General features: G+C 44.1%; 6 protein-coding genes across 7 annotated transcripts in view; 3 read left to right on the plus strand and 3 right to left on the minus strand.

The window, feature by feature from the left end:
• Window positions 1-8638: 8638 nt before the first annotated feature.
• Window positions 8639-13973, minus strand: LOC123077474 (glutamine--tRNA ligase). The gene is made up of 22 exons (XM_044499754.1): window positions 13683-13973; window positions 13437-13484; window positions 13277-13348; window positions 13019-13118; window positions 12693-12788; window positions 12536-12597; window positions 12347-12448; window positions 12168-12260; window positions 11843-11995; window positions 11698-11753; window positions 11173-11350; window positions 10886-11083; window positions 10702-10800; window positions 10500-10631; window positions 10288-10424; window positions 10075-10174; window positions 9892-9987; window positions 9654-9754; window positions 9433-9538; window positions 9235-9324; window positions 9014-9143; window positions 8639-8926 (listed from the first exon to the last, which is right to left on the minus strand). The coding sequence occupies exons 1-22, from the start codon at window positions 13815-13817 to the stop codon at window positions 8829-8831; spliced, it is 2382 nt and encodes a 793-aa protein (XP_044355689.1). The 5' UTR covers window positions 13818-13973; the 3' UTR covers window positions 8639-8828.
• A 2303-nt stretch (window positions 13974-16276) lies between these two features.
• On the minus strand, window positions 16277-22151 carry LOC123074146 (uncharacterized). Its single transcript, XM_044497067.1, has 12 exons — window positions 21962-22151; window positions 21793-21863; window positions 21556-21621; window positions 21361-21436; window positions 20867-20934; window positions 19913-20014; window positions 17579-17668; window positions 17325-17399; window positions 17200-17232; window positions 16919-16993; window positions 16689-16742; window positions 16277-16596 (listed from the first exon to the last, which is right to left on the minus strand). Exons 1-12 carry the CDS (start codon window positions 22011-22013, stop codon window positions 16507-16509), a joined length of 852 nt encoding a protein of 283 aa, XP_044353002.1. The 5' UTR covers window positions 22014-22151; the 3' UTR covers window positions 16277-16506.
• Window positions 22152-22390: 239 nt separating this feature from the next.
• On the plus strand, window positions 22391-23403 carry LOC123074147 (uncharacterized). 2 transcript variants are annotated; one of them, XR_006435880.1, is made up of 2 exons: window positions 22391-22699; window positions 22959-23403. XR_006435880.1 is itself a non-coding variant. In XM_044497068.1 (2 exons), the coding sequence occupies exons 1-2, from the start codon at window positions 22566-22568 to the stop codon at window positions 23310-23312; spliced, it is 432 nt and encodes a 143-aa protein (XP_044353003.1). In that variant the 5' UTR covers window positions 22391-22565; the 3' UTR covers window positions 23313-23403. The 2 variants fall into 2 exon arrangements, 1 of the variants encoding a protein (XP_044353003.1); XM_044497068.1 differs by having other exon boundaries at window positions 23015-23403.
• An 8994-nt stretch (window positions 23404-32397) lies between these two features.
• Window positions 32398-39155, minus strand: LOC123077475 (FACT complex subunit SSRP1-A). The gene is made up of 16 exons (XM_044499755.1): window positions 38883-39155; window positions 37841-38026; window positions 36766-36871; window positions 36553-36689; window positions 36352-36435; window positions 36170-36267; window positions 35956-36064; window positions 35767-35853; window positions 35577-35669; window positions 34729-34926; window positions 34450-34601; window positions 34206-34356; window positions 34011-34109; window positions 33709-33915; window positions 33058-33136; window positions 32398-32781 (listed from the first exon to the last, which is right to left on the minus strand). The coding sequence occupies exons 1-16, from the start codon at window positions 38934-38936 to the stop codon at window positions 32654-32656; spliced, it is 1968 nt and encodes a 655-aa protein (XP_044355690.1). The 5' UTR covers window positions 38937-39155; the 3' UTR covers window positions 32398-32653.
• A 5245-nt stretch (window positions 39156-44400) lies between these two features.
• On the plus strand, window positions 44401-51946 carry LOC123076160 (uncharacterized). The gene is made up of 3 exons (XM_044498551.1): window positions 44401-44490; window positions 50487-50946; window positions 51476-51946. The coding sequence occupies exons 1-3, from the start codon at window positions 44401-44403 to the stop codon at window positions 51703-51705; spliced, it is 780 nt and encodes a 259-aa protein (XP_044354486.1). The 3' UTR covers window positions 51706-51946.
• A 15633-nt stretch (window positions 51947-67579) lies between these two features.
• The window catches only part of LOC123077476 (phosducin-like protein 3), a 2611-nt gene continuing 399 nt past the window's right edge, over window positions 67580-69791 (plus strand). Inside the window, exons 1-3 of the mRNA XM_044499756.1 lie at window positions 67580-67917; window positions 68229-68372; window positions 69083-69291. Coding sequence (XP_044355691.1) covers window positions 67676-67917; window positions 68229-68372; window positions 69083-69291 — 595 coding nt within the window. The 5' untranslated portion in view covers window positions 67580-67675. The remainder of the gene's footprint in view (window positions 67918-68228; window positions 68373-69082; window positions 69292-69791) is intronic.

Here is a 69791-nt window from a genome sequence, read left to right on the forward strand (position 1 = left end):
GCTCGTGTTTCCACCTTCCCTGTTAAAATTGAATAGCTGTTAAATATCTGGTTAAAACTTTACGATTGGTACCGTAATATGAGGATTGTTCTCAAAAGTGCCGAGAAGGACTTTGTCCTATCGCATGCTTTCCGTATCCTCCCGCTAATGCTATGGATCATGTGACTCTCGTCCTTTGATCCAAAAGCTAGAATTCTGTTACGGTCAAGTGGAATATGTTTGCTTCCATGAAGCCCAAACTTCGAAAGTTGGGATAGTTATATGATATTCATGGAACTGAAAATTATTTTGAGATACAAACAAAGCAATGTTTGTTTGCAAGTATTAGTAAAAGTGTTTACTATGCATTTGACTGTTGGGAAAGGGATCCAGAAGAACGCCTGTCATATAATGAAAGGTGAATAAAACAACAACTTAAAGAGAAAGGAAGTGTCCAAAGGGTGTTAGTATGACTTACACGCCTAGGAAGTCCGGGGCTAATGCCGGGTGCTTCTTCTGAGAGTAGGAGAAATACTAAAAGTTAAACTGCTAGAAGTATAAAGGCAAAAGGAAAGAAGACTGGAATATCCAGCTCATGTATGAATGTCATGCAAGTTTTTGATGTATAGAAGGCTGGTCAAAGATATAGTTCTTGCGAATTATGGTTAAACATGTTAATCACTAATTCTTGGGTATTGTGAGTTCATCACAAAAATGCCCGCTCGATTGCATTCTGTTGCAACTCGATGTAAGAACTACTATGGCCTGAAAGACTAGCTAGAAATGAGGTTAAGGTATACACAGGGAACATAGTAAATGTTACTATACCTTCCATCGGTGTATTGCCGTCTGTATTTATTTTCATAATTCATTTAGAGTTTTACAAACTCTATCCCATTGCATAAGGCATCTTGCAAGAAGGTTGTTCATAAGAGAACTTTTTATGTTCGATGTTATGAATAACACAAGGGCCATACTTTCATTATGAATGAGATGTATGTTATGAATATTGATAATAATACAATACCTCTGGGTTTACTTTCATAATTCATTTTAGAGTTTCATACACTCTAGCCCATTGCACAATGTTTGTTGCAAAAGAGTTGTTCATAAAAACAACAATTGTTGTTAAGTATTATGAATAAACATAAGGGCCATACTTCCATCATCGATGGGACGTATGTTATGAATATTGAGGGTAATATGATACATCCATAACACTGACGCTAAATGTCGCAAGACTAAAAGAATACCACACAAGTGTGGCACTACATTTGGTCACATTGGAGAAACCCGCATGGAAAATTCCATTATGATGGATTTTGAAGTCTTTTTGATTTTGAATCATCTGACACTTGCAACTTTCCTCCGAAAAGTGAAGTGACTAAAATACCGTTCACAGGCCATAAGGAACGAACAACAAACTTATTAGTGATCATACATTTGATGTGTGTAGTCCGATAAGTGTTGTTAGTGGTGGATTTATTTATCTTCAGAAATGACTCAAGTAGATATATGGATATTTACTTGATGAGACGTAAGTCTGGATCTTTTGAAATCATTCGAAAGGTTCTCAAAAATGAAGTAGAAGTTATTGTAACAAGAAAATTATGTTTCTGCAATTTGATTGCACAAAGGAATATTTGAGTTACATGTTTAGCGAATGTCTGATGAGTTGTGAAAGGTGTTTCATAAACTTGCACCTCCCGGAACACCACTGCAAGTGGAAAGTCCGTGGAGATGTAATCAAACCATTTATGACATGGTAAGGTCAAAGATGACATAAATAAATTTGCCATTATCCCTTTTAAAGTGATGCTTTAGAGACTGCGGCTTTTACACTGAAAAGAGCTACATCGGGTCTGTTGAAATGAAGCCATGGTATGGTACGCCCAACCATGTTATATCTTTTCTTAACATTTGGAATATGGGGCTTGTGTAAAAGGTTACAAACCTATTCCAAATCAGACAAGTGCTACTTTGTAGCTTATACCAAAATGTTGGGTATTCCTCCCTCACTATACCGAGGCAAATAGTTTTGCCGCGAAACGGTGTGCTTTTAAAGAGAATGGTTCTTTCTAAAAGGTGAGTGGGAGAATAGTGCAACTCGATGAGATAAACAGTATCTTCATCAAATCAAAGGAAAGAGACCTTGGAAGAAATTCCAGAGTTTCCTACTGCGACTGATACAGAAGTCTCTACAATAAAATGTATGAACTTCGGTCGAACTTGCAGCTGAACCACGTAGGCAAGGCTCGTGCAAACCTCTCAGGTGCGCAAACGAGATATTGTTGTTAGACAACATTATACCTACGATACACAAGGAAGCATTGATGGGCCCTGACTCCGGAATTGGCTAAATGCCAATACAACCCGAGTTAGTTTCCATATAAGTGATTCAAGATTAAAACCTTGATACACCTTTCGGAAGACTTAGAGTCTAACGAATATTTATGGAACTTAAAACTGATACGGATAAAATGTTTTATCCATAAAGTTCGACTTGTTGAAATAATACGATGAGGTTGTTTTCATCGTAGCGATGCTTAAAGTCGGTTCGGGTTGAACTAGCCATTAATACATATTTCAATCATGAGATATGAAACATGGATGATAAAAGGATTTCCATCTGATGGAAATGAAAGCTAGGACTTGTATATGATACAGTCCAAAGTAATTTGTCGATCCAGAGGATGCTAGTAGGTATGCAAACTTCAGAGTTCCAGCAATGGACAGAAGAGAGCAAAATGGAGTTGGAATCTTCGTGTTTTGATGAAATGGTCAAAGGGGTTTTGACTTCATCAATGGGTAACGAAGATGCTTGTAATTCAAGAAAGTAAGTGGTAGCGTAATAATATTTCTAAAAACCTTATGTGCTTGGCACATTGGTAATTGGAAATAAATTTCTTGACACAAATTAGGACTTTATTTGAAAATAGTTTTTCGATGAAGTGCTTAGGCTAAATAGCCTCAATATTAGGCATGATGATCTATGGAGATAGATTTACCTAATGGGGCTAAGCAATGAATACATATTGACAAGATGCTAAAACCTTTTAGCATTTAAAACGCCAAGGAGTGATTCTTGCCAAAGTCACATGGAAAGAGTTTTTGCAAGACTCGGTGTCCCAAAACACTGATGAGTAAAATACATGATGCAGATTCCACACACTTTTGTGTTTGGATTAATCATGTATTCCATGGTATATAAAACAACCAGATATGTCCGATACTCCCAAGGTGTTGCGAGTATGGATACCAAAGTGATCAAATTACTGATCATGGGACAACAGTGAAAGATGTCACAGAGTACTAGAGTAAGTACTGATGACATGGTTTTCTCGCAAGCAGAGATCATGAAGAGTTCGTTGTAAAATGTTACATCGATAGAGTCTTCATCTTTTCTCCATGCGATTTTTGATTTAAATTAAGGGTTTTGTGTAACACACAATGTGGTGGCACAGTTAGTTGGAATTTGTTCAAACTAGTTACTGTGGCGAATTCTATAACAAGGGCTAAGTATGTTGACGCTTTAGAAGCGACAAAGAAGATGTTGAATCATATAGTTCATTCATGAACTTAGTATAGTTCCAACATGGCTTTTGACAATGGGACACTACTGCAGGTAGTTGCTCCATAACTCAGTCTGAGGAATCCAGGCTCGACCTGTGATTCACATACATACAAAGCCAAGTCCACACAAAATATGAATTTTGTGAAAACATGAAAACGCGAGGACATGCAAAGATACACACGGAACTGAAGTCGTCAGATCCGTTGGACATCAGGCTATACCACAAGCGAAGCATATTTACACCGGTGTGCCACAGGTGTGAAGTGCATTAGCATAAGCTAGATTATTGACTCTAGTGCAAGTGGGAGTTTGTAGGAGATATGCCCTAGAGGCAATAATAAATGATATTATTTATCTCCGAGTTCATAATTATGTTTATGTTCCATGCTATAACTGCAATGATTCTCGAGTCTGCAATATCCACGAGGCTCGGAGGAAGACTCAAATGCGCGTGTGGAATAATAAACGGTAAGAAGTATTCCTAGTCTGGCCTCTAAGACTAGCTCAAGTGTTGCATGATGATTCTGTTTTCCTGGTCATGGGCATGTCTATGCCAGCAACTTTGAGGGCACAATATTAAGAGAACATTTGTGTTGAATCGACCCGGATTGATGTTATGCTATGAGATTCATTCGTCACAAGTTATTGGTACATAACACAGAGACGGTTAACGTTTGCATGATTCCTTAGACCATGAGAGTATCGAGTTTCTTCATGCTTGCTTCATGAACTTTGGGGTTTGTTAAACGTCATCCGTAAATGGGTGGCTATTACGGCGGCTTACGGGTTCATGGAAAAGTGTGTCAAGTAACTTGATAGCTCAAGATTGGGATTTGCTCCTCCGACGATGGAGAGATATCTCTGGGCCCTCTCGGTGTTACGGTATCCATCATCGTCTGGCCAGACACTTTGTGATTTGATCACGGGGATGCCGGAACACGATAACGAGAAAAGAGAACAATACCGGTAACGAGGTAACTAGCATAGTGGACAAGTTGTTGATCCACGAGAATGCCAACATGTCTCACCTCGGGTATTTGTAACATATCGCGAAGCAACAGGAATAGCACACGGCAACTGGAGGTTCACTCGAATATTTATTCGTGTGGGTATAGGGGTCAATATGGGTGTCCACGGCTCCGATGTTGATCATTGATCGGAAGGGGTTCCGGGTCATGTCTATACTTCACCGAACCTATAGGGTCACACGCTTAAGGGTCATCTATCTGCTGAATACTAGACAGGGAGTCTGAGAGAAAATCACCGAAAAAGTTTCGGACACCGAAAAGTTTCGGACAGCGGAATCGTACCGTAGAGAGAGGTCATCGGATAAGTTTCGATGATACCGAAAAGTTGTTTCGGGATACACCATTAAGTCAAATTGGTTTCGGCACATGCCTGATAATTCTTGGAGGATGCCAGAATCATTCTGGAAGCTTTTTGGAATTTTCTGAGATAAAAACCGGAAATGTTCCGGAGCTGCCGGAGCCACTTCAGATGCGTTTCGCAGATGAAAATCACTAAAACCGGAATTGTTTCGCAACGCGTTGAAAATCATTTTAGTGGGTACTGGAAATGTTCTTAGCCCACATAAATATTTTCAGTTCGATCAGACGCTGAAAAATGTCGTCGTGAATAGTGAAAATCAGCTTTATGGTTACTTTATGGAAAGCCACCTTTTGGGGCTTTGCTGCAAAGATCTTGGGGATGACATGGATGGATAGGAGCCATTTTTTGGGCCCCTCATGGGGGTGTGGCCGGCCACATGGGGTATCCCCCCTTGGGGACCCTCTTGTTCCTTGGTTTCACTCCTAGGTCCTTGTGGAAGGACTTCATTCATGTGCATTTTGGGTTTTTTGTGAAACTACCCTACCCCCTTGGGATTTCCTATAAATAGAGGTGGAGGGGCAGCCCTCCACACTCATCCCTTGCTCTCATACACATGCCATGCATTATCTGGCTTCTTCTCTCCCTCCCACGAAAAGAGTTTCGTAGAGCCGTAAGGCAGTCTGGGTTCCGGCAGGAACTAGTTCTGGACGGCGAAGCCCTGCCGGATAGATGACACCGTATGTGTGCAACTCTGTAGAGAGATCGTAGTTTCGGTCTTAGTTCATGAGTGCCTCCCGAAGGGCTGTCCGTGTGACCGTCCGAGTTTCGAAGGTCCTCCCGAAGGGCTGTCCGAGTGACCGTTCGAGTTTCGAAGGTCCTCCCGAAGGGCTGTCCGCGACACCGTCCGGGGGACTGTTCGACCGCCTCCCGGAGGGCTGTCTGAGGAGTAGATGAGGGTATACATCCTCGCGGTTGGGAGGTTGTAAATCCTAGCTGCGGGGATCTGCACCGCCGATCGTCATCGACTCTACTTCCCGCTGCGCTATGAGTCGGTAACGAAAAGGATCAAACCATGTATGCGGTCTCCATAGTGGTCCTGGGCTGGTGCGTAGGTCGGAAATTTTTTGTTTTCTGTCGCGTTCCCCTTCAGAAGCCATGCCGAGGACCGGCCCGCTAGGACCCAGATGGGGCCGGGAGGGCCCAGATTTGGGCCGCGGACGTGCCGCCGGCCACCGCACGCCACCACGCCGCCCTGCTGCCAAGGGCAGCACTGCCACCGTGCCTATCGCCGACGATCGCCGCCGGGTCGTCGGGCCGCCGCCCGGCCGAGCATCACCGCCGCCGTCACCAACCCCGGGAAGGAGACGAACGCGCGGGTACAGAAGGGCCCGCCGCCGCCGGCAGCACCCGGGCCGGCGGCGGGGGGGAGATCTCACGGGGGTGGGGGCGAGGGAAGGGGAGGGGCGCGCCGCCCCGGCCACCTCCCGAGGAGGCGGCGCAGGGGCAGGAACGGGAGGGGGAGGGGGAAGAGGGGGCGGGGAGGGCCGGGGCGTGCACGCCGGCGGCCTGGCGGCGGCGGGAGGGGGCTAGGGCGCCGGCGCCGGCGGAACCCTAGTGGGAGGGAGCGGGGGACGGAGTGACTTTGTCACGTGTCAACTTGTTAAACTGGCACACGACTTCGGCTTTTTCGATCTATTCATATTCAATCATGGCAGTACAACGAATACCAGAAATAATAAAAATTACATTCAGATCCGTAGACCACCTAGTGACGATTACAAGCACTGAAGCGAGCCGAAGGCGCGCCGCCGTCATCGCCCCTCCATCGCCGGAGTCGGGCACAACTTGTTGTAGTAGACAGTCGGAAAGTCGTCGTACTAAGGCCTCGTAAGTCGACCATCGCACCAGAACAGCAACCGCCGCAGATGAAAAATAACGTAGATCAGAAGGATCCAACTCGAAGACACACGAACATAGACGAACAACGACGAGATCCGAGCAAATCCATCAAAGATGGATCCGACGAAGATACACCTCGACACGTCCACCAACAGTGCTAGACGCACCGCCGGAACAGGGTCTAGGCGGGAAGACCTTTATTCCATCTTCAGGGAGCCGTCGCCGTCTCGTCTTCCTGAGTAGGACACAAACCCTAGCAAAATTTAAAAAAAACGACTAAAAACGAAGCCCTCCCGCCGGCCCTTGCCGAGATCCACCGCGCCCCCATGGCCCTAGGGCCATCGAAGAGGAGCGGATCTGCGGCGGCACCGGCGGGAGGCAGAAATCCTAGCTCTTTTTGCGGAGGAGGAAGAGGCAGCGGCTAGGGAAGGCTCCCACTTAGTTGTACTAGTTAAGCTACTCGACTGATTTGATTCCTATAGTGCATCGTGTGGTCAATGTCAACTAGTTAACGCATCACTCCACTGATTCAACTACACACAAAACATGAGCGTTTGTGGGAAAAGGAGCGAAGAATTTCTTTTTGAACCTAAGGCAACTCCAACGCGAATCACCCAAACGGACCTCATTAAATGTTCACGAATATGTTTGGGCATGTCCGCGAACAGGGATAGGAGGAGATCATTCAACCGCGGGCGTCAAACGTATGCTTCTAGTTTTTTATTTTCTATATGCATGTACTATTCAAAACAATCATGAAAGATAAACAACAAATTCTTAAGCAACTGGAAGGTAAATATTACAATGCAACAATAATTTAAATAAAAATCAGTTTTGTTAAAGCACATCTAGATGTGCTCTAAGTATTACACATCTAAATTCTATATCATTGATTTTACACGAAGATTCATGCAAGCATTTTCTTGTCTTTTTTCTTTTTCAATAAAAATCTTACGATTCAAACATAAAGTTTTGAAATAAAATAGATCATTTTACAGCTACTTATGAGTTCCTCTAAGTTGAATTTGATAATGCATTTGGATAAGATCCTCAAATGTCGTAGGATTCTGCTCTGGAAGCGGATAGGAACACCCACGTTTTAAAAATCCAGAGTGGCGACCTCAATCATCCTCAATCTTGTTGTGCATGATCACAAGCGTCATCACCTTCCACAATGTTTTTAGATCTCATAGTTTAGCAGGTGCAAAACAGGCTTGCAGCGCTCCAATGCCCTCTCGGCATCCTTTCTAGCGGCTTATCTTTGGGCAAAGTGACTTTTTTGTTACCCCTTAGTTCGGAAATGGTCTTGACGAAAGTCGGCAACGAAGGGTAGATACCATCACAAAGAAATACCACATGTTGTAATTATAACCACCCCACACACAACCTTGTAAACAATGAAAACTGTTGTACAAATCGATGTCATTGTGAGATCCAGGCACCCCAAAGACGAGTCCTAAATCCAAGTCCAAAGGTCATGTGGTGCAATTGCCTCAAGAATGGTGGACTTTTTATCAGTTGAATGGAATCTACAGGCTCTTAAAAATATATCAACTAGTTCACACGCCCCAATGAAATATATGCCCATTGTCCCATAAGGAAACCGCCGAGCAGCAATGGTATCTCAAAGAACACGCTGATTAAATTCATGAATATTTGGCAAGCGTGCTCTTGGGTGTAATACCATGTGGTTGTGGTTGGACAATAGAGATAAAATGAATACCAGAGAAAACGCGTAACACCAGAGAAGTATTTTTTAGAATTTTAGAAGGGGGGAGGGGGTCATGAAGAAACGGAAAGCTCCGGCTGAAGGCATTACCGCACCAGGCAGGTCATCTGAGTAACTATTTGAGCATATGATCATCCAAGTTTTGATCGATTGAAACAAAACATGCTATAATACTCATCACAAGCCCAGTATGCAAAACAAAAACAAAAACAAAAAAGGCCTCTTGGCCTTTGGCATGATGTATGCATTACACTATGTTTTCTCACATTAGCGTCTCTGTGACCAAGAAAAACCGGAACATTTTCACTAAATTTGCAGTCACTTGGGTCCAGCCTTCCCATAAGAGTCGCGCAGGGTTACAGTCCTGTTGAACACAAGCTTCTCGGGCGTCGAGTCCGTGTCCACAGCGAAGTAGCCTGTAATTACATTCAAGCACGGTGGTCAGTTGCATCAAGCGATGTAGAGAGGAATGCCAACAGTATACAGAGAGGTTCAGAGATTACCAAGTCGCTCAAACTGGAACTTGTCGCCCAGAACCGCGGTGGCCAGTGAAGGTACAGCATAGGCGTCCTTTACTACCTCCTTTGAGTGCGGGTTAAGATCACCCAGCCAGTCTTCCAATTCGGCGGGATTCTAAGAGAGCGAGAAACACATTCACAAGAAAGTGACTTTCCAGTCCTACACACATCAGTAATGACAGCAAGCACAGCCAGCAAAACTTTACCTCAGATAGGAATAATTTCTCAAATAATCTTATTTCAACCTTTAACGGATCAACTCCAGGTGCTGGCTGGGCAACCCAGTGCAGAACACCCTGAACAGATTAGAAACCAAGTCAACATCCAGATTTTTTTTGTGTGTGTGTGTGTGTGTGTGTCTCAACTCCCTAAGTAGATTTGTGAAGATTCAAAACACCAGTTACCTTAGGTTTAGAGGTCTTTGAAGGGTCATACTCGGCTCGAATTTCAACAATATCATCTGGATTATCACCATAAATAACCTCTGTGCATTTTATCGGGAATGCATACCTAGTAATCAAATAGACATGTATCACTATGCAGATATGGAGTAGGTGAACAACAATAGTCACGTAATTTCAGCTCAACTTTCTTAACAAAAGAACAATAGTTCCAAATCAATTACCTCAGCAGGGCAGATTTACCAGGAGCCAGTCCATAGTAATCTTTGGAGTCCTTCACGCGAAAATCAGTTTTTTCAATGTAGATGATTTTTGAGAAAGGAACCTGTATAAAGGTAGCATATAAGAAATTATTTAGCATGGACACAAAAGTAAAACATAAAGCAAAGACACGGTAAACCTATATCATTTACATAGCAACAAAAACTATTCTTCTCATCATATACTGAACATGAGAGGCACCTTGTAGTAGGACGAAGCTTCATCAGCAGGAGCATCAGGCCACTTTTTTCCATCAAGGTCTATGACTTTTCCATCTTCCAAGTTAGTTATTACAACCTAATAATTTAGTAAAGGGTGAGTGTGTTAGGAACTTCTAGAGGCTGAAGACGTGAAGTGAATTGCAGCAGGAACCGAGTGCCAAACCTTTAGAGGATGCAAAACAACCATGGTTCGAGAAGCTGTTTTATTCAGTTCTTCTCTGATATGATATTCAAGACGGTCAACACGAATTAAGCTATTGTCACTGCATATAGAAAGAAGCGCAAATCAGTAGCAGAAACAGAGATTTAATGCTTCAGCACATAGACCAAAGCACGGTTCATGTGAGCCTTTGTTAACAATAATTCATGCATTTACCTTCTCGTTATCCCAATTCCACGGATAAATGAATTGATCGCATTTGCTGATACTCCCCGTCGCCTCAGTCCTGCCAAAGTCAACAAGCGAGGATCATCCCACCCATCTACCCACTTCTCTGTCACAAGCCGGTTCAACTGCAACAGAACAAGGAAATGGATATCAATAAGTAGTACATATCAAATACATTTATCTTCTCTTTTCTAACATACCTTTCTTTTGGACATCATAGTATGTGATATGTTTAGCCTCGAATACTCCCAAACATGTGGCTGGTACAAGCCTAAGGCAACAAGTAGCCAGTAGTATGACGGGCGGCGTATGTCGAACTCAAGAGTGCACAACTAACAAATAACCACAATCAGTCAAGTTACAGTTCAACCGAGGCAAAGCTATTTCAAGAAAGGAACTTACAGAATGTGTAATGTTTTCAAGTGAATCCACCATGCAATGAGCATAGTCATAGCTTGGATAGATACACCATTTGTCACCAGCATGCGGATGAGGAGTGAACTGTATGGGCATCAAAGATAGAGTTTTGTATGCATGAGATGGACATTCAAATTCATCAAGTGAGTTGCAATGTTGCATCGCTTACTTTTATTCTATATGCTATTAAATCAGACATGTTCTTGTTATCATTCTGCATGTCCTGCTTCATTCGGAGAGTTGCTGCACCCTCAGCAATCAACCCACGTCGCATGTCTTCAAATAACTGCAGAGATTCTTCAATGGGCCTATCCCTCCATGGACTATTCATCTTCTTTTCCCTGTATTCCTTGATTTGTTCTGCAGTCTGGCAAGCATACACTAGTCACTATCTACACACTCTCCTTTCTAATAAACTATTGCACCATGATAAAGAAAGGAGAAGAGCAAACAAACCTGGTGATCCACATAGGCTAGCCCTTTCCGTATTAACTCAACTGCATGCTCATATAAAGCTTGGAAATAATCACTTGTATATGTAACTTTATAGGGCTCCCATCCCATCCACTTGACTATCTCCTGAATGTGGTCTATATATTCTTTCTTTTCAGCTTCTGGATTTGTGTCATCAAACCTGTAATTCAAATAGACAGCAGTCCATTTTGACATGAATGAGAATGCAAAAACTAAAGGAGCAAGAATTCTTTGTAAGCATTTATGTACCAAGCAAAACTAATTAGAACTCAGGATCAAAAACAGATATAATTAATCAGATGTAGTACGTATAATATAAGACAATAAGCATAAATTCAAAGACCATTTCCAGTATTTATTCAATGGCATGGTCAAGGCAAAAAATGTGAACATAAAACAAATAGTTGGCACAAAATTGACCTTAGAGCAACATTAACAGGCCAAAAAAGTATATAAAAATGACAAGCAGGAGAAAACTGTTCCAAATGGAAATTCATATATTATTACCTGAGATAACAGTGACCATTTCGCTCTTTAGCCAATCCAAAATCAATAAACATAGCCTGAATGAGATGAAGCATGTCAGCATGCATAATCTTATTATCTTCATGTTTCAGGGAAGTAGCATATATGGGAATGTGTTTCATTAAACCTTAGCATGACCGATATGAAGATATCCATTAGGTTCTGGCGGGAAACGGGTCATCACTTTTCCACCAGTTGCCTTAAGATGTTTCTCTAATATCTCCTTCGTGTTATGCGCCCTCCATATGTTCCCATCACTGAAGAATATTTCTGTATGAACCTAGCTCGTGCAAAGAAATCAAGACCACTTAAGTTAACTTCTCACAACACCCAAAGCTCCAACAGATAGTCAATCAAGGTGCTTACGAGAAGGATAACTACTTGGGAAGTGCACAACTGAGATGCATAATAACAACAGAAATTTAATCAATTTATCTCACAATCTACGGTACCTTATTGTTTTCCACTGGCTGGGGAAATATTGTATAAGGATTCAGTTCCTCCTCAGATGGTGGTGCAGCAGTGGCTACTGCAACCTTTTTCTCCTGCAGTTCACAGATACCATAACTAAGTAATTCGGTAATCAAATCGTCATATTTTAAAACCAAAGGATCCCCTTCAGCTCACCAACCTCAACTTTTGCTGGTTTTTCCTTCTTCTTTTTCACTGGTTTTACATTGTCAGCTTCCGTCTTCGGACCTAGTATCTCAGCAAGCTTCTTCTCAATCTCCTCCTGTAAGAGCAAAAAAAGAAGTGGTTCAACATAAAGGCATGGCAATACAACCAGACACTCAGGTATTTAATCAGGATCATTTTGCACCTTTGTTGCCTTAGCATCGCCCCAGGGGTGCCGCTTCCTGACCTGTCCGCATAGGCCACCAACTGGGAGAAGGAAATGCAGGATCAAGGACCAGTTCTCTTCCCTCTAGTACTAAGTCAGAAAATTCAGTAATATGAAAGTGAACTGGAAGCCAAACCATTTATGTGATACCGCTGCTCCAATATAGCTTCCATGTTTTCCTTTAGAACCTCAGCAACAGTTGACTGAATCTCTTCAATAGAAACAACCACACCTGCAGTCACAGATTGTGTTACAATAAATTGGAAGGATTGGCCCAGAAAAAGGTGCCCCTTCCATGTCTGATCACAAAAAATGTGCACCAATTCAATATTCTTTTATCATCCAAACAACCACATTCTAAAATCACACTGGTAGAAAATTGTAGTGTACAGTCAGTGAATGTGCATGCATGATTTATAATTTGCAGAAGCATACAACTATATTCTGATTACGAAAACATACCTACACCACAGGCTTCTTCAAACTTCCCAATATCCAAAGATTCAGGACCGGTATTAGTAAGAAACGACAGAGCAGCATCTAGCTGTGCAGGGTTCTTAATCTGAAGTGACAAAGAAAGAAATACTTCAGATCCACGGCATAAGGAGAAACAAGCACTGAAACAGAACTAAATCTTCGACTGAGCTCCCGGAGAAGAACACATAATGCAGACTGTGGTGAAACTGGATTGAAGCATGAATAGGCCGCAGATATATATACCTTCGTCGAAACGATGTAGCTAATGAGGGCAGGACGATGGACGAGTGCATTGTTTGGGTATTTCGTGGCCACCTGTTTCATTCACGAACAAGTGGACCAACATGAGTCACACGCATAAAAATTTCTTAATGCAGCAGGGGAAATTGGTGCGGGTGCTTACTGCATACAGAAGATTCCCAACGGACTTGTCGCATCCGGTTATACCAGCCTGTTCATGTGCAGATCTACAGTTAAAAGGGGCAAAAAATGCTAGGGCTTCCCAGTGGCGCCGATTTGGTCAGGTAAACTGACGCAACTTGCATCGCGGGAAAGCAGAAATCAAACCCTAGCCGCAGGGGCCACGCAAACCAGCGCTCGCCGAAATCGACAGACTACTGCGCGAGCAAGGACAGAAGGCGCTGTTTACCTCGGCTAAGACGGCGGCTAGGTTGGCGGTGACCTTGCTGTTGACCAGCGCGTTCTCCGCCGTGCGCTGGTCGAGGCCGAGCGCCAGCAGCGTCTCCAGCCGCAGCGGGGCCGGGTCCTTCTCCCCGTCGACCATCTCCGCCGCCGGCGCCGGCTCCGGGGTCGAGTGTGTGTCCGTGCGCGTGCTGGGGTTCAGGCGTCTCCGGGCAGGGAAGGGCTGCGAGCGAGAGGTGTGGGGATTGGGGGAAAGTGTGCGTGGCGTTGGGGGGTTCTGCCGCAAGCCCGCGCATAAACCCTCCGGCCCACGCTGCAAGTGGGCTCCCGCGCGTGGGTTGTGTGAGGCGACGATGTGCGTGGCAGCCACGGTATGTGTGCGCGGCCCGGGGCTTCGGAATGCGGCTTGCGTGCCACGGAACTTGTTCTCTGTGGATTGGATACAGAGCATCGTTTGCTTTGAGACGTGTCAGGGCTATCGCTTTCCGGCGGCCGGATAAACACCTCAAACGTCAACGTCATGTGCGTAAATCTTAGGTCCAATAACAGCATTTGCTCCCCTGAAAAAAAAACAGCATTTGCTTCTAGCAAGACTACTCCCTCCATCTGAATTTGTAAGTCTTATTAGGTCCAATAACATCAATATTTTCATATTTTAACTATTAAGTATATTACTACAGATGTTGATAATTTATTCTATAATCTTGGTTAAAGGTATAGGTGTATGACTTTCACGAAAGTTGATGCGCCTTATGTTCAGGAAAGGAGGGAGTATATGTTATCTCAAAAAACCTAGCGATCACACGCCTCGGCGCGCAAGTGTATCTCAATCGTGAATCTACACATGTCCACCAATCTCCAGACAAATACAACACAAACCTTCAATGCACCGCCATGGCCGCAACCGGCCGCCACTACCTCCATCAAACTTGACCAGACCATCCACAATCCCAGTCAACATCATGGCCGCGCACCACCTCTGTCACGCCACAGCGTAGCGATGGATCATCTCTACTCACTGGCACACAGATAACCCACAAACCCGCCATCAACCACCAGTCTCGTCAACTAGGCGCAACTTCAAATGATGGGGAACACAACACCGAGCTCAACCATCATCCGATTCGGGCATATCCATATATACGATTCCCCGGAAGAATGCACGTCGACGCCTTTAGCTCTAGGGCACTGGTCCTTAGGCGCGCGCGCACGAAGACTTCTCAGTTGTCATCAACAAGGCCAGACTGGCTCCGGTATAGACAACGACGCGCCAGTGGTAGTGGTCGTTCGGTGCTCCAGAAACATCAATGTAATTTTTACAAAAGTTTAGAAATTTTGTGTTTCTGATGAACTTTTATAGCAGGTCAGTGCCTTTAAAAAAATATAACCAACTATCGAATTTAGGATGAATTGTCCCCCATTGCTTGTACAGTAGGGGCAACTACCTCGGGGCTTTGGCATGACAAGCATCACTATGATGTTTTATTTTTTTTCACTACTAGCGCTTTTTTTTTCTACCGATAAGGTCTTTTTACCGACTTATAATGTAGCATCAAAGAGACACAACGCCTAGTGAGCATGCACACGGTCTCTACATGACTAGGATGTATATAAGCAACACCAACACACACACATAAAGATCATACAAGACCGATGCTATTAGATGTGTTAATAACAGAAAGAGAAAAAGACCAATGATTATCCATGCCAAGTAGTTTTTGAGCAAATGAAGATGATGCAAGTGCACACATTCTGAACGTGGACACAACCACACAATGAAAATCATGCACATACTAGGCAAGCAACCCAACTACTAGGAGCCGTACATACACAGAGTCAAGCACATAAAACGAAGCATGAGTGACGCTAATCGCAGATCAAACCAGCGAGAAAACACATGAGTGACACCAATCACAGATCAAACCAGCGAGAAGAGACAATACCGTCAAGATCCAACATTGAAGACCCTTAGCGATCACACGCCTCGACGCGCAAGTGTATCTCGGTCGTGAATCTACACATTTCCACCGATCCCCAGATAATACAACACAAACATTTAGTGCACCGCCATGGCCGCAATCGGCCGCCACTATCTCCATCAAACTTGACCAGACTATCCACACTCCCAGTCAGCATCATCGGCCGCGCACCACCTCCGCAACACCACACCGTAGAGATGGATCATGTCTACTCGCTGGCACGTAGACAACCCACAAAACCGCCATCATCTCGTCAACCAGGCACGAGCGCAACCATCATCTATTTCGGGCATATCTGTATATAGGATTCTCCGGAAGAATGCATGTTGAGGCCTTTATAGCGGTGGAGACAAGAGGGAGAGAAGGTTGTGTTGGTGGTGGCTAGGGTTCCCCTGTGAGCTTACCGTAAAAAAAAAAACAGCACAACTACGGCCGATTAAGAGACTTCTCAAAAAAATCACAGCGCGACAGCCGGCAATATAACGCTGATAAGAGCCTCCAAAGGGTGTCGTCTGTACTAGGCTACCCCTATCTTAAGATAAAACACAGTCGTAAAACTGTGAAAGCAGAGTAAGCTTCCAGATAGTTCACCGAGCAGCAAGGCAATCAAACAGGACGCCCGAACCAAGCAACTGCAAAGATTAGGACAGCTCGAAACTATAGTTAACCAACATAACACGGCCTAGTTCGGCTAAAATGACCAGTAAAAACACTATACTGCACCCTACATGTCGTGTATTTTTTCAGCGTAACTCCCAGATGTTACGAATTCCCTGTCTGTACAACCTGGGATTTATAAACTCGTCGCAGCCTCCACCACGATTGACAACGTAAGAAGTAGAAGTAGAAGTATCAGCACGCAGATTTGACGGGCGGCAGGGCCAGCCCTGCTCCTTTCGCAGATTGTTCCAGTGCCAGCAGCCGCAGCCCGAACTCCAGCCCCTGAAGGAAAGAGGTTCCGATCAGACAAAGTTATACTTATATAACAGTGGCTAACCATGGAAAAAGTTCTGGATGGGAGAAGAGAAACTAACCGGAAGCTCTCCTTGCTTCATGGATCTCGTAACCACCGGCCGCTGCAAGCCTTCCTGCAGCAAATGAACATGAAGATGTTAGACAGACGAAGGCTATGTGATGCAGTTCAGCTACCCAAATATCTACTCCCATGATGATTCAGAGGTTTTTTGAAGCAAGTGAGATGCTGCAACAAGTTATTGAGAAGCCCTGTGGTTGCAAGAGCGGTAATTTCTCGTTAGGTTCTTACCAGGCGGTCTGGCAGCATCGCAACATTTGGTTCTATGAATTGGAGGAGATACGACACGCCAGCCAATTGGCAATCCTGTTGATACAATATCGTTAGTCGCCGCATAGAGAAATGTTATCCGCTGGACTCACTCCTGATGTCAAGAATTTCTTAAGGGAATCCCTTTGCATATAATTCTTTCTTTTTTCAGTGACAAGTGATAGCAGTATATATAGAGCAAATTTCCCACGGTTAAGAAGATCAAAGCAATGAAGTAAATATTTATATGTGGAGGAGCCTACCTGCTTGTCTTGAATTGAATCTAACTTTCCATCCTGCAGAAGCAACCCAGTAGTTTACGTTAGCTCAGCTGAAAGACGTACTGGCAATCAATACTGTCCAAATGATAGATCCAATATAAGCTTACCATATTAAAAGCCAACTTTTTTAGATTTTCCATTTCTGCACCAATGTCCTTGAGTTTAATCCGTGCGCCGGCAACCTGAAAGAAGAAAATGGGATATTTGTAATTCACCAAGTAATTTGAAGTGTTTACTTTGATACAAATCAACCATTGAAAAAAAGTACTTAACACTGCATGTGGCCAAGTCCACTATTCAAATTAAGCTGTGCCATGTGCAGTTATCATTACAACGGGAAGCATGGAAATTTAGGAAGTACCTCATCTCTTATTTGTCCAGACATCTCCTTCTGCTTATCCAATTTATCATCCAACCTTTGTATACGCTGTGTCAAATGCCTTTTAGCAGCCTTCAGATTGAGAGAGAAATGTCAGTACTTGAGAATTAAACAGCCGGCTTAACATAAAATGGCGACAATAAAAAAAATCGATATTCCACATTTCTCGCACAAAAAGAGAGGCAAATTAGGCACACATTTAAATTGATTAGCCTTTTTAGAATCGTATCAACCAGTTTGCAACCCAGATTGCCAATGCATTTTATTTGAAGAAAACATATCTTACTATAAATAATAGTCACATAGTTTGAGGCTATGTTGGGGATATCGCTTATCGGGAGCTTATCGGCCGACCCATGATAAGGGGTAAATCGGCCAGTTTATCGGCATATCGGCCAATTTATTGCCATATCGGCTGATTTATCGGCCAATTTTTCTTATCGGTCAGACAACGGTAAGCGGTAAACCGGCCGATTTATCAGAATATCGGAAGATATCTTGAACAGGAAGCTCAAGATCCATGTTTCACTAGTAGAAAACAGGGCTTTGGTTCGGCCAGAAAAGAGCATTAATCCCGGTTGCATTACGAACCGGGACTAATGTGAGCATTAGTCCCGGTTCGAGCGGCTAGGGCACCGTACAGGCATTAGTCCCGGTTCAAATGGGACCTTTAGTCCCGGTTGGTGCCACGAACCGGGACTAAAGGGTGCGATGCCCATTAGAACCGGTTCGTGGCACCAACCGGTACTAAAGAACCTTTAGTACCGGTTCGAGCCACCAACCGGTACTAATGGGGTTTGAGGCATTAGTACCGGTTCATGGCACGAACCGGTACTAAAGGTCCCATTTCAAACTCTACCCTCCCCCCCCCCCCCCCCCCCGCGTGGATCGCCTTTTCAGTTTTGTACTAGTTAGAAAAATTTAAAAACTTAAATTTGGACATGTTTTGCAAAAAGTGTAGGAAAAATGTAAAACGGCTACAATTTTTGCATACGATGTCAGAAAAAAACGTATAATATATCAAAATGTTCAGCACGAAAATCCGCATCCGATTTTGACAGCCTACGGCCTGTTTGCAAATTTTTAGAATCCTCAAATTCTAAAAGGAAAAAAAGTTATGCTTAAATTTCTGTTTTTTTTTGAATTTTTGTTAAATCTGGTCAAACTATGGTCAAACTACTTATTCAAGAAGTATTAGTGTTACTAAATAATTATTCAAGAATATTAGTGTTACTAAATAATTATTTCCGTTTTTTTTAATTTTGGTCAAATCTGGTCAAACAATGGTCAAACTAATTATTCAAGAAATATTAGTGTTACTAAATAATTATTTCAGTTTTTTTGAATTTTGGTCAAATCTGGTCAAACTGTGGTCAAACTACTTATTCAAGAAATATTAGTGTTACTAAATAATTATTGTTTTTTAGAACAATAGTTTCAAACTCAAACAGTGAAATGTGTGACTTCATGCCCAAGCTAAATTCCTGAGGGTTAATAGGATTGACATCTTACTATTGTCAGGAAAACAACAAGTGCAGACTTGGAAACGAGGGAGAATAGAACCCGGAAGTTAAGCGTGCTCAGGCTGGAGTAGTGAGAGGATGGGTGACCGTCCGGGAAGTTAGATAGAATGATGAGGGGTGATTAGAGATTAGAGGTTGGTGATTAGAGGTTAAAATAATTCAGAAATTTGAAAATAAAAAAAATCAATTTTTTCAAAAAAAAATCATAAAATTTCCTTTAGTACCGGTTGGTGTTACCAACTGGAACTAAAGGTGGACCTCGAGGCAGCAGCCACGTGGAGGGCCTTTAGTCCCGGTTCGTGTAAGAACCGGGACTAAAGGGGGAGGCTTTAGTAACGACCGCCCTTATGAACCGGGACTAAAGGTCCTTTTTCTACTAGTGTTTATTCAACATATGATGGCAATTTTCTTTGTAAGAAAACACTTCTTTCAAGATCATTGCCCTTGCAGACTTCTTTTCTGTTGGAAACAGGTCAGCAGTAGCACAACAATGACTAGTGACTTTTAAGCCAAATATATATCTGAGAGAAAATAGATATGGTGAACACCAAAATTGGTATCACATCCATAGTTATAACAAGCACAAGTGGTGCAATTATCCTTTTTATGCACAAGATAGATGGCAGTGCTCTACCTCACGAATGTATTAAGCCAAGAAGGTTAAAATAACAAATTTGCACAATACAAAGAAGAGGTATGGTTATCTAGAAGCACACAGGACTAATGTAGGAATAAAGGAGATGGTGACCCTTTTTCCAATCAAACATAACTGGGAAAATTATTTTATACTTACAGCAAGAGAGTTCTGCACTTGTTCCAGATGCTTTGTCATGCTTGAGACGGCATTAGCCATATTTTGCTTGGTAACGTACATTATGCTAGAAAATGAGATACCCTGAAAGCGTGCAAATACAAGTAAATATATGAGAAATAAATCAATGTAATGATGATGTGATCAGGAAGTAAAAGCTTGAATCAATCCAAGCACTACTAGGCAGATAACTAGGACAGCACAAGATCAAATGAATACCAAATGTATAAACAAGAAAATGACGTTTTTTATGCATATGTGTGCCGATTGAGAAGGGTAACAAGGTTTAGAAGTTTTCTTTTTGCTGGGTAAAAGGTAGTTTATTCCATAGTAACAAGGTTACAATCTGCTAATACAAGATCATGAACAAAGGGGCGTGGTCATTGCAACCAACAAGCGGTGCTACGAGCCATACAAGCATAATTAGCTAGACAATGTGAAACCAACAAGGTTTAGAAGTTAAGACCATATAAAATTTAATAATATGACAATGAAGAACTCCAGGCAGGATTTTGGATAATTGCGAACAATGTGGCAGAACCACCACTTTTAGTTTTTACTAAAAGAACTAAATGACAACGAATAGTTATAGAACTATGAGTTGGTGTGGTGTACTTGGAATTTACCATGTAATTGCAGAGTTATGGCACAACCAGTACCCTAATCAAGCCCTACTAAATATCTCTTAAATGTAGACTTGCTCAAGATTTAACAGATATTCAATGTCCATCCTTTTCCTTCGAGCGATTTGAGATACATAAATTTAATGACGACTAAAATTATAGTTCAAATTTTAGTTTTCACATATACGATGTATTTTGCATGCAGGATTTGTTAAGGAAAATTGTGCATTGCACATGACGGTTGCTAGTGTTTCTCGAGATGTCGCAGATATTGTTGAAGATTGAAGGCTAACATAAAGTAGATAACACGTACTTTCCACCACATATAGGCATAGCCCGCCGCCCCAGCAGCTGCAGCAGGAGCTATGAAAGCTGACAGAACTGCAAACAGATGAAAAACAAGGGGTTATAAACCATGTCGTAGATGTCGATGTAAAATGACCAAAACACGACCTAAAAAAAGAATGAACAAAATACAACAGTCAGATTTTAATCAGCAGTGGAACATATTAGGTATTTTACACACTTCTCAATTGCAGTTTTTTAGACTGCTTGTCCCCTGTAATGTTTTATTTCTGTAATCAAACTGTCATGAACATCAAATATATATTTGTATAATCCGAGAAAAGATGCGTCTGGACTCTGGAATGCAGCAGAAGTCAACTGCACTTCGCTTTTATTTTGGAAGGCATTATTAGACCCTTAATGTTAGCAGCAGCATGGGAACGAGGATATGCCAAGTAATGTTAATGAAGACATGGTTGGACAGTCACACGAAGGAAATTTCAGGGCAGCAGATGAACGCACCTTTGTTGCCGGGGTCGATATGAACAATAGTCTGAGCCATTGACAAATGTCGGACCTCCCTAGCAAGCATTTGCAGCTAAAATTGGTAGAAAACATGATTAAGCCACCGATATAAACATACTCTGTACGCTAATTTATTTTCAGTGCATCCGGTTACAGTCACCGCAACGGCATTATAATACAGAGAGCACACACCTGAAGGCTGAGCGCGGCATTTTCTTCGGCGGCGCTGCCGTCTACTCCTTTCTCGCGCAGAAACTCCTGTGGAAGTGGAACCACCGCCGCCGGCCGGCCGCAGCACATCAAGTCAGAATAGGAATTAGACAAGCGCGCACTCTCGCCGCCGGCCGGTCGACGCCGCGAATCGATGTGACCGGTCGAAGCGAGGCAGCAATGGATAAATTAAGCTAGTGATCAATCGCGCGCACGCACCTGGAAGTCCTTGAGGATGTCGGAGAAGCGGGCGGCGCGGCCGTTGCCGAGGACGATGGGGGCTGCGAAACCTGCGCGCGCGATCGACAGATCCGTCAGGAAAAGCACGCACGGAAATTAACTGAGCTCGCGATCGAGATGAAAATAAGACAGACAAAAGGGTACGCACCGACGCCGGCGAGGAGGACGTAGCGTCCGAGGTGCACCGACGCCGTCGCCATTGCTTCGCGGTGCGGGCGACGAGGCTGGGAAGGGGAGAGCGTCCACGAGTTTGGCTTGGAGGAGAGGAAAGAGCTGTCCAAAGCGGGCCGGTTCGTTCATATAGAGCGCGCGTCGTTTGGCCGCCTGACTCAGGTTACGGTCCAATCATTTTTTTGTGCGTGTGTTTTTTTTATCCAGAACCAATCTACTAGTATATCTAAATAGTAGCCCCCCACTATTTGATTTTCCTGCGTTTCTATGCATCCACGTCACCCTAAATAATTTCAGCCGTTTGATTCACTACAGATGTCCCAGATTTGCAGACCAAGAGTTGATCCCCGATGCTCCAAGCCTCCATGCCCCTCCCGTTGCCTCCTCCTTCCTCCACCAACGGAAACGGAAGCCAAAGCATAAGCGTCCAATCTAAACGTCCATGGTGCGACTGAATCCCTCCTCTTAATAGTTGACCGCCCCGTCTCCTATTCCCCATCTCTCCCCAACCGACACAAATGCCACCCTGCAAGGGACGTAACAGAACCCAGCCCCTCATCTAGGGTTTGTGGCCGCCGGCGATGGCGGGGAAAGGGAAGGATCTGGAGGATGGGTGGAACTTCGTGCAGAAGGGCATCAAAAAGCTCATCAACATCCTTGAGGGCAAGCCGGAATCACAGTTCAGCTTCGAGTACGTCTACGTGATGTTCTACACGTAAGTCGCCTTCGTCCCCGCCTCCCTCCTGCCATGACTAGAGTAGGCCCGATTCAATCCAATCATGTTTGTTTCTTTTCATCCCGCAACACAATATACAGCGTGTGGAAAAATAAACCGATTGCCTTTTTTGGCCACACACTAGATGGGTTTCAGTTTAGATATAAAACAGATTCTAGATTTTTAATGTGCAACGACGGAATATTTCCCTGTTGTTTTATCTAGAGATGCATCTTACATGGTTTTGTTAAATATTTAGGTGATTAAAGTGGGGCAAAACCAAACCAACTCATGCATTAATTCTAATTACCTCAGCTTGGTCCGGAAGGAGCATCAGGCGAAAGATTTTCTGAGTATGATTCCTATTCATTTCAATGATCTACATGGGAAGCGCAAGTCTAGCTGCGATGATACAAATCCGCTCGGCAAACAAATAAAAGCATTTGGCAGAAGAAGCGATGACCAAGCAAGAGCAAGTCATGACAATTACTGGTCTTTTGTTCACCAATCAGCTGTTATGTTTCATAAACATGTTCATAATGCTAATGTAAAATGGTTATTGAATGTACTATATATAAATAGAATGAATTTAGGGCCGGAGTTGTTGTTCTAGAAAGGCAGAGTTGAAACACAAAGAAGGCCAGGCAAAGCATATGGGAGGATGCAAGTGTTTCAATCAGGAATGATAATATGTGGTATGCTTTCATGTGTGCTTTATTTATCTAAATGTTTGACCAATTTTGTTAATTAGTTGAACTTCTATCTTCATCATATCTCCTGCAGAAAATATAATTTTTTTTAGTGTTGAATCATTAGCCAGTACCTTTTTGGTTCTGTGTGTATGCCAAAGGTATGACCATTTAGACCATTGGTACAGTTTCATTGCAGCAGTACTATGTTATAACTTCCTACTCAAGGTAGATTTGAATTCTTGCGATGTGTCTTTATGTCAGAGCTAATGGCCTGCATCTATCTGTGACACCATACACCACTTGCAGGAAATCAATCGTGTGCCTACCTGATCCCACAGCAAGTGTTCGCTCACTGGTGAGTTTTGTAATCTGCAAATCTGTTTTTTTTTCCTGCTTGCTGCACATGGGTGGTACTTCGACCGGGGCACCAACTATACATGAATGTACTTCCATTTTTATATTCAGGAGAATTTAGAAACAGATGTCTTTGAACATTTTTTATTTAAAATTGGTGATTCAAGCTTGGTAGATTGGCTGATGATGGGCGACGAAATGTCTTCTATCTATAAAATTTGGAAGACTTGAGAAGGCAAGGATATTTCTCTCTTTGGTAGTATTTAAAATATTTGTCAGCTAGATGTCGCTATCTTTACATCAACTATGCAATTATATTTCTATAATGATTGTTCAAAGGGATTGATGAAAATGGCCCCTTCAACTGATAGTTACACACCTCTAGCGGCTGGCTGTAGTAGTGTTATGTGTACAAGGAACAACGATGAACAAAAATAAGAAGATATAAGTAATCAAAAGAAGTTTTGGTTTTTAGGTGATGATTCCCTTTTCCCATATACTTACTGATAGCAATTCTTTTTGTTTTTTCATATAGCATCCATCTAATATTTCTGACAGCATTTAGAATGAACTGGAGGAGAACAAACTTGACACACAAAACAATTTTGGTCACAGGAGGGCTTCAGGTCACACATGTGTCATTCGAGTGTGCAAACTGTTGACTGCATTTCAGGAAGACCATTTAATGACATGCATGTACAAAATATCAACAAATGTAACCTACCCATTTTATTTTTATGTAATGTGAATAAATATGTAAATGTGCTCTAGATTGTAACATCTTCTGCGGAGGTCAAGGCGTTTGGATTTAAACCGTTTAGCCTAACCTATAGTATGGACTTGAAATATTAATTGTTATTCGTCAGTTTTCTCAAGCAACTTTGAGAATTTATTCTCAATACCAAATACACCATTTGATGCATTGATAATGCATAGGCACTTGCACTTTCCCCTCCCATGGCATATACAATACAGTTGGCATTTTCCCCTCCCAAATTCTCCGCTCAAAGTTCCCGCTGCAACGCGCGGGGTATCTTCTAGTTCATTTAATTACTAAACCCGCATAGCAGGATCACTGGCGACCATAGCCGAAACAAAGTCTGGGACCTGCTCCAATCCATAACGAGACAGGAACACCCGCCCTGAAGCCAAAATCGGCTAGTTCGTGGGCAACCTTATTACATTCATGCTTACAAAAACTGAAGTCAGAAGAGTTGATATTTGCGAACCATAAACTACGGGTCTCCTATAGGAGGACCCCAATTAGCGATCAGTCGTGGTCACCCGACTTGAGCGCTTCACCAGTACCTGAGAATCAGACTCGAACTGCATCCTGTGAAACCCCATTTCAGCACTAGCCTCGACAGTCTCGATTCACGCCATAGCCTCAGCATGCAGTGGTCCTGTCAAGTGATCCAGCTTCCTTGCACTGGCTGCCACAAACTTGCCTTGATCAGAACGGACAACCCATCCAATGCTCTCGAGCCATCTCATCTTCCTAGTGTTCACTACCACCCCTGTCTGCACTTTAGGAACACCAGAAAACTCCTGGATGTGTTGACGAACTGTGAAACTAATATCATCAGCAGTCCTGGGCCGACCACCAGCATTGATCGTATTTCTATTCGACCACCACTCCCACAAGAAGACCAGTGCCACATTTCTCTTAGCGTTCTCAAGAATCCAAAGACTCGGACACCCTGACAGAACCAGTCTGGTCTCTTCCAGGTCCAGGGTCCTCCACACGTGCTTCACGTATTTACATTTGAAAAACAAATGGCCACCATCCTCGTCGAGTCGATTGCAAACTGGGCACCGCGTATTAAGCTCGACTCTCTTCCTCTTGATATTCATGCGTAGCGGGAGACTGTTGTGAGCAAAACACCATAGGAAGATGCAGACCTTTCTAGGCATAGACATGTTCCACAAGTTATTCTAGTGCCCGTTACTTTGTTCATTTTTTTTTTATTTTTTTTTGCGGGGAAAAAACATTTCATTACTTAAGCAATATCAGTTTTACAATCATCGGTAATGATAACGATAATCTCCTGGGGAGCATTTGCAAGCCAACAAGCTGTGCGATGTTGTCCACGACCAATTGCCGCCATTGCATGCCCAGCTTTATTTTGCCCACGACTAATTTTATGGATTTCAGTGTGGTGTTCGTTGAGCAGATGCACTATCTCAGTAACTTGGTGCATATTTCTGGATCGATCACCCCGCCCAGCTTTTACAAGGGTGATGATCTCGGCACGGTCCGTCTCAACCTGAAGCGGGGCTTGAGACCAATGCAGAGCTAGACGGAGACCTTCCTCACAAGCTGCTAGTTCTGCTTCTAGGGGTCCCTCGCAATCAAACAGCCATCTGCAGGCAGCAAAGATAACCTGCCCTTCATGGTCCCGTAGAATCATTCCGGCACCCGCAGCACCATTTTCTGCCACAAATGAGCCATCAAAATTAAGCTTCACATGTCCTGCTGGTGGGGGTTCCCATTTAACTTCAGGTTTTGAATGGGTCACGGTATGAACTACTGTTGTGGTATTTGCACTGAGGTTAGCAGGAACCTTGCCTTTGGTGAAATCAGCGTGTGGATAGTGTGTGATCATTAGTAGGTGGTCTGCATACCCACACAAGAATTTCTTGGAAGCTTCAACAGGAATCAATGGCTTGTCATGTGTTAGCTCATTGTGCACATGCCACACCCGCCAAAGTACCATGAGAAGGAGCATGCGTTGTGTGTCATTGAGCTGCTGGATTAACATGAGCAACCAATCAGGTTCAGAGTTCCATAGTGCTTCATCTGATGGGAGATCCCACACAGATTTCATTGCATCCCATAGGTGCCTAGCATGAGGACATCGTAGGAGTGCATGGTGTGTCGTCTCTTCCTCTAGCCCACAGATCGTACATATACCATCAGGTTCCATGTGCCTACGCTGCATGTTGCTCCGAGTGGCTAATGCTTCGCGCACAGCTTTCCAAGCAAAGATACGTACTTTAGGTGGTGCTCCACATTTCCACAGGAGGTTCCATGCTGGTCTGAATCCATCAGGTCTTGTGCTGGACTCACCGACACACTGTCGGGCCATGATATTATCTCTGATCATGTTATACGCTGAGCGGACTGAGAAACGCCCATGTTTGTCTGGTTGCCATGCGATAACATCATCCCCCAACCGCTTAGATGCCTTGATTTTCAGTATATTTGCGACGTCTATTGGGAAAAAGTGTTGCCTGAGGATTGGAACATTCCATGTGCCATCCGCGTTCAGAAGTTCGGCCACCCATTTGAGTCTGCAGCGGCGCTTAGGCGTGATCGGTTTGAAAGGTGCACCATTTGGGATCCAGGGGTCGCGCCATATTCTGATGTTTGCTCCATTTCCGACACGCCATATATACCCTTGCTTTACCAGTTCCAAGCCATGTTCAATAGCCAGCCAAGTGCTTGACCCATTACCTGTAAAAACTGTATCTGTAATATTGCCAGACGGGTAGTACTTCGCACGGAGAACCTGAGCACAAAGGCTATCCGGAAATTCTATGAGACGCCATGCTTGACGTGCTAACAGAGATTGATTAAACAACCGAAGATCCTTGAAGCCCATACCACCTCTTCCTTTAGGCCGTAGCATGCTGTCCCAACTGACCCAGTGGGTCTTGCGTTTTCCTTTCTCTGCTCCCCACCAATACCGATGGATCATCTGTGTTAAATCATCGCATAGGCCAACTGGGAGTTTGAAGACACTCATAATATACACCGGTAGTGCTTGCGCCACCGCTTTGATTTTTATCTCCTTCCCGGCCATGGATAGATGATTATCACCCCATTCCATTAGGCTCTTTGCTAGCTTCTCCTGTAGGCTCTTTAGTTTCCCTTTGCTCATCCTGCCATCGAGTGTTGGTAGGCCAAGATATTTGGCTTCGAAGGCGGTTTGTGTGACTTGCAAGATACTCCTAATACCCTCCTGAATTCCTTGCCGACATGCCGGGCTGAACAAGATTGAGCACTTTTGTGGATTTATCATTTGTCCCGTACCTTTAGCATACACTTCCAGAACATGCTTCACTCTATGTGCTTGCCCCACTTCTGCTTTAAAGAACAAAAGTGTATCATCGGCAAAAAGCAAGTGTGATATACCTGGTGCTCGCCGGCATACCTTAAGAGGAGTTATTGTGCGTTGTGTTGCTTCACGTTGCATCAGTTCAGAGAGACCATCAGCAATAAACAAGAACAAAAACGGAGACAGTGGATCACCTTGGCGAAGACCTCGAGTTGGGGAAAACGAATCAAGCAGGGTTCCATTGAATTTTACGGAATAGCTCACCGAGGTCACGCAGGACATGATCCAATCTACCCATCGGGGAGCAAAACCCAAGCTTTGCATCGTTCTTCTAAGAAAATCCCAGTCAACTCTGTCATACGCCTTTGATAAATCCAGCTTGTACGCACAGAAGGAGTCTTGTTGTTTCTTGCAGTGTTCAATAGTGTGAAAACATTCAAATGCCACCAGTGCATTATCAGTCATCATACGTCCAGGAACGAAGGCACTCTGGTTTAAGGAGACAATCTCACCCAACAATGGACGTAGTCTGTTCACCAGGCATTTGGCGACGATCTTGTACAACACCGAGCACAAACTGATGGGCCGGAAGTCCTTCAATGTCTCTGGTTGATCAGACTTGGGGATCAAGACAATAGCGGTTGCGTTTGTTTCGGATGGCATGTGTCCAGTTGTGAAAAATAGCCTTACCGCAGCAACCACAGAATCCTTCAAAACAGCCCAATTTCTTTGATAAAACCTAGCTGGAAACCCATCTGGTCCTGGGGCCTTCAGTGGTCCTATTTGGAACAGTGCATCTGCGATTTCCGTCTCCGAGAACTCCTTGCATAATGTCTCATTCATCTCATCTGTCACCTTCTTCTCTATGAGACCAACAATCTCATCAGCATTTAGAGATGGGTCACGCGTGAATAATTCCTTAAAAAAGGATGAGGCCATTAGTTCCATAACTGACGGAGTAGACTGCCAAACACCGTCGTCATTTTTCAGTTTTGAGATTTTATTTCTGCGTGCTCGCCAAACCGATCTGTTATGGAAGAACTTGGTGTTACGGTCCCCCTCTTTTAGCCAATCTATGCGTGAACGTTGTAGCCAGAGGAGTTCTTCCTGGTAGAGCAGCTCGTTCATGTTATCAGACAATTTTCTTATTTCATGTTGGTCACCATCAGTTTGCAACAGATGATCCAGTTTCCTACGTGTTTTCTCAAGCTCACACATTACATTACCAAATCTCCTTCGGCTCCAACCTTGTAGATTTTGCATGACCGCATGCAGACCAGCCGTAACAGATGCTAGATTGCCATTAGTCTGGGTGGCTGCCCACATTTTCTCCACTAGCTCAGGTAGCTCTCCAGCACGTTCCCAGAGTATCTCATATTGGCTTGTTCGCCGACGCACCGAGGTGTGCTCTTCCCTTTGCATGTGCACTAAAATTGGCAAGTGATCCGAGCACGGCGATACTAGGTGTACCACGTGAGCATCAGAGAAGATATCTCGCCATCTCTCATCAGCCAAGGCCCTGTCCAATCTTACTTTCACATTAGCTCCACCTCTCCTCTTATTATCAAACGTGAACGGTGCCCCAGAAAAACCAAGGTCATGCAGTTCACAATCTTGCACCACTTCCCGAAAAGCAGCTATCTGATTGGCCGGTCGAGGAGTTGCAGACAAATGCTCACATTGCCATAAGGCCTCATTAAAATCCCCCATGAGCATCCATGGAAGGTTACTGTTCGCACGCAGGTCTGAGATTATGGACCACATCCGATGCCGGTTTTCAGTACGGGGTTCCCCATAAACACAAGTAAGATGCCACTCAGGATTAGACGGGGAGGCACGAACATAAGCATCAATCATTCTATTGTTCTTAACTTTAATCTCAACTGATAACTGATCATTCCAGAACAGAGCTAAACCACCACTCTGACCTTCATTGTCGACACCGCAAAAGCCACGCAGACCTAAGCGATGACACAAACGACGAACTCTTTCAGACTTTTGCCTAGTTTCACACAAAAACACGAACTGTGGGCGGTGAGTTTGAACGAGGCCGGTGAGATCACGAACTGTCGAGGCGCCTCCGATTCCCCGGCAGTTCCAACTCAGGCCTATCATTGCTCCTGACGGGGCGCAACACGCGTCCCCGTCAGGTTGCCGGCAGCCCCGTGGCCGGTCGCTTCCATTTGTGTCTGCTGGTCCCTAATCTCTGCGTCCATCTGCACATTCTCCTCCACCCTTCCCCTCTTCATATCACCTCCAGTAGCCCCTTCTGCAAATATCAACACTGCTTCTTGTGCCTTAGGAGAATCTGACAGTATCCTCATGTTTGCACCGACAACCGCGCGCGCGTCGGGGTTTGCCGCCAGGAGTGCTTCGGTTCCCTCGCCGGACGGCTTCCGGCGGGCAGCATCCGCGAAGGGAGCCCCATGATCGCCCCCACCACCCTTCGAGTACACCTTCGCATTCACTGACAGCTTACCGAAGGTTCGCGCCGACGACGAGATCAGCCGTGCAGTGGAGCGCAGCGGCTTCTGCAGCATCTGGGGAAGGGATCGATCAGGCGGATCACATAATTTCAGGTGCCTCCCCGGACCGCCCCTTGGGCTTGATTTGAATCCATCTACAGGAAGTATCTTGGCGGAGGAGCTGTAGAGCGAATCCATCCCGGACTCGTAGCATGAACCAGGTGGAAATCTAGACTGGGTCGTTCCATAGCAGTAGACTGCGGGATCGCTTCCGCCCTGAGGGCCGAGCGATGTGGGAGCGGACACAGCCGCAACAGGGCCACCATGGCGTGGAGGCGCACATGCGGCAACAGTGCCGACCACCGGCAGGCCCAAGCCGGACGGCGGCGGCGGCGGGGGCGGGGCCCCATGGTCGCCAGACTCCTGAAACCCTAGCATAACGTGCGCGGTCAAATTTGTCAAACCTTAGGTGTGGCAACCTTTGGCAAAGTTGTTACTTTGTTCATTGACATTAGAAGAGCTAGCATCTCGTCCCGTCCTTTCATCACGCAACTCCACACCCCTATGATATGCAGCTTTAACTGAAAATTTGCCTTTTTGGCTCAAAGTGCCAGGAAATTTGGTCCTCCATCTCTGCTCTCACAAGAATGGACAGAGCGTCCTTCACATCCACTTCATAAAACAGGTCACGTAACAGTTCCTCGTCCCAACTCTTAGTTACCGGGCCGATCAGATTAGACACACGGGTGATCACTGCATTTCTTCACTGCGAAATTGGTCGTCTAGTTGTTCCTCTTGGGATCCACGGATCTTCCTAAATCTTTATGTGTTCACCTGAACCCACATGCCAAATAATTCCCTCTTTCAGCAATGCAATGCGTTTCAAAATGCTCCTCCATGTATAAGAAATCCCATCTTTTTTGGTGGTCTCTAGAATTGAGCAATTCGGGTAATAACGGGTCTTAAAGACTTGGGCACACAAGGTATCCGGCGCTCCGGGGGTTTCTGGGCATCGCGCTGGTGAGAAGAGAAGGGTTGAGGCGCCTCTGGGGAAGCAGGGGGTGTCAAGCGCGTCCGTGCGCGTGTTGGGCACACGCCCTCGTTTTTTTAGGGAAGGACACACGCCTTCGTGCCTTCTAGCACGAGGTCGAAGACGCCCTTGCTCCTGGTGGGTTGGGCTGGCTGTTGGGCTGCTAGATAACTCTCTCTCTCTCTCTCTCTCTCTGTGTGTGCGCGCGCGCGCGCATGTGTGTGTGTGTGTTCTCTCTTTTTTTTTCTGTTTTCTAATTTTGCAATCTGTATTGAATTTGGTTTTCAAACCAAATCAATCTAGTTGCTTCTAAAAATTATTATGTCAGCTCAATGGATTAAACCAGTGGCACATAAAAATATTCAGAATTATTGGAACTATAAAATTATTTGTAGTCATTTATAGCTCCAATTGAAATACTTAGTGGGCTAATTCATATCCCAATTATGTCCTGGAAAAATGTGCACCATTTTTTTTAGATGTTTTCACCTTGTTCCATAAATCATGAACATTTTTAAGGGCATTTTGGGTTCATTGAAAAGATTTGATTTGAACCCGGTTGAATTAATTATCTGCTAGGGTTTGATCATCCCAATTTCAAATTTAATTGAAATTTAAACATGATGCATGGATGCTTCTAAATGCAACTATTTACAAACAAATATTTTAGATATGTGACAATATTACCGCCATGATTGTCTCTGCTTCTCACCGCTCTCTTGGGGAATGGATAGGGGAACAAGAGGAAACGATCAGGGCGAGGGGTGGTGGGTATTAGAGACACGTTCATGTGGTTCTTATAGGGAGCAAACAGTTCCCAAAAGGTGACATGGCGACAAACCCTACGTCATGATTCATGCCCGTCATCCGACTGTCTAGAGAGCGTCGCGCGGAAAACAGGCCTAGCGAACGTGAGATAGATAACATTTTGGTAGTTTTATTTCACTTTTCGGCAGTTGCATATGTTTTGGGATATTTGTTTTATTTCATTTCATTCTATAATAATTGGCCCGAGGTTTACCCAACGAGTGGACAAGATCCCTGAGCCCATGACCAAAGGTAGGTTATCACCGAACGCGTTCACTTGCCTCAAAAAAAAAAAACATAAGTAGAACCTCCCTCTTCCTCTCAAAAGAAAAGACCCATAAGTAGCCCCTTCACGGTATGCAGGTTCATGTTAGCATGCGTGTTCTTCTTCAAACTGCGCTATGACGATCAACAGATGCTCGTTCTTCTTGTTCAAACTGCACTATGGTGATCTACAGATGCTCGGTCTTCTTGTTCAAACTGCCCTAGGGTGATTTACAGATTCCTCGATCGTGTGGACTGCTGAGTGCACAAGTGTGAGTCTTCTAGTCAGAGCCATTGCCGGACCCGGCGTCCACGTCCACTGGGGCAGCAGCGCGGTAGGCAGCAGATTCCTTCTCGTACCGCTTCTGGTCGGCTTGAGACTGCAGAATGTAAGGTTGCTTGTCTTCGGCTGCTCATGACAGGGAAAGCAAGGAAATCATGAGCACAAGGATTTTCTTTTGTTTGTGAACGCAACTGATATGTTACACGTGCGAGAGGAAAATGCATTAGGGCACATAACGGAGAATAGTACTCCCTCCGTCCCAAAATTCTTGTCTTAGATTTGTCTAGACTAGATATGGATGTACCTAATACTAAAACATGACTTGATACATCCGTATTTAGACAAATTTAAGATAAGAATTTTAGGATGGAAGGAGCATATAGGAGTAGTTTAGAATATTACTTGACATCTTTTGCCAAATCTCGCCAAGCTTCTTTGCAATATCGGTTGGAGCCAAATCTGGATTGCTGTCCTTCACACCCTGAGCCAAGGAAACAGCAAATAAGCCTTTGTTTAAGATCTCACACTAGCAGGTATATATGCTCCAGAAAGAATTCAGTTACCCACCAAGGAATAATGCTTAACCAAAAAGGAGAAAGCTATATATACTGCCTCATATAACTGAGAAAATGCAGTTGAAAATTAAACTCTTCGTGTACATGGTTCATTTGTCGTCCCCTCCCCTAGTGCCATAATTTATTATGACAATAAGCTTTAGTTCTTCTATCTCACTGAAGGACAACCTCTTTTCTTCAATACTTCGAAAATTCATGACCAATGATATGCATTTCTTTACTAAATAGTTTTCTGTGCTACCGAATTACTACAAAAAGAATCTCCGATCCCGAGAATGAAGTTCAGGATTCTTTACGCGAAATAGCTCTAGTTTTATTCAGGTATACTCATTAATTTATGAATTACTCGCTCCGTCCCATAATATAAGAGCGTTTTTTACACTAGTGTGGTGTCAAAAACGCTCTTATATTATGGGACGGAGGTACTAGAGTAGCTAGTTAGCAGCTCTGTTTCGGATAACTGGTCATAGTAACTTACTGCCCGCTCAGCCATTGAGAAATACATGAATGGCATCATTGGTCTTTTGGGGGCGTTAGGATCTTTCTTCTTCTTTGGTTTCCTTTTCTCTGAACCTTCGCCATCCATGCCCTTAGGCTTCCTTTTCCCTGAACCTTCGCCATCCTTGCCCTTAGGCTTCCTTTTCACAGGTGGCTTTGAACTACGGGCTTCCTTTTTGGATGACTTCTGGAGATTAGGAGAGAAAAATAAACACCAACAGATCATTAGCAGAGTTGACTTCACACTTCAGACTTGCTACAGAAAATAAGAAATCTAACAACCTGTTTTTCGCCACCACTTTCACTTGCATCTGATTCCTCACCACCAGAATCATCAGTAGGAGATCCGCCATCATCCTTATGCAGAACAAAATCTTCATCCTGACATGAAATGGTAAAGAACAAGTATATTCAATGGCTTAGTAATAAGATTCACAAGTCAGCATCACGGAACAAGCCAACAAAAAGGCAATGTACCTCTTCATCACTGTCCTCACTACTCCCCGCCTGATTTTTTATTCTCTCTAGATGTGGATCAGGAGCAACATCATCAGTGTCCTGTAGAACATCTGTGACACCACTTGTACCTTGACCATCTCCAAGGTTCATTACTTTCAAGCCCTTTCCACTTGAAATTTACCAGAAGAAAGTGAAAAACACCCATAAGTCTTATGTATAAATTTAGCAAGAGGGGTGATGAAGCCAACAGAAAGGCACGTACTTGATAAAGTTGAAGAGGTTACGGTATTCACTCCTCTGAATATTTCTGAAGAGATGCTCTTGGTCATTTTTTAGCTTGACCAGGAGGTCAAAATACTGAGATGACATACTGGCGCCACCAGCACCATGCCGTTCAAATTCAACAAACTCAATCTACATTAAATAGTATAGTAGTAAATGGGCATTGTGATTAAAATTCCAATGGTTGGACTATGATACACCGTTTCAGTAATGCATGAACGGATGAAAATTAGTTTATAGTTTATGGAAAAAGTAACACCTCTTCATCTAAAATGAGTGTAGGGGGCTTTGGCAGAAAGAAGAAACCCTTTTCAAGTGGATACAACAGTCCATCTTCAGCTTTGAGTGATGATTTAACTGCATATCCATTTTTGTAATTTCTGAAAGAACCCGGCCTTGTGACTTTAGCACCAGAAAGACCGCGGAGGACTTTGACGAATACCTCATGTACTAGACCCTATGGATAGATTGAACACTCCGTGTAAGTTAATTTGTCATGACAGGTAATTAACAGAACAACATAACTACTGATAAAGGAGAATATGTCATAACTGCTAATAAAGGAGAATATGTTAAGTAAGAACTGCAAATTAGTTTTGAAAATCAAACATCACTCTATAACAGAACCTTCTATAAAATGTACAGGTTGAATTGAAAGTAATGCAATTATGTGCAAATAACCCTCCCACTGAGACCTAATATTGTGTGACATCCATGCCCACCAAATTTGTCTCTACATCTAACTTGGTAGTTGGTGGAAGCACCATTAGGAAGATATGACCATATGATCTGTCCAAAAACCATGTAGTGTTAATTTTATATATAATTTGTTATTCAAATGACATTCTTTTCGAAACAAAAGAGTTGCCTGCTTGGACTAATTTAAGCCTCAGCTTTAAATCCAATTCAAGGTCGGATTATTGAAGCAGCTCTTTCTATCTCAGCATACATCTAGGTGGAGTTTTTAGTACTAAAACAACATACTTGCCATGAGCAGTTCTCATGCATAGTTTATGATTTCATCTTAGAAGACAGATTAGCGATTCCATTTTAACTGAACAAACAAAAGCAAAAGAGTATATTTTATCAAAGTAACAAAACTTTCACCTGATAAGATTCCACTAGCCTATCCTTGTATTTTTCATCAAGCAACTCTCTGCTTAATTTCATGTTTTTTTGAACTACTGTTTCCGTCTCAAACTGTCAGAGAATAAGAGAAACAGTCAAACAATCAAGTAACCAAAACATAACATAGCATAACATCCAAACATCACAAATAAAATTTGCAGCACATCACCTGAATGACAATGTGAGGATATAGCGTTTGTCCTTTACGGATTGGCGGATCAAGAGTGACAACCACAATTGTATGAGGGTTGTTTGACTGCAAATCACAATCGCACGAGACAACTATTTTCATGTCTAGCATCAACAATATGAACAACATCAAATCTGTGCACGCCATAAAATAGAGAACAAACATAACCTTTGGCAAAACAAAGAGGCGAAGAATGCTGCTATATTGGATTTTAAAATCATTAGCTTGTCCTTGAAGGCGCAGAAATGGAAGGTGAAGCTCAACAGCGTATCGTCCTCTGCATTGCCAAAGATCTGTTAGTTTTGGGAGGTAAGCATAGAGAAGATAATCATAAAGAGGTCAGCTTGAGTTTCCAATACGATCAATTATCCATATATCCCACCTTGGTGTAAGAATAGCTATTCCTTCAAAGGTGACAACTGCCTCTCCAGAAGAGCCGGAACCATTATCAGCCCTATCAAGTATTGCCTCCCACAGTATCTACAGAAAGGAAAATCAAAATAAGAAGATTCCAATAGTCAGCATTTCACATTTCAATGTGCTTCATGTTGCATATCGCGTCACCTGAGCCGAAGTACGATTCTCGTTTCCAGGAAATTGAGTATTTGACGTGGGTACATGAAAACTCATATCCATGAGCGAATCTTTCTACAACCACAGGAGATTATAATTCAAAATCAAATTCCAACTTGCGCATGAGGAATAAGTGCTAACTAATACCATAAACAACAAATGATAGAAAGAGTGAGTGGATACGCTACAAACCTCATTAGCACCAGTAGTATCATCAACATGGAACTCCAAGAGAACATCTGTTTTGCCTTGCATCTGGGTCTGTGAGACGTCTGCTAGAGAAACTTCAAATGCTTGCTTCGATTCAACCATAAAGGTAAGCATGCTTCCTATAATAGAAAGTGTGGCTCAAAATATAATTAAAACTGAATATTATTTACAGAAATTAAAGGTCAAGGAGCTTACCAACTATGCCAATCCCTCCCCAGTTGTGACCACCAACAGATAACTGCTTTTCATCTGGTGAGATGCCCAAATTCTTTTGCATGAAATTGATCAGGCTGCTTACATCCTGCGAAAGGAAGTTCATGATGAACATTGCATCAGCAGAATACACTGACCTCAGCACTCATTGTTGCTAGCAAGTTCATACTCATAGAGTTGACTGCCAATATTCTGGGGGGGATCCCGCTTGTCTAAGGCAAACTGGATGGTTAGTCTAATTTTGAGACGCATCTAATGGTAATTCCACCAGAGAACAATAACAACGTGCGAATCCACTATAGAATAGTAGTGAAAAACTGGAAGGCTCCCATTGAGTGAGATACATCTCAATAGAGTATCCAGACACTTTTCATGGTGATAGCATGATTAAGACAGCATCTTGCATAGATTACACAAGTGCTATTGCGTAAACTGTTCCTTCAATATTTCCTGAAGGTTCACATACACATAATGTATCCTTCACACAGAAGATAATCAATTCTGCGAGACAAATTCAGTTACACCATATATGATACAAAGAAACATAGCAACGAGTTTGCAACTTCGTCCTGATTCAAATACGGATCACACGATACAGACTAGGATGTCTCAACCGCAGGTCTGGTAAGAAACATATGGCGAGTTCATACAATAAACATATCAAATAGCAGAATATAGATTACTAATGTTACATATACCTGGTTTGGGAAAACCAACATGTTCATCATGAACATAATTTTCAGCCATACAAACATATACAATGTATGTTACAATAACATGACTGCAATACAGCAAATCAAGAAGGGAAAACCCATGTCTTCATGAGTGTTGATGGTGCTACAAATGTTAGTTCTACTTTTAATCTTGTAGGTTTAGCAAAGTAGTGAGCATCAGGATCAAAATTTTCTGCTAAAACAGTTCCTAATATTGTGCTCAGATAGTCATAGATCATACCGCAAACATTTATCGCGTTTCTAGCAGCCTCTTCACATCAGATCTAGCATGTCATTACTCAATTATTAAAAAAGGGGGAAAGAGTGATACGGCAATTAATAACCTGTTCGCGGAAGCCAATAAATGTGTAGGACAGGCCATCTTTGATTCTGACTCCAAGCTGATATGCCCTGGGGACTTTCATCCATGTCACAGAAGTTAAATCAGCTTTGTCGATCTCAATTGTCTTTCCTCCACCTTGTCTCTTCCATGCGAGCCCTCCAGGGTGCACTTTAAACTGACCAAGATTCTGTACAGGAGCAAGAGTAATAAAACATGACAAGATTCTCAATGTACTGAAACAATAATTAATCAAATAATATTCATAAACACCAGTGGACATCTTCAAAGAGTAAAGGAAGGAAGTCATAACTTGCAGCCTCAAAGTCATTAAGTACTAAAGGTGGTACGACATAACTCTACATGAAGATTATCAAAGACGCATTGATGAGTGATGACTGGCGCAAGCATTGAAAGTCAAGGGTCAGAGAAAGCTTAAGTGTACATAATTCAGATAAGTACGCTGTACATCAGAAGAAACATTTGCAGCCATGGCCAACATCGACTCTGAAAGTCTGAAGCATGAAAAAAGTGAAACACGCTTTCTAATTTGCAGTAAGTACACGACATGCTAAATCATTTGCAGATCAGAAGCTCATGCCTAATTCGACAAATCCCACAACAGGGTCTCAGGTTTGGGAGCAATCCTGCCAACTCCCGGTAGTTCTAAAAGTCCCAATTCGCTACAGCAGCAGCAGCGCCGACAGAGAACTGAAATTTCCCTAAAACCCTCGACAGAGATCGGGCAGGATCAGGAAACCAAACAATTCGGAGGGGAAGACGTCTCCTACCAAGCACTCGCCTAGCAGCGCAACAAAACAGAGCGCAAATGCATCCTCGTACGACGCGAAAACCCTAGAATCCGCACAATGCGCGGCCGCGATCGATCACCGCAGCAGAACGAACAAGCTACAGGGCCATCCGCTCGGCCGCCACCTCCGGCTCCTCGGAACTCTGCCAGCGGCGACGGAATCTCGCGAAACCCTAGGGTATGGAAGCAGGGGCGCGCGGGAGGAAGAGGGAGGAGGGGGGAGGGAGGCGCTCACCGTGCCGGTGCGGCCCCCGAGGAGAATGTTGTTGAAGAGGTGGCCGTCCGTCATCTCCGCCCCCGCCGCCGCGCGCTACGCCCCTCCGGCTCGACCGCCCCGCCCGCCTCTCCCGCTCCGCTTCTCCTCGGCGAAGCGAACACGGGTGCCTCGCTTGCTTCGATCGGCTCCACGGATGGAGAGAGGTGATTGATCTTAAGCGCGCGGCCGCGGCGCAGTGGCACTCGCTATTGGGAGATCATCGCTTACAATCGGCCTGCGGGCCCTGGATGTCAGTGCAGTTGTGCCGTGCACCCGTCTGCGGAAAATGAGCATAATAAAGACTAAAATTGAGCTTAATCGCTAGATTGATTTTTTTTAGGCAATCGAGAGAGTTGGGCGAAAAAAAAACATCTGTTAACGGTTTCCATTACTTTTTTTAGATGAAAAACATCTGTTTAAATATAAAACATGGAGACTGCCAAGCGTCAACCGAGCGAGTTGGGGGAAATTTGGTCGGCTCGCCAGCCGTATGATGTGCTGCATCCAAACCATCGAAGTGTGCTTTCTCTGCGTATTACAAGCCATTGAAATGTATCAAAGAATGTGCTCTGGGCCACCCCAATTCAGGTTCCGCGGGAGTGGTTTTCTTTCTTTTTCTTTTTGTCGGCACCAGCTCTCTAAGCTGGCGCTCACAGCCGCCTGCTCGTGGGCCAGCTCATGTGGCGAGTGCTCGATCCATCCATTTGAAAAAGAAGTTCATCGAACTTGAAAAAAAGTTGATCAAATTGTAAAAAAGGTTCATAAAATTTGAAAAGAAGTCATCCATTTTTTTAAAAAACCTCTAATTTGAAAAAAAAAATCATCTAATTTAAAAAAGTTCATCAGTCTTGAAAAAAAAAGTTCACAAATTTTAAAGAACGCGTATTAAAGAAAAAAAGAAGCAGAAAAGGTACAAGGAAAAAGAAAAGGAACAAACCAAACTGAAGAACAAAACAAAGTAGATGTTCGTAAGTGGGTGAGTGGCCTGGTGGTTGCTGCACTTCCCTTCGAACGATGAGGTCGGCAATTCGATCCCATCGCCAGCCAGCACCTTTTTTGGAGTTGAACAAAAGAAAGAACGAAAATGGACCAGCCCAAAGTGGAGCGGGGGGTGTGCCCCCGTCTGCAGTTTATATAGTAACGGACGCCTGAAGCACGGAATAGTAATTGCCTATTGCGTCTGCTTTAATATAAAATTTGGGAAAGAAATATGTCCCAAACTAGTAGTGGGCCATTGTATGGGAAATACTTCGACAAGTTATGTCGGGACATCCTGTACTGTTAAATAGAGCACCGACCCTGCATAGATTAGGCATACAGACATTTCAGCCCAATTTAGTATAGGGCGTGTACTATCTCTTTACGCCCATTAGTGTGTAAGGGTTTTAATGCGGACTTTGATGGAGATCAAATGGTTGTCCATCTACCTTTATCCTTGAAAACTCAGGCAAAAGCCCGTTTACTTATGTTTTGTCAACACATGGATCCTATTAGCCTACCACCCAAGTCATGCTTATCGGGCTTTATGTATTAACGATTGGAGGCCCATGCTGCTAACAACGTGTGTGTTACCTCACTTTTCGGAGCATTGAGCATGGAACAGGAGCACTTATGTTGGACGGGAGAGCTTAACCCATTTTACTAAGGCTCAACAACCCATCACCTCAAAAAAAATCGCATTTTAACCTCCAACTAATCACTCGGTTCGATTACAACTCAACTCTGAAACCGGACAAAATACCCTCAACTTACCACAAGGTTCAAAAACACAACCCAGGTCTGGGTTTGGACCAAGTAAACCGGTTTTGACAGAAGTCAATGATGACTGGACGCTGACTGGGCATGCCAAGTAGGGGTTGAATTGGTTTTTCGTTGTAATTTTTAGGTGGTTTGTAAAAAAAGTGAAACTTTCCCAGAATGATCATCATATTAGTGTTCATTTTAGAGAAATTTTTCAGTTTTTTCTGGACACTTTTGTTTGGTTCCAAATTTTGGTTGAAAATGAAAATCGACGATGAATATCCCAATCCTCTCAATCTGAAGTCGATTTTTCACTTTCAGCCAAAAAATTGACCCGAAAAAAATGTCTCCAGGAATTTACCCTTTTCTTACACAACACCAACCGTATTGTTTCTAGTAATCTCGTAAATTGTCATCAAGTTTGGAGTAGAGATTTATTGATTTTTCATTTTCAATCAAATTTTGGCCAAAATTATTTAAAATCTCAAAAACTGAAAAGTAATATGATGATCATTCTGGGAAATTTCAATTGCTTTTGACCAACCGATTAAAATTTACAAGGAAAATACCAATTCAACCCCTAGTTGGCATGCCTAGGTAGTATCATTGACTTCAGTCCAAACCGAGACCGGATTTTTTTAACCTTGTGGTCATTTGAGCTGCATTTTGACTGGTTTCAAAGATGATGGCTGTAAGTCAACCCGATTGGTTAGTTGGGGGTTGAAATTCGAACTTTTCTCCCAAAAAAAAGGCTTAGCAACCCATGTGACAAGTGCATGCGACTCGGAATTCTCGGTGTATGTTTTATGGCGCAAGTATAATGACTTGCAACATCTCTTCGGGTGGAACGACACAATAATTGTGATGGTCCTTAAGGCTAAATATTCATAGGAGATAACTCAATTTCTCCTTATAGGTCTTTGTAATGTTGTGTGTAGAGTGATATAAAAAATGTCCGTTGTTTGTCTCTGATTTAGTTTGCCATAACTGATTAGGCCAACACAAAGTGTTTTTGTCCCAAGCAGATTGATTACTCACAATGTCCTAGTGGCAAATGAATGCTTCCAGCAAATAAAAAATAAAAGAGATAAGAAAGAAGGCTTGTGTGCGGTAGAACTAGACATGCACAAAGCTTATGATTATGTTGAACATGATTTCAAAGACAATAAAGCTCAAGCTTGGGTTCCATGCAAATTGGGTCACTTCGATTATGCATTGTATGTCCACTATGGAGTACAAGGTTTGTTTTAATTCATAGGAGACGGAGAGTTTCAAACCATTGAAAGGACTTAAGCAGGGGGGGGGGGGGGGCTTGTCCCCCTTACCTATCTTTGTTATGTACTTAGGGCTTGAAAGCTTTGCTTGCACATGAAGAAGAAAGCAAGGGGGCTTCAATGGAGTGGAGGTATGCATGGATGCTCCATCTGTTACAAAATTGTTATGTAAAAAAACATAACACCCAATGAATTCAAATAAGTTTTATAACACCCAATGTCTTAAGGCAACTTTGGATTCTTATTGTGCTGCTTTGGTACACTTAGTGAGTGTTGATAAATTCATTATATCTTTTTACCCAAATACAGATGTCAACATTAGAGCGCATATATGCAATACACAGGATACTATGGCCGAGGTCCTAAATGACAAAATACCCGGGGTTACCTGCCACACTTAGCATGGACAAATGTAGACTGCTTTCCGTATAGAAATTAAATGGAATAGGAAGCGTCATATAGACATATCCAATTATTCCATAACAAAAGAAAGGTTAACTAAGGTGTAAGCCATAATTCCCATTTTAGTTGATGCAAACATGCATGAATATGACATAGTAATTATCTATGCATTAATTTAACTAAGATGGCATATTTAAATACTTAACTATGAGCTAGGTTTAATTACTCCCTCCGTCTAGGTGTATAAGTCACCTTACGAAAACCAAATAATCTCACAACACTTAGGCACGGTGCATTAACTCCCACATCGTTTCTTGTTTTTTGACATATCAACAAATAAGAGATGCGGGGCATGCATTCTTTCAATGACTTGAGACTACCAAACACGACATGCAGTGGTTAGTTCATTGCATGCAATGCTATTAATTATCAAATAAATATCAAGTTCTCTCATTTTTCCCTCTTTCTTGGTCACGGTGCACAACCTAAGATGACTTATTCACCTAGCCGGAGAGAGTAGTTTTTAGTTAGGCATGTTAATCAATGCATTAGTGAAAATTAGATGAAAATGACATTAAGTAGCCAACTAAAAATATATGTTTATTTTTAATGTGGGGCATTTTGTCAGGAGGCATAGCAAAGACGGGGCATTTTAATAATTGCAATGTATATGGGCATATTGGCCGAGGCAGAGCAAAATGTGGGGCAAATGATCAATTGGCTCCTCGATGTACATCATTCCCGCCAAGTGTAGCTCCCCCGGAAACATAGTCAAACCATCTCTCGCGTTCAATCAGTTTGTCTCCAAGGCAAAAGGCTCTTTCAATCTCTTCCACATCAGGTTCTGAATATTCAACAATGTACCCCTGAAGACCCTTGAACTGTTTTGTCCAATCTCTCAGATAACAAGAGATTAGGCCTAACAGCAAAGAAATCCAGATACATCTATTAAAGACCACCGAATTCCTAAGTTCCACACTCATAAAACTGCAGATGTAATCACATTAAAATGCAAGAATCTTTTCTCACAATGCCATAGCTCCGCAAGAGACTCAAAATTATGGATAGAATCAAACCTATTTTCTACTTCGATGCAAAAAAATTCTTGTGTATTTCAGCCTGAATGTAAGGTTGCTTCGCTTCGTCTGCTAGACCGAGCAAGGTAAAGTATGAGCGCAATCAAATTTATACCGTGTTGCACTCTAAAAAAACTCACTCAGAATGGATCCAACCCAGCAGCGGGATTTCGTGCGAATTCACCGAGGCAAACTTGCACCTAACCAATGGATGTTACGGATCGTAAGAGGATATGAGAACATGGGCAGCCAGAAAGGTTGGGGGCAAATTTGAGGATCTGATTACTAGATTGCGACAAACCCGAGTAAGAGGGGATCGATCGACACAGGAGGCGGCGAGGGTTTGGTAGGGATTCAGAGGGGAGAGGAGGAGAGGTTAAGTGAGAGCAGAGAGAACAGAGAGGAGGTTCAGATCACTTCTCATTCATAATTCAGACTCGCATATATATAGCCACTCCTGTATGGGCCACACACGGCACCATACCACAGACACTCTACCCAATAGATAAACTAAGACAGGGCGACCGTGTCGTAGTTCCTGTGGATTGTACCACAGGACAAGCTTCTCCATGCAGAGCACGGCGTGGAGCTTGGCAGCCCGGGTAGACCTTCTGGCTGTACGCTGGCACGCCTTGATTGCTGGGCATCAGGGCGGGGAACAGGTGGCCATGCTCGTCTCCTACTCTACCAACGGCCACGCCATGGTCGCGGGGGAGACGTGGCTGTTGGTAGAGTGGAAGAGAAGCGAGGCCGCCTTTGATGGTGAGCACCGCGCAGGCGCAGCTGCTCGGCCACTCCGACCGAAAGCCAGTGCTCCGAGGAAAGCACCTGGCCACGCCGGCGCTCCTTGAAGGGTGGCACGCCACGGCATCCGTGGCGGCCATGACTATAACCGGAGCTGTGCCTCCTCGCTTTGCAGTTCGAGAATGGAGAAGGTCATATGAGAATGCGAGTGGAACGGAGCACGCATATATAGACGGTTCGATCATTGGTCTCATCGGACACATGGAGAAAAATGATGAGTATAACCATGGCGATTTTTCACTCTCTCTCAGGGGTAGGCTGGCGCTCTCGCAAGGAAGGAAAGAGATCGCGGTGCGTCCTGGGCGAGATATGGAAGGACTGGTCCTTTCGAGTCGTAGGCCACGCCCACGCCATGATATCAGTGAGGTAACCGTCTACGTACGTCCGAGGTGCAAAGAAGGAAAGAGATCGCGGCGTACCGCGGGGAAGATAAGAAATGGCGGCTCCTTTCCAGCCGTAGGCCATGCACACGCATGTGGAACCGGTGAGGTAAGGTGAGTACCTCTGAAACCGGGTCCAGGGCTGGACAATAGCAATGATGTTCTCTTCCATAGTTGAAATCATAAATTGGGTATGGCATATGTCATAACCCAATCTCACTCAGATATACGTACCATGCTTATACACAGAGCTAACAATCTTATGTTCCGTAGTAATTGCTCTGCGCACTGTCGTGTTTCGAGCATGTGATACTGAATTTCCCTCCTCTTCTCAACTGCTCTTGGTTTCTTCCTCTGAAAAAAAGCATATCGGAAAATCAATTATCAGCTCCAGCGCAAGCTGGGATGCATGCATGATTTCAAAGGCCAAACTCTGCATCAGTAACCAACAGACAGATACCTCCATCGTCCCCAGAGCACTAGAGTCTAGTGTGACTCGTCATCGGACACGGAACCCTCGCCAGCTCATTCTGTGCCAACGGTACGTCGCGTGTTTCTTCTTCCACTTCCTTTTCTTTGAACCTTCGCCGCCCCTACCGGCTTCCTTCTCGGATGATTTATAGAAAGGAAAAGAAAAACAATTAGCAAGAGATTATTGGCATAGTAGCTTCACATTTAAGGCTTGCGAGAGCAAGCAATAAATATAATTACCTCCTTTTCGCCCCCACTTTGACTAGATTCTGATTCGTCCCTGTTAGAAATAAGGCTTTAGGTTTATTGCAATAGGACCATTTGCCTAGCATTAGATCACCAGGATATGATTAATAGAGGGGTTCGTGAGATCTTACAGGCTTGTTCTATGCAGGCACAGCGGAGCCCATGATCTCCAGTGGCGAGGATGAGCAGCAACAGTGGCACCGTGATGATGTAGTAGTGGAGAGGCAGCAGCTCATCCAGGAGCTTCGCCGGTGGCAGCGGGAAGCCGCCGGCACAGCCTTGCGGTGGCCGGCGATGGAAACGGCCTTCCCATTGCTTCAGCACACCCCTAGATCGGTAGGGTTTGCGGGAATTAAGGGGCTGGAGATCATGTACGTGAACTCACTTGTCATAGGTATCCAGGCCCTACCCTTTATATGTGTGATGGCAACAGGGGACCAAAACCATCTGTCGGTTAGAGGTGCCCCCGATCAGGGCGATTCTGTTGGGGTCACAGCCACGTACATTGGTTCGTGGCCCATCCCCTTAACGTTACTTTTTACCCGGTCAGAGCCGAGATCAACCAACATTCTCCCCCTTGATCATTAGGCTCAACTTTATTCGTCCATTCTCCATAGAAATAATATATAAAAGTAAGGTGTTACAACAGCCAATGAAATGCCATTGAACCTCAATACTTATAATACATCAGCCTACTTCAAAATGGAAAACATATTTCTTAAAGGGAGTGGTTTATTTAGAAGGTCCTTGCTTCCAGGATCAAAAGGCTTTACAACAACCCATGCTAGCAACATAATCATACAATTGGGTGGTAAGCCTTCAATAAACGGATCCGTAAAACATTCAATCGTACTCGTACGCTCAACTTCCATAGCTTGATCCTGGATTCTATCTTTCACAACGCTAAACATATTGTTAATGGTCTTGGCAATACCATTAAACTTGTTGTTACTCGCATAGAAAACTGCGTGTTCATAGTGCAGTAGGTGGTTAAAAAAAAGTTGTCTGCCACCATAATTTCGGGAATAAAATTTCTTGACATACAACCTGATCAGTAGCCTCTTAACATGCCACATAATTAAGTGCATTATTTCTAATGCCATCAGTGTCATTATGGAGCTTTTTCACGATAAAGCTCCATGTGCGAGAGTGAGGATGTAACATAACGTGGAAACTTTAATATCCACACATCTCGTAGAACCAATGTATGAATAACCCAGGATATCGAGGTTATCAAACTTCTTATTAATGAGCATGTAAACTTTATTGCCTTGCATATGTGCAAGACTTTTGGCGGCTTTTCCAGTGGTCCATTTCTGAACTTGTATTTTGCCAATTATCCCGATAATAAATAGAGCACATTCGTACTTGAATACTTATATTGCTTCTGACAACTGAAGCATAAGAAACCAACATTATCTGATCAGTTCATAATGGTTCCTTGGACACTAAGATGTCCACTTTTATCGCCCTTAACTTTAATAGCAGGTGAGGTAGAGTACTAGTACATAATCATTTTATTTTCTTTCGTACTCTACTCATGTATGTCATCATAATAATACTTATACTCCTTTTGGACCAATATCTTGATGAAACTCAATACAAGCAAAATATGAGGCATCACCAAAACTCATACTCATAAATAGAAGATCGAAATTTCTTGGCTCGCCAAAAATATTCCATCTTCACAAGGTAGTGCGCTTACTCCCCCTCGACTTATGGTATGAGTGTCCCAACGCTTATATTATCTCATAATTGTGTTTCTTTGAACAACATGTCTTATGTCAACTTTATCTTCATAACGAAACCTTACAGTTGAGTCATACATTTTTTTAACTAAGCCAACACAAAAGCATGTTATAAATAATAGCACAAGCGTCGCAACAATGCACTGAGAAAACTCTACCGAGTTACATCATTAGAGCTCATAATTTTCATCTTATATGGCAACAAGGCGCTAAGATGATCATTCACACACATTACCAATCACAGGGAAGTTGTAACGTTCAACACTAAGTGTTGCATTAGGAATTTGTGCTCAACTTGCCCGATGCATATGAACAAAGATCTAATGGAGTTATCCTTCAGATTCATGTTCATACGCTCCAAGATAAATCCAAAATCTTGATGACTATCATCTCAGCTCTAAACCACAACACCGTTGGGCAGAAGATGGAAAAGAACTTCATGAGTTGCGACACATGATTATAAAACGACGTTGGTCAGAAATATAACCATGAGCCACGTGACAAACTTTCCACTTGAGTGAAATGTGACACGTGATTATAAACGACGTTGGTCAGAAATATCACCACGAGTTACATCATAATCAACTTTAGATTAGCAAGCTTGTCACTTTAACATTCATGTGTGCTTCATAATTCTCATAAGGGAGCAAGTACATGTAATTCTCATAAAAAAGAGTCAAGACATTCATATGATCTTTCATTCACTATAATAATTCATTCTCCAAAATAAGACTTCCCGTTGGTTCCATCCTACTCGGAGAATTAACACATTCATCATTTTCGATATTCAATGAGACATCCATTCCCCCTTTCGAAATGTGGTAAACATGACCACAATTTCGACGAGGTCTCATTATTCACTTACATCTTAAGAGTGACATGGCACATATTTTTATTACAAATAATTCATTCATAAATATTCTCACCACATGGTAAGATCATCATCAAAATGTTGCATTAAGAAGAACAAAAAGGTTCACATGAATACACAAAATGTCATCTAACGCTTTATTCTTTATTGTCCTCGTAGCAAAACCCCTTAAAGCCCGTCTTCAACGGGTAAAATATCTCTAAAGTGTTCCTCAATGGAGGCCAAGTACACATTCGCATATATAAGAAGGGAATTGCGTTCTTTATCTCAGAGGAGATGGTATGCTTCATGATAAGGAGTCAACATCGGTTCGACTTTGCTCATTTCATAGTTTCTATGTCATACTTTTCCCTCTCTTCGACAGAATTCACAATAGGAACTCTGGGTGCATGATAAAAGTCAAAACTCTCACGAAAGAGAGTCCTTTCCTTCCATTTGTGAAGATCAGCCCGTTCTGATAAATGAACTCAATTTTGAGGTCCATTACAGAAACAAGGGCATTCACTTTATGAGCATCATTATTTAAACATCAACATAATAAAACTTGAATGATCTAAATCAAAACAAGCTAATCGTGTTCTAATCCGCATCACCGTTGGGTTGAAAATGAAAAAGAATATTATCCATTCAAGAATGGGACATGACAATATTCAACGTTGGTCAGAATAATGTCATATACCATAAATCATAATCAAAACTTCATGTGTTCACTGTGACTAGGAAAACTTAAAATCACATAATCACCAGTAAACACATTCACTAAATTAATAGCAAACATTATCATAAAGCATATATACATGATGCAACCCAATGTTTTATCAAACACATGGATTCAATAATTTATCACTGATCATCTTGCATTAAACTTTGACATCATAATTTCAAGAACATCAATAAAACTTGTCAAGTTTATCATTAAATACCCAGATGACATGATAACAAAAGTATCATTCATTTTGAACATTCTCATCATGGCATTTCATTTCACAGAGTAAACAATAGATTGACATCCTCTGTATAATGACATCACAAACATTCTCCAAACAAAATTTGGATATTACACCATGCTTTCACCAAATAATAACATTTGGTAAACTTTTAATAGTCAATTTGACAACATTAATTTTCAATAAAACTTCATGTGTTCACTGTGACTAGGAAAACTTAAAATCACATAATCACCAGTAAACACATTCACTAAATTAATAGCAAACATTATCATAAAGCATATATACATGATGCAACCCAATGTTTTATCAAACACATGGATTCAATAATTTATCACTGATCATCTTGCATTAAACTTTGACATCATAATTTCAAGAACATCAATAAAACTTGTCAAGTTTATCATTAAATACCCAGATGACATGATAACAAAAGTATCATTCATTTTGAACATTCTCATCATGGCATTTCATTTCACGGAGTAAACAATAAATTGACATCCTCTGTATAATGACATCACAAACATTCTCCAAACAAAATTTGGATATTACACCATGCTTTCACCAAATAATAACATTTGGTAAACTTTTAATAGTCAATAAATGACAACTTATGACCATGATATGACATTAAAATTCCCTAAATATTCTTGTTCAGTGAATCATCATGCCAAGCCTCCATCACCTTCTGTCAGTGCATGCCAAAAGACATAAAATGCACCTGACATAATACTTTAGCATTATGGCTCATCATCATTAGACCGCGTAGTGCGATGCGGAAAATCCGAACCACGCGGTCACTAACATTTCCTTAAGATAGTCTCAACTTATAAGAGATGATCACAACATAAACTTCACGATCAAATAAAATCTCCGAACAGAAAACCATAAACTTCAGAGAGTAACACATTATCATGCTAAAAAAACATCATATCATACTATCCATAATTTAACATTAAAATGCTATAAAAGAAATGGCATCAACATTAATCTTATAGCACTATATCCCCCTTTATATTCATGCATTTTCTAATGTAAAACAATGCATAAAATTTATTTGAAAATAATAATAATTAAACCCAATCAAATGCACTGGAAAACTAGAAAAGCATGAATTCTTCATCATACATATTGGCCATATCATTCTCAGATTAAATATCAATTTGACAACATTAATTTTCAATATCAATTGATATTTAAAATGATACTCAACATTAAATTTCATGTGTCAAAAATACCAAATAAAATTTCTTGTTGGCTCCTTTCAATTCCGTAAACATAAAACATAATTTTCTATCTATTTTCATTTTAAACAGTGCAAGATCTTTAGAGAATCAAAATAATACAGAGAAGCACTGAATAAAATGAGAATACATAGGACATCAAATTTGGCCCACGAAACCCACGGCAGACTTTTATTGTTTCAGCCCAGGAGAAAAGTTCTCAGAGAAAACGAAAAACTCTCCGGGGTTTAGACAAACTGGGCCTCAGCCCATGGTCAGATTTGGCCCGTTATCTGCTCAAAGGTCCAGCAGCTGATCCGCGCCGATCTAAGCCGTTCGATCTAGTCGACGGCCCGGATCATCCCCAGCCAGAACAAAACAACTGCCGGTGGGAACCCTAGCACATTTGTCTCCTCCTCCCCCGATCTTTACGCTCCCGTAGAGAGCGGCGACAACAGCGGCGGCCCGGGGAGCTCGCCAGCCATGGCGGCGCGGCAGCTCTGCTCGCCGGCCAAGCGTACAGCGGATTGGATCCCGCGCGCTTTGCCGTCGAACGAGGCCTCTGCGTCCGCGCGCGCCCGACAGTTCGTCCGGTGGGGAGGGACTCGCCGGCCACCGCGGCTTTAGGGGACGGCGGGGACGGCCACACACGCGAGCGGCGGCGCGACCCTTTCGAGGTGACGGAGGCGTGCAAGACACGACGGCCATGCGACGCACACGTCCATAAGCAGGAAGAAAGGGGCCGGATCGATTCATCCCGCACGGTGGCTCGAGGGACAGCGTCGTCGCAGCACCGACGTCCGCGCGCGGCGTCGGCCGTGCGGACCCCGGAGGGTGGGGACATCGATGCGGCGTCATATGGTGAGCCCCCAGATCCATTCCCCTTTCTTTAATTCTTGTTACAAAAAATTTATGGATTTGATGGCTAGGGTTTCTGAAAGTTGGGGAATTAATCTTGATTATGCATTCTTGATCCCCTTTTCCTTCTGATTGTCAAAGCGGGTGTAAACAGGTGCTAATTAAAGATACACCTAATGCGGAAGCATGACTACATTAACCGAATAGAGAGAACATGACCATTATCCAATCAGCACTAACCCGTAGCAATTATGGCTTTAACGAAAACAATTTACTTCAATCCTAGATCATTAACTTATCAGAGGGCAGTAGTCTTATACATAAAGCATTAGGACGTATAATGACTATCAACTTGAACAGATCATCCTTAAACTTGATTTGGGATCTAATCTAGGCATTAAACTAGCTCAGGATACCAATGTTAGAAATAAGGCTTTAGGTTTATTGCAATAGGACCATTTGCCTAGCATTAGATCACCAGGATATGATTAACAGAGGGGTTCGTGAGATCTTACAGGCTTGTTCTATGCAGGCACAGTGGAGCTCATGATCTCCAGTGGCGAGGATGAGCAGCAACAGTGGCACCGTGATGATGTAGTAGTGGAGAGGCAGCAGCTCATCCAGGAGCTTCGCCGGTGGCAGCGGGAAGCCGCCGACACAGCCTTGCGGTGGCCGGCGATGGAAACGGCCTTCCCATTGCTTCAGCACACCCCTAGATCGGTAGGGTTTGCGGGAATTAAGGGCTGGATATCATGTACCTGAACTCACTCGTCATAGGTATCCAGGCCCTACCCTTTATATGTGTGATGGCAACAGGGGACCAAAACCATCTGTCGGTTAGAGGTGCCCCCAATCAGGGCGATTCTGTTGGGGTCACAGCCACCTACGTTGGTTGGTGGCCCATCCCCTTAACGTTACTTTTTACCTGGTCAGAGCCGAGATCAACCAACAGTCCCCACTAGAATAATCATCAGTAGAAGATCCTCCGCCACCCATAAAGAAATGAAAATCTTCGTCATCCTGGCGTGAAGGAATAAATAACACAAGTATGTGGAGGGACTTAATGACAGGATTAAATTGACAGCATCAAGCAAACATGCCAACACGAGGCAATCTACCTCATCACTTTGCTCGTCCCCAAGGTTCATTGTTTTCAACTGCTTTCCACTGCAAATTTCCCATACAAAAATGAAGATGCTTATAGCGCTTAAGTATATAGAAAGAAAGAAGGATGTTGAAGCCAACAGACAGGCACATACTTGACGAAGTTGAAAAGGTTAAAGTATTCATTCCTTTGGATATTTCTGAAGATATGCTCTTGGCCATTTTTTCGCTTGACAAGGAGGTCCAAATAGCGATCTGATTTACCGGCGCCCTCACGGCGGTAACTTCCAAACCCAACAAACTCAACCTACATCAAATAGTAGTAAAATGATATATCCTTTCAGCAATGCACGGAGGGACGGTATCAATTTCTAGCATAAGGAAAAAGTAATACCTCTTCATAAAAAATGAGCATAGGGGGCTCCGGCAGAAAGAAGAAAACCCTTTTCAAGTGGATACAGAAGTCCATGTTCAGATTTCAGAGATGTTTTAACTGCATATTCACCTTGGCAAGTTCTGTAAGAACCCGGCCTTGTGACTTTGGCACCAGATAGGCCACAAAGGACTTTGGTGAATACCTCATGTATTGGACCCTAAGGATGAATCGAACGCTTGTGTAAGTTAGTTGGTTTTTATTTATTTATTTTTTGCGGATGAAATTAGTTGATTTAACACAATAGGATTTACCAGACCCAAGGAACTGTCAGTAGATAAGAATAAGTTAAGTAAGAATTACGTACAAACTAGTTCAAAAAGGCAAGCGCCAGTTTATAACAGAACCTCGTACACAGTAGACAGGTTTGGTAATAAGCCTTCCCATAAATATCCACCAAATTTACCCATTCTGTAATGGGCTAGTCCGTAGAGGCATACTACCTCCTTTCTGGTTTAAAAGGCCCACACGTATCCCTAGATCGATAATCTCACCAAACTTCAAATGTTATATTCTCTAATGGTATAACTTTTGTGACAAAGGATTTAAATTACAGTGCTTGAATTGTCGACCTAGGGATATGCGTAGGCCTTCTAAACCAGAAAGGAGGGAGTATTTGGGAATAAATTAGTACAATCCATCTCAAAAACCATGTGGTGTTATTATTTTCATATGCAAGTAAAATAATATTTAAATGGTGTTCTTTTAGGAACGAAGGAAATTGCCAGCTTAGCCTAACTTAAGCCTCGTTTTCAAATCCAGTTCAAGTTTGATGAAAGGTTGAATGTGATTATTAACAAAACACAAAAGGGGGATTCAATTTTCTATTAGAAAGAAGTCGCTGGTGGCTCAGAGAATCTCTTCCTATCTCAGACCATGCAGAACACTCCTGGTGGAGTTTTCTGTACTAACAAACTTGTCTCTGCATATTGCCATGTATTCCTTCCGTTCCAAATTATAAGATGTTCTAACTTTTTTCTGGTTCGGATGTATATAGACGCATTTTAGTGTGTTTGCTCACTCATCTCAGTACATATGTAGTCCATATTAAAATATCTAAAACATCATATAATAGTGAACGGAGGGAATATATTTTATGATTTCAACATGATATCTGGTTCCATTTTGAGCACATCAACATAAGTATTAACAAATAATATTTCAAAGTAGCAAAATGTTCACCATATAAGATTCCTCCAACTTATCTTTGTATTTTTTGGCCAGAAGATCTCTGCTTAAATTCAAATCTGTTTCGACTATTATCTCTGTCATAAACTGTCAAAGAATAAGGGAAAGAGTCAAACAATTGCTATATTATCCAGCAAAACAAACACTGTAACCAAGTTGCCAAACCAAACATAACACCTAAACATTACGAGCAAATTTTGCGTCACATAACCTGAATGACAATGTTAGGGTACAATGTTCTGCCTTTACGGATTGGCGGATCAAGAGTGACAACCGCAAAGGTATGAGGACTGTCTGGCTGCAAAGCACAACCATGCAATCGAATTACTTACATATCTAGCATCAACCAACACAATATCACAATAATTACAGTACACACATAACCTTGGGTAAAACAAAAAGGAGAATGATGCTACTATATTGGATTTTAATATCATCAGCTTGTCCATGGAGTCGCAGAAATGAAAGATGAAGCTCAACAGTACGTCGTCCTCTGCATAGCCAAAGAAGATAGTCATTAAGAACTCATCTCGAGTTTCTAATAACATAAATGGTCGGTATTTTCAACCTTGGTATGATAATAGCTATTTCTTCATAGGTCTCAACTGCGGCTTCAGAAGAATATTTCAATATTGTCTCCCACTAAAAAAAGGGAAAATAAAAATTTAGAAGACATCACCGTAGTTAGAATGAAGTCAATGTGCCGCATGTTTCATGGCATGTCACCTGGGCTGAAGAGAGAATCTCTTCTCCAGCAAACTAATAACTAGTTGGGGAGTGCTTACTGTGTCTTTTGTTATTCTTCTATTTCATATCCACTGATAATTACCTTAGGCATGAAGATGACAAGAATGTTTCATGTGGTTCCGAGGTGACCCTCTCAGAGACTTAGAGTAGTTACAGACTTAGTAGTATTGTTATTACTATCATGCTTGTTGGAACTGTCAGAGTAGTTTGGTCCAGTCGATATATCAATCTCTAATGACTGTTCAACTTCTTTTCCCCTCCGAATTTTGTCCAGGAGAATTGTCATTACTCCCTCTCCGTCACGAGCAGAACGCGAAGGGAGGAGTACCTGCGTACAGCATCCCCTCCTTCCATGGCCGGGGCGGCCGGCTCGGGGCGGGGAGGAGGTGGCAACAGGCGATGGCGCAGCTTTGCTAGATCTGTTACTCTGCATATTTCATTCTGAATATTCCATCCAATCTGATCTTGAACAATTATGTGCGAGTGTGACGCCCCCGATTCGACCGTACACTAATCATGCACGCAAATGTGTACGATCAAGATCAGGGACTCACGGGAAGATATCACAACACAACTCTACAACATAAATAAGTCATACAAGCATCATAATACAAGCCAGGGGCCTCGAGGGCTCGAATACAAGTGCTCGATCATAGACGAGTCAGCGGAAGCAACAATATCTGAGTACAGACATAAGTTAAACAAGTTTGCCTTAAGAAGGCTAGCACAAAAGTAGCAACGGTCGAAAGGGCAAGGCCTCCTGCCTGGGACCTCCTAACTACTCCTCGAAGCCGAACTCCATGTAGAATCATCCTCGGGATCTCTAGCTCCTGGACTCCAGCATCTGGTTGCGACAATCAGGTATAGAAAGGGGAAAAGAGGGAGAAAAGCAACCGTGAGTACTCATCCAAAGTACTCGCAAGCAAGGAGCTACACTACATATGCATGGGTATATGTGTAAAGGGGCATATCAGTGGACTGAACTGCAGAATGCCAGAATAAAAGGGGGATAGCTAGTCCTGTCGAAGACTACGCTTCTGGCCATCTCCATCTTGCAGCATGTAGAAGAGAGTAGATTGAAGTCCTCCAAGTAGCATCGCATAGCATAATCCTACCCGGCGATCCCCTCCTCGTCGCCCTGTTAGAGAGCGATCACCGGGTTGTATCTGGCACTTGGAAGGGTGTATTTTATTCAGTATCCAGTTCTAGTTGTCATAAGGTCAAGGTACAACTCCGGGTCGTCCTTTTACCGAGGGACACGGCTATTCGAATAGATAAACTTCCCTGCAGGGGTGCACCACATAACCCAACACGCTCGATCCCATTTGGCCGGACACACTTTTCTGGGTCATGCCCGGCCTCGTAAGATCAACACGTCGCAGCCCCACCTAGGCTCAACAGAGAGGTCAGCACGCCGGTCTAAACCTATGCGCGCAGGGGTCTGGGCCCATCGCCCTATGCACACCTGCACGTTGCGTACGCGGCCGGAAGCAGACCTAGCCCCCTTAATACAAGCGCGAGCTTACGGTCCAATGCGGCGCGCGCCACTCAGTTGCTGACGTCAAAAGAGCTTCGGCTGATACCACGACGTCGGGATACCCATAACTACTCCCGCGTAGATGGTTAGTGCGTATAGACCAAATGGCCAGACTCAGATCAAATACCCAGATCTCGTTAAGCGTGTTAAGTATCCGCGAACGCCGACCAGGGCCAGGCCCACCTCTCTCCTAGGTGGTCTCAACCTGCCCTGTCGCTTCGCCACAAAGTAACAGTCGGGGGCCGTCAGGAACCCAGGCCCACCTCTACCGGGATGGAGCCACCTGTCCTTTCAGCCCCCTCATCAGAATCACTTGCGGGTACTCCTCGAGCCGACCCGACTTTAGTCACCACATGTGTCATGTATATAATGTATATAGTATATACCCGTGATCACCTCCCAAAGTGATCACGGCCCAGTAGTATAGCATGGCAGACGGACAAGAGTGTAGGGCCACTGATGGAACACTAGCATCCTATACTAAGCAGTAGGATAGCAGGTAAGGGTAACAACTGTAGCAACAATGATAGGCTATGCATCAGGATAGGATTAACGGAAAGCAGTAACATGCTACACTACTCTAATGCAAGCAGTATAGAGAAGAATAGGCGATATCTGGTGATCAAGGGGGGGGGGCTTGCCTGGTTGCTCTGGCAAGGAGGAGGGGTCGTCAACTCCGTAGTCGAACTGGGTAGCAGCAGCGTCGGTCTCGTAGTCTACCGGAGAAGAAGAGGGGGAAGAAACAGTAAATATAAAGCAAACATAGCATCACAAAGCATAACGTGGTAATACGACGTGTCGGGTGTGACCTAACGTATGTCTACACGAATAGGTGAAGGGGGAAATTCAACCGGGAATGTTTTCCCGGTTCCGGACCTGTGCCACACAGTTGACCGGAGGGGGAAAGTTCCATGTTCAGCATGCTAGAGGCATGTGACAAATGAACGGACCGCGTATTCGGATTCATTGGATTTTTCTAAGCAACTTTCATATAGAAAAAGTTTTCATCCGAGCTACGGATTATTTTATATGATTTTTGAAAGATTTAACAATATTCTGGAATTATTTATATTAACAGAAAAGGAATATGACGTCAGCATTGCGTGGGGATGACGTCAGCAGTCAACAGACTCGCTGACCAGGGTCAAACCGGGCCTGTGGGTCCAGTGGGACCCACATGTCAGCCTCTGTTAGTCTAACAGTAATTTAAACTAAACTAACAGTCTAATTAGAGGGGTGGGCCCCATATGTCAGTGAGTGTTTAGGCTAGTATAGTTACTTGTTTTTATAAAAACGTTTATTAAACTAATTATCAGAGCGGGGGCCCACATGTCTGTGACAGAAGCTGGCCCAGTCAGTGTTGACCTCAGTCAACTGGTCAAAGTGGGGCACCTGGGCCCACCAGTCAGTGGCTGGGGCCTGCCCAGTCAGCAGTTGACTAAAGTCAACAGGGCAGCCGGGCCCCAGGGGCCCACGGGTCAGCGACCCAGGGGCGGGGGCCACTGAGCCACGTCGGCGTCGGCGCCGGAGAGAGCTCCGGCGACCAAATCGCGCGGTGGCGCGCGTCGGGGATGGTCGGAAATCGCCGTCCGGCGGCCAAAACGACGGCGGTTGGTTGCGTTCGAACGGGAGCAAGGTTCCGCATCGATCTACGGCACGAGCGCGAGCTGAAAAGGCCGGTGCCGTGCGCTAGGTCGTCGCCGGCGGACAACGGAGTCGGTTGTCAGTGGAACCGGAGTTGCACAGCACGGGGAGGCGCGCTAGTGGTGGCTCAGGCTCACACGAGCTCTAGGAGCTCGATGCGAGGTTCAGTCGCACGTGACAATGGCGATGGCCACGGAGGCGAGCTCGTCGGCGGCGATGCGTGCTAGTACGAGTGGAGCGGCGGCTACGGGCGAACGGGGTGCCGCAAGGAGGGGGAAGGAAACAGAGGCTCACTGGGAGCCTGCAGGTGTGCAATCATGGGCTCGGGGGAGGCTCGGTGGAGCGAATCGACGACGGCCGGGGTCGGGGCAGAGGAGGAAGAAGAGGTCGCGGTGGTGCTGCGGGGCTGTCCCGGTCCGCGTGGCTCGGCGGGGAGGATGAGGAGGTCGAGGCAGAGCCTTGGGGCACGTCGGCGAGGCAAAGGTCGGCCGGTGGCCGCGGTGGAGTGCGGTGAGCGGTGACGGAGAGGCGCGGCCCAGGCGGACGAGGAGGGGAGAGAGCGCAAGCGAGAGAGAGAGAGGGAGAGAGAGAGGGGAGTGGAGGTGCCCGAGGCGTCGCGGGAGGTGGAGGCCTTATCCTCTCGCGGTGATGCCGGCGAGGTGATCCGGCGGGGTCTCGCCCCTGTAGCGATGCGGTCGCTGGAACAGGGAACACGACCGGGGAGGGGGAGTTGGGCTGGCTGGGCTGGGCTGGGCTAGCCGGCCAGCTGGGCCAGTGGGCCAAGGCCCTTGGGGAGCCGGGGGGTTTCTTTTCTTTTGCTTTCTTTTTACTTTTTATTTATTTTTCTTTTCTGTTTTATTTCTAGTTTCTCTTTTATTTTGTTTTAGCAAAATACCAAAATGGCACCTAATTTGTTGTTACCAAATATGCCACGGCCACATTAACTTGCTACCCAAACTAAAATAGTTTCATAATTATTTAATATTTAAAAGTATTTAAATAATAGTTTTCCCTGATGTTTTACCATCTAATAGTATTTAAATATTTTATAAAGGTTTGGTTTCTCCACCATAATTGCCTATGCATTATTTGGTTCAATCCGAACATTTTAGTTTTAATTGTTGAAAACTTTAATTGTTTTGACTTTAATTCATACTTGAATTTGAATCAGTTTCTAACTAACGCGAGATTAGCAATAGTAATTGAGGTGACGTGGCATTATTAGCAGAGGTTACTGTAGCTTGATTATCCGGGTGTCACAATTCTCCTCCACTACAAGAAATCTCGTCCCGAGATTTAGGAGGGGAGTAAGGGGGGAAGGGATTGGGTCACGAAAAAAATCTAACGGATCTTCTCGGTCTTGGTTGTTCTTCTCGAAGAGGTCGATCCATTACTTGAGGTCTTCATTTCTCTGCTTCAGTTCATCATGATGAAGCCGACATCCTTTCCTTGGGAATTCCATCGATCTTACGAAAGAAATAAAGGGTGGGTATTCCGGGGGAACGAACCTCTGGAAGGATGACTATCTGGTTGATAACATCGGGGAAGGTGGCGGAAAGTAACTCTCGAATGGAAATTTAAGACAATATCGAGAGCAAAGTAAGGAGGTATCTTGGGGAAGTTTCGAGCGGGCAGGCAATCGTTCGATGCCTGAAGGGTTCAGAGCAACGGGAATAAGTATTGTGTCTGATACCAAAATTGATGATCTCACGAAAGGTGGCACGTGAACTACATACGAAGCCAAGCGTGAGGAATAACCTTGGGAGCAGGGGTGTACAAGAGAGTCAGGTTTCGATCCTGTGGAACTGTGGGTTATGGGCCCACCATGTGGTTTTTTTTATAAGAGCAGTGACATCTTGCATGGTCATGATAGCAAGGCATGTCAGAGGGTAGCCTGCCAGTTATATGTCAGCAACATCGTCAGTACCAAGGGCGAGGGACGAAGAGAACCATTTTCCTGCTCGTTGAAACGAGGCGGACCATTAGGCAAAGTTCTCGTCCATCGGTGGCTACCGGGATGTCATCAACAATAGTAACAGGGTCTTGCTGACAGATTTGTACACCGAGGTGTTTACATAAGCAGGAGAATATTACTGCTTAGATCATATAGAACTCAAGAAGGGTTAAACAAAAGAATGGAAAGGAAAATATCATTATCAGATTAAACAGAACAATGGAAAGGAAAATGTGTTTAAACACATATTTCAAGGGTATATTCTCCCCAAGGATAAGCAGAGCATGATATCCATGTCGGGATATAACGTAGAAAACCCTTTAGGAAAGAGGAGAGAAATTTCATGCCATTACCCATACAACGGTGTTTGGATAAATGATAAAAGAAAGTTTAGCATGGTGCTTCAAAGGTTCCTGTTGAAAATCGGAGTACCATAGACATGCTTCGAGATAGCATTGACATGGTCAACAGGTGAAGATCAGACTTTGGAAACAAAAAGGATCCATCAGGAACAACTTATAGAATAAGTCTTATAATTTCCTCATGGAAGAATAGCTAACCTTGCTAAAAGGGAAAACTTATAACAATAGGTCCTCCCGCCAGGTGTGCTGGGTATCATCACCTTACCGGGTCATAAATAGGCCAATGTTATAACTCTTGGAAATATGTTCCAACCATCATATCTGACCGAGATTCAGATCTGATTGGTGTCAGGATACCTCAGACTCAGGATGTCTGAGAAGAAAAGTGCAACACAAATAGATGGGATGACATAGTAAGATTCTCGGGAAATGAACTATGAAAGCAAGTTCCGAAACAAGAGTTCATCATTAAACCAAGGAGAGGATGAGGGGGTGGCTGATGGACTCAGCGACAATTGCTCGAGATTTCCAAAACGAGGGATTTCCACACTTATGTGAACAAGGAGATAACATTTGTCAGATCAAATGATATAGTGAGGTATGCTCGAGGAAAACATACTCAATTAAACATTGGTTGAAAGGTGCACCCGAAATATGGGCTTAGGTAGAATGATCAATGTTAGAACGGTGATTCGATAACCAATGGTCTAAGAATGAAATATCGACCATTAACTTCAAAGCAATAGGGTTGCTAGAAGTTTTGAAGTCGCACATCATAGTTCAATTGTCAGTTTTCCGGTTAGAAACAACACGGGGATCAGAAAACAAATGGAGATGGCGAGAAGTATTACTATATCAAGAATTCTCAAGAGGTGGAGAAATTCTCACAATATCCTTGACATAAAAGATGGTAATACTCCAAGGTAGAACATAACATAAGCTGGTTAGCAAGGAGCTCCATAACATGATCAAGTTTGTGATGAAAGGAATGTAAGGATGTTGTCGATGGTAACTCAAATTACCAAGGAACGAGGATGGCACTTATCATCAAGAATTCCATTGATATCCTGGAAGGAGTCAAAATGTTGATGATGATCACGACATTTTGTTGTCGAGGGATCCACGAAGAAGCAATTGATCAGCGACTGCATCAAGCAAAAGGACTGATGCAACAAAAGATTATTGGAGCCACAGATACTACACAAACTCGGGGTCAAGTTTGTTGTTCGAGGTGAAACGATATGACGAGGAAAATCGACGTAAGCTTAGCTCATCGTCGAAAGTGGTGCTCCGGGAATAAGGACCAGGTAGCACAGTTAAAATCATCAAGATAATGATATAGCCAAACATGCTAGGAATGGCCGTGATCGGGTACAAACCCGTACTTAAAGAAGATTACTAAGAGTTGTTGAACCGTAGTGCGGTCTCGGTTCAGTTATCGGTGTCTTTGCGTGATTAATAATTCAGAGCCCGTGAAAAATTGGAATCAGTGAGAATGTAGCACTTGATGAAGAACTCATAAGAAGTTATGCAGTTCCATGATAATCTCGAGATACCAGGGGGTAATACTCGACGACAGATCAAGGTAGAGGTTGGACTAGGGTATTGCTTTGCAGAAGACAAGTGCTTAAACTTGCACGAGAAATGGTGTTTAAAGGAGAACATGGTCGGAACCACGATTGCAAAAGGCCAGATCCCAGATATAAGATGAACTTATACCAAGGTAATAATTATTTTAAGAGAAGCTTTTAATGATAAGATCTACATCGTGTCCATGGGCATGAACACAGGGTTCAAGGTCTCGTATTTCGAGAATGACATTAGTTGTTGAAAGTTTTTACCTGATGCAATACCAGATAAGTATGACCCGTGAAATCTTTCGGGTTCACACGGATTAGGGAAGGCGTAGGTTCAACCCATCGGGGCATCGTAGAAAGATATACTACAAACTTCAGGAGTAAATAACACAAGCTCAAAAGTAGAGCATGGTTGACAAAGCAGAGGATACAATTTACCAAAGGCATTATGTATCCGAGGAAAAGCTCACAGCTTATTGAATATGAAGGACGCTGTCGGATAAAATCCAACAAAGGATCTGGTGGTCCACACGGGATCTGACGTGAGCAACGGTACTCCACTAGAGGAAGAAGAATGCTAGGAGATCAGATTATAGAAACAACTGACTAACTCAAAGCTCAAAGGCAAAGGAATTATGATTTCCAAATCAAGGGATCCGAAGCAATGCTCTGATTAGGGATGGATAAGTTGAATAGCCTTAGGGATACAATCGACAGTAATTTGATTAGTCGAGAACCAGCTCCTGTTCAAATGACATCTGAGCCGGAAGGATGAATTCTAGGATTCGACTGAGGAATGCGAGCATTCGCAACAAATTGAATCAACGGACTCAAAATGATAATGACAAGAGATGCCAATAAGATTATAGACTTATGGGATTAACCATAATGCAAGCAAGTAAGAATTTCAAGAGGAATAGGCTACTCAGGATTTCGGAAGTCCAAATAGTATTTTGAAGACTTTTGTGAAATACATGAATCAACTGGGGATGAGCAAATATCCGGTGAGTGCTAGAAATTATCCATAGTGGTATTCATGTGGCAAAGAACAGCAAGGCAGTAAGCTCAAAGGATTCTCGGAGCAGCAAAGAGAATTTCGGGGTATCTTGTAATAACAAGATCAACTGGGAAGCATTGTAGGAATGTCGAGTATACGTGGTTATCCACAGGGGTTTATCGATGGAAGGGAATTGCAAAAGCAATGAACACAAGTTCTCGGGTTATCAGCGGAGAGTATCTTCAGGGTCTTCACGTGCAGCAGACGATCATCAGTAATAAGGGACTCTCCGGGTGAAAGCGATAACGAGATCCTAATGTTAGATTTAGCAAAATTCACTTAACCCGAATAGAAGAGAGATCGGAGTCCCAGAGTATAGACAAGGAGTAAAAGATCCTAATACCACCCAATGGCGACGTGGGCCCGTAAGCCACACAGCCATGTTAGTAAAAGTTTTTCACTGACTAGACTCGACTTCGGCCAAGGAGTTGGAAAGGGGGATTCCTACAGGCAGTCGGCTCTGATACCAACTTGTGACGCCCCCGATTCGACCGTACACTAATCATGCACGCAAATGTGTACGATCAAGATCAGGGACTCACGGGAAGATATCACAACACAACTCTACAACATAAATAAGTCATACAAGCATCATAATACAAGCCAGGGGCCTCGAGGGCTCGAATACAAGTGCTCGATCATAGACGAGTCAGCAGAAGCAACAATATCTGAGTAAAGACATAAGTTAAACAAGTTTGCCTTAAGAAGGCTAGCACAAAAGTAGCAACGATCGAAAGGGCAAGGCCTCCTGCCTGGGACCTCCTAACTACTCCTCGAAGCCGAACTCCATGTAGAATCATCCTCGGGAACTCTAGCTCCTGGACTCCAGCATCTGGTTGCGTCAATCAGGTATAGAAAGGGGAAAAGAGGGAGAAAAGCAACCGTGAGTACTCATCCAAAGTACTCGCAAGCAAGGAGCTACACTACATATGCATGGGTATATGTGTAAAGGGGCATATCAGTGGACTGAACTGCAGAATGCCAGAATAAAAGGGGGATAGCTAGTCCTGTCGAAGACTACGCTTCTGGTCATCTCCATCTTGCAGCATGTAGAAGAGAGTAGATTGAAGTCCTCCAAGTAGCATCGCATAGCATAATCCTACCCGGCGATCCCCTCCTCGTCGCCCTGTTAGAGAGCGATCACCGGGTTATATCTGGCACTTGGAAGGGTGTGTTTTATCAAGTATCCAGTTCTAGTTGTCATAAGGTCAAGGTACAACTCCGGGTCGTCCTTTTACCGAGGGACACGGCTATTCGAATAGATAAACTTCCCTGCAGGGGTGCACCACATAACCCAACACGCTCGATTCCATTTGGCCGGACACACTTTTCTGGGTCATGCCCGGCCTCGTAAGATCAACACGTCGCAGCCCCACCTAGGCTCAACAGAGAGGTCAGCACGCCGGTCTAAACCTATGCGCGCAGGGGTCTGGGCCCATCGCCCTATGCACACTTGCACGTTGCGTACGCGGCCGGAAGCAGACCTAGCCCCCTTAATACAAGCGCGAGCTTACGGTCCAATGCGGCGCGCGCCACTCAGTTGCTGACGTCAAAAGAGCTTCGGCTGATACCACGACGTCGGGATACCCATAACTACTCCCGCGTAGATGGTTAGTGCGTATAGACCAAATGGCCAGACTCAGATCAAATACCCAGATCTCGTTAAGCGTGTTAAGTATCTGCGAACGCCGACCAGGGCCAGGCCCACTCTCTCCTAGGTGGTCTCAACCTGCCCTGTCGCTTCGCCATAAAGTAACAGTCGGGGGCCGTCAGGAACCCAGGCCCACCTCTACCGGGATGGAGCCACCTGTCCTTTCAGCCCCCTCATCAGAATCACTTGCGGGTACTCCTCGAGCCGACCCGACTTTAGTCACCACATGTGTCATGTATATAATGTATATAGTATATACCCGTGATCACCTCCCAAAGTGATCACGGCCCAGTAGTATAGCATGGCAGACGGACAAGAGTGTAGGGCCACTGATGGAACACTAGCATCCTATACTAAGCAGTAGGATAGCAGGTAAGGGTAACAACTGTAGCAACGATGACAGGCTATGCATCAGGATAGGATTAACGGAAAGCAGTAACATGCTACACTACTCTAATGCAAGCAGTATAGAGAAGAATAGGCGATATCTGGTGATCAAGGGGGGGGCTTGCCTGGTTGCTCTGGCAAGGAGGAGGGGTCGTCAACTCCGTAGTCGAACTGGGTAGCAGCAGCGTCGGTCTCGTAGTCTACCGGAGAAGGAGAGGGGGAAGAAACAGTAAATACAGAGCAAACATAGCATCACAAAGCATAACGTGGTAATACGACGTGTCAGGTGTGACCTAACGTATGTCTACACGAATAGGTGAAGGGGGAAATTCAACCGGGAATGTTTTCCCGGTTCCGGACCTGTGCCAGACAGATGACCAGAGGGGGAAAGTTCCATGTTCAGCATGCTAGAGGCATGTGACAAATGAACGGACCGCGTATTCGGATTCGTTGGATTTTTCTGAGCAACTTTCATATAGAAAACATTTTCATCCGAGCTACGGATTATTTTATATGATTTTTGAAAGATTTAACAATATTCTGAAATTATTTATATTAACAGAAAAGGAATATGACGTCAGCATTGCGTGGGGATGACGTCAGCAGTCAACAGACTCGCTGACCAGGGTCAAACCGGGCCTGTGGGTCCAGTGGGACCCACATGTCAGCCTCTGTTAGTCTAACAGTAATTTAAACTAAACTAACAGTCTAATTAGAGGGGTGGGCCCCATATGTCAGTGAGTGTTTAGGCTAGTATAGTTACTTGTTTTTATAAAAACGTTTATTAAACTAATTATCAGAGCGGGGGCCCACACGTCTGTGACAGAAGCTGGCCCAGTCAGTGTTGACCTCAGTCAACTGGTCAAAGTGGGGCACCTGGGCCTGCCCAGTCAGCAGTTGACTAAAGTCAACAGGGCAGCCGGGCCCCAGGGGCCCACGGGTCAGCGACCCAGGGGCGGGGGCCACTGAGCCACGTCGGCGTCGGCGCCGGAGAGAGCTCCGGCGACCAAATCGTGCGGTGGCGCGCGTCGGGGATGGTCGGAAATCGCCGTCCGGCGGCCAAAACGACGGCGGTTGGTTGCGTTCGAACGGGAGCAAGGTTCCGCGTCGATCTACGGCACGAGCGCGAGCTGAAAAGGCCGGTGCCGTGCGCTAGGTCGTCGCCGGCGGACAACGGAGTCGGTTGTTAGTGGAACCGGAGTTGCATAGCACGGGGAGGTGCGCTAGTGGTGGCTCAGGCTCACACGAGCTCTAGGAGCTCGATGCGAGGTTCAGCCGCACGTGACAGTGGCGATGGCCACGGAGGCGAGCTCGTCGGCGGCGATGCGTGCTAGTACCAGTGGAGCGGCGGCTACGGGCGAACGGGGTGCCGCGGGGAGGGGGGAAGGAAACAGAGGCTCACTGGGAGCCTGCAGGTGTGCAATCATGGGCTCGGGGGAGGCTCGGTGGAGCGAATCGACGACGGCCGGGGTCGGGGCAGAGGAGGAAGAAGAGGTCGCGGTGGTGCTGCGGGGCTGTCCCGGTCCGCGTGGCTCGGCGGGGAGGATGAGGAGGTCGAGGCAGAGCCTTGGGGCACGTCGGCGAGGCGAAGGTCGGCCGGTGGCCGCGGTGGAGTGCGGTGAGCGGTGACGGAGAGGCGCGGCCCAGGCGGACGAGGAGGGGAGAGAGCGCAGGCGAGAGAGAGAGAGGGAGAGAGAGAGGGGAGTGGAGGTGCCCGAGGCGTCGCGGGAGGTGGAGGCCTTATCCTCTCGCGGCGATGCCGGCGAGGTGATCCGGCGGGGTCTCGCCCCTGTAGCGATGCGGTCGCTGGAACAGGGAAGACGACCGGGGAGGGGGAGTTGGGCTGGCTGGGCTGGGCTGGGCTAGCCGGCCAGCTGGGCCAGTGGGCCAAGGCCCTTGGGGAGCCGGGGGGTTTCTTTTCTTTTGCTTTCTTTTTACTTTTTATTTATTTTTCTTTTCTGTTTTATTTCTAGTTTCTCTTTTATTTTGTTTTAGCAAAATACCAAAATGGCACCTAATTTGTTGTTACCAAATATGCCACGGCCACATTAACTTGCTACCCAAACTAAAATAGTTTCATAATTATTTAATATTTAAAAATATTTAAATAATAGTTTTCCCTGATGTTTTATCCATCTAATAGTATTTAAATATTTTATAAAGGTTTGGTTTCTCCACCATAATTGCCTATGCATTATTTGGTTCAATCCGAACATTTTAGTTTTAATTGTTGAAAACTTTAATTGTTTTGACTTTAATTCATACTTGAATTTGAATCAGTTTCTAACTAACGCGAGATTAGCAATAGTAATTGAGGTGACGTGGCATTATTAGCAGAGGTTACTGTAGCTTGATTATCCGGGCGTCACAGCGAGCCATCTTTTAGTCAGAATATTTTTCTAGAATACGCACGAGCGTGCATATCATATACTCTCTCTGTAACTAAATATAAGACATTTTTGCAGTTTGATTTAAACTGCAAAAATGTCTTATATTACCTTCATGAACCATAGAAAATCAGTCTTTACTCGTTCCATTTATTACAGTCACGGTGTATTCTGGAACAGTTATATACAGTCAGTGTCACACTTTTTCTCCACAACCAAACACTACCCCACTACATTTCCTCCCAGTCCGCTGCGGCAGCCGCACCGCGAAGAACCCTAACCTCCAACCCCACACACATTGACACATCACACATTGCATCGAGCAAATCGGAGCAGGAGGAGCTCACCGTGCCTTCGTGGCCTCCGAGGATGGCGTCGTTGGCGAGATGGCCGACCGTCATCTCCGCCGCCACGAAGACGATCTCACCGCTTCTCCCGCTCAGCTCCCCCTCGGTTCTGGTTTCGCGATCAGGTAGCGCGGCCGCGGCGCAGTGACACTCGATATGTCCCGTCCAGCGAAAAGCCTCTATCCGAATGACCAGCGGGCCCAGCCTGCCAGGGACACGCGGATCCGTCCGATCCCACGAGTGCGTGGGGCCCCACCTGTCAGCCGAGCCCTCCCATTCTCCTCGTTCCCCTTCCGCTTCTCCTCCTGTCCCGATCTCTCCCTCTCTCGCGCTCGCTCGCTCCTTCGAGGCTCGGCCATGGCGGACTACCACTTCGTGTACAAGGACGTGGAGGGGGCGACCACGCAGTGGGACGACATCCAGCGCAAGCTCGGCAACCTGCCCGAGAAGCCGCCGCCCTTCAAGCCGCCGCCCTTCGCCCCCAGGGCCGACGCCGACGAGCAGCCCAGGTCCAAGGAGTGGCTCGACGCGCGCGACCCCGACGAGCTCGAGGAGCTCGAGGACGACCTCGACGACGACCGCTTCCTCGAGCAGTACAGGTGCGCGCCCCCTCTCTTTTCCCCGGCCTCGATCTGGTGCCCCGCGTGTCTGGTGATCCATGAGATGTGTTCCACTAGTGCTTTTCGTGATTGATTTGACCCGAATTGCACTGCAGGATGGGGGGTAATCGTGTGATTTCCATAGAAATCTGGTATGTCGCAGTTGTTTTTGATCTGGACTCGGAGCAGTACTGTAGAATTTCAATTGTTTTGGTACCATATCACTTGTGAGAAGTGTCATGCTGATCCATGGAGCCAAAATTCCATATCCACCAATTGTCTCATGATTTGATGTTGTGGTGTGCTTACAGGAGGATGAGGCTTGCAGAGCTCAAGGAGGCAGCAAAAACTGCCAGATTCGGCACAGTACAGCCCATCACAGGCTCTGATTTTGTGCGTGAGGTTTCGCAGGCTCCACCGGATGTCTGGGTTGTGGTCTTCCTCTATAAGGATGCGTAAGGCGAAATTCGTCCTGTTTACAATATGATGCTCTTCTTGTGTCAGAAACTACACCAACAAACAGCTAATTTTTTTCATGGGCTTGTAGAACTTTATTCGTGACCAACTATCTAACTATACATATTTGGTCGCGTTGATTAGAAGTAGGAAAAATAACCATGTCAGCTTGAAAATGAGTACTATCCACTATGGTTCTTGGAATTTTTTATCCAGATTAATTGTGGTGAAACAGTGCTCTGGCAAAATCTGGGAAAAAATATTATCCACTACCATGTCAAACCAGATAAACAAGACAACTTAGCTTAGGAAACCACACCACGATATTTTTCCTCTTCTCTTCTACTCCCTCCGTCCGGAAATACTTGTCCTACAAATGGTTGTATCTAGACTTGTTTTAGTTATAGATACATCTATTTTATCCATTTCTAGGACAAGTATCTCCGGACGGAGGGAGTACTTCGATTACTCCACATGCTCTCCACTTTTCATAATCCCTTTACTCGTATTTTGGTTTATACTCATTTTGACTGGAAACTGTAGGATTTTAGGCCATTATGCCCTGTGCTTCTATGAGACATTTGCAGTGCTTCTGTTTTATATGCTGTTTAACTGCTTCCCAAAGCTGCTCATAATACAGAAATGACTTTAAGAAGAAATTCTATCTCGAGCTGTTCATTGTCTGAGACTTCTATGAATCTTATCGCAGGATACCAGAATGTGGGCTGCTTGAGACTTGCCTGGAGGAACTGGCGACAAAATATGCAGAAACCAAGTTTGTTAAAATTATTTCCACGGACTGTATTCCCAACTACCCAGATAGGAATGTTCCTACAATACTGGTGTACAACAACAGTGCTGTCAAAGGGACTTATGTTGGTCTACAGAAGTTCGGTGGAAAGAAATGCACACCTGAATGTAAGTAATACCACACAATCAGTTTTCATTATCTTAGTTCAAGTTTTCTTTTTGTGAGGTTAGTTCAAGTTACTCTTCTTTATGTAGTTGATTGGACAAAAACATTGTCAGTATACACTAGTGAACAGTTTGTGTGTATGGCTATCTTAAAGTTGCAATTAGCCAGTCGCAGGATACAATTCACAAGTTCTGTGCATATTACAATCTAGATGCCTTAACGTGACTAACTGACTATAATCTTTGACCTTAGGATGAGGTTTTTTCTTTTCGTACTAAGAGGAAAACATGTTCATTACGACAGGCATGTCTACAGTGGATATATGGTCCTAATGTATGGCAAAAGAGAAAAAAAATGAGGGAACAAATTTTTAGATGAGTGCCTAACACAGTGACATACCTAGTTCACAGTTATGCTGCTGTTACCATTAAACTGAGTCTGTCGTGTGAATAAGAAACGACCAAGGATTTTTCTTCATCATTCGAATTGCACTGACCGATGT

The sequence above is a fragment of the Triticum aestivum genome, chromosome 3D (genome assembly GCF_018294505.1).
Source record: "Triticum aestivum cultivar Chinese Spring chromosome 3D, IWGSC CS RefSeq v2.1, whole genome shotgun sequence".
NCBI lineage: Eukaryota > Viridiplantae > Streptophyta > Magnoliopsida > Poales > Poaceae > Triticum > Triticum aestivum.

Bases quoted from the DNA above. Each gene is read 5' to 3' on its own strand.
- LOC123077474 (XM_044499754.1), bottom strand. From the start codon at position 13,817: ATGGTCGACGGGGAGAAGGACCCGGCCCCGCTGCGGCTGGAGACGCTG. The intron at 11,084-11,172 runs GTTTGTTTGCTC...TATGCTTGCCAG, and splicing joins TAGCCTATGTGGATCACCAG to ACTGCAGAACAAATCAAGGA. The intron at 9,144-9,234 runs GTAAAGTTTTGC...TCGCTCTCTTAG, and splicing joins AGAAATTATTCCTATCTGAG to AATCCCGCCGAATTGGAAGA.
- LOC123074146 (XM_044497067.1), bottom strand. From the start codon at position 22,013: ATGGCGACGGCGTCGGTGCACCTCGGACGCTACGTCCTCCTCGCCGGC. The intron at 20,935-21,360 runs GTGCGTTCATCT...ATCTGTTTGCAG, and splicing joins TATCGACCCCGGCAACAAAG to TTCTGTCAGCTTTCATAGCT. The intron at 17,400-17,578 runs GTACTTCCTAAA...TTCTTCTTTCAG, and splicing joins CTGGACAAATAAGAGATGAG to GTTGCCGGCGCACGGATTAA.
- LOC123074147 (XM_044497068.1), top strand. From the start codon at position 22,566: ATGGCGGGGAAAGGGAAGGATCTGGAGGATGGGTGGAACTTCGTGCAG. The intron at 22,700-23,014 runs GTAAGTCGCCTT...TAATTACCTCAG, and splicing joins GTCTACGTGATGTTCTACAC to CTTGGTCCGGAAGGAGCATC.
- LOC123077475 (XM_044499755.1), bottom strand. From the start codon at position 38,936: ATGACGGACGGCCACCTCTTCAACAACATTCTCCTCGGGGGCCGCACC. The intron at 34,927-35,576 runs GTGAAAGTTTTG...ATCTATCCATAG, and splicing joins GGCTAGTGGAATCTTATCAG to GGTCTAGTACATGAGGTATT. The intron at 34,357-34,449 runs GTACGTGCCTTT...GTAAATTTCAAG, and splicing joins AACCTCTTCAACTTTATCAA to TGGAAAGGGCTTGAAAGTAA.
- LOC123076160 (XM_044498551.1), top strand. From the start codon at position 44,401: ATGGAGAAAAATGATGAGTATAACCATGGCGATTTTTCACTCTCTCTC. The intron at 44,491-50,486 runs GTGCGTCCTGGG...TGGGAACCCTAG, and splicing joins AAGGAAGGAAAGAGATCGCG to CACATTTGTCTCCTCCTCCC. The intron at 50,947-51,475 runs GTGAGCCCCCAG...TGTTCTATGCAG, and splicing joins CATCGATGCGGCGTCATATG to GCACAGTGGAGCTCATGATC.